Source organism: Pelobates fuscus, chromosome 13 (assembly GCF_036172605.1).
Source record: "Pelobates fuscus isolate aPelFus1 chromosome 13, aPelFus1.pri, whole genome shotgun sequence".
NCBI lineage: Eukaryota > Metazoa > Chordata > Amphibia > Anura > Pelobatidae > Pelobates > Pelobates fuscus.
Window position 1 is genome coordinate 17,798,229 of NC_086329.1, and position 72,089 is coordinate 17,870,317.

At 41.9% G+C, this 72,089-nt stretch overlaps 1 protein-coding gene across 1 annotated transcript; it reads left to right on the forward strand.

The window, feature by feature from the left end:
• Positions 1-18,736: 18,736 nt before the first annotated feature.
• Positions 18,737-57,269, forward strand: LOC134582524 (uncharacterized). The gene is made up of 11 exons (XM_063439189.1): positions 18,737-19,123; positions 33,178-33,718; positions 38,561-38,654; positions 41,432-41,533; positions 43,381-43,481; positions 46,075-46,170; positions 49,356-49,488; positions 50,763-50,861; positions 54,320-54,463; positions 55,288-55,409; positions 56,694-57,269. The coding sequence occupies exons 1-11, from the start codon at positions 18,910-18,912 to the stop codon at positions 56,863-56,865; spliced, it is 1,818 nt and encodes a 605-aa protein (XP_063295259.1). The 5' UTR covers positions 18,737-18,909; the 3' UTR covers positions 56,866-57,269.
• Positions 57,270-72,089: the final 14,820 nt, after the last annotated feature.

Consider the following 72,089-nt stretch of genomic DNA (forward strand, 5'->3'; position numbering starts at 1 on the left):
GGGTAACACACTTAGGTCATGTAGTTGGAACCTGTGGGATTTATCACAATCTTTTATATAAATGTTTAATATGTTGGTTCTGTAATGTCTCTGCTGTGTTGTGTCTAAGCAGTGTTAGTTTGGGTTTTGTACCATGTTTTCCTGCACTGCAGTGAGCTGTAGTGGTCATGGTGGCAGGAAAAGTCCAACCATTTTTTTTGTCCATTTGACACTTATCTGGGTGGCTCAAGGGATGAAGACCAGCACAAGCTTCAGATATCACTAAACTATGGTATCTCCCAAAAATGCAGACCACCCACTCCCCCAGTGAGCTATCAGTTCTCTAATATTCCCTCCCTGACCAAACAAAAGCAGTAGGAGGGTATCAAATGTTTGTTGTTTACTGAAAGGGTAGGAGGATAAACCTATCTAATAAATAATTAGAAAACATTGGATTTGCTGAGATCATCAATTCTGATGTCAGCCAAAGAGGCAGATCAGGGGCGTGGCCAGCGCAGGTGGACCCCACTGATCTGGAAAAAAGGTAACTTTTTAACCCTAATGGGGCTAAGGGGGGTGGGGGCAAGTTACCTAAACAGTGGTTTAAACACTATAGGATCAGGAATTAATGCTTCTGTTCCTGACCCTATAGTATTCATTTAAAGGGACCACCCACTGCCCAAATAGAAAATAAATACAAAATTACTTTTTAGTAGATATACCCCAAATAAAAACTTGCATGCATTTATACATTGGTTCATTGGGGTATATCGGATTCTGAGGACGCATCTAAAAGTAGCTTGTTGAACCTGCAAATCTCTTGTCTGCTGCCTTTGCAAGCCTTCCCCTTCCAACACTGCACAGGTGTCTCAAAGGTTTTGAGAAAGCCCACCCAGGGCGAAACGCGTAAGTCACGTGGTGCCGATATCACGCAACCGGCGTTCAGGGGAGAGGAGAACCAAGCGGCAACATCGGTGGATCTGCATAAGGAACTTAAACTACCCCATGAACAGTGAGCTGGTTAGGTACATCTAATACAATTGTATAAGCTGTATATTTTTACTTTTTATGGTTTATATTTTACTAATTTTAAACGGAAATATTACATATATTATATATTATATTTTACTAATTTTAAACGGAAATAATTTTAAATGTTCCAAACAAATTTGGAACATTTTTGGAGTAATTACGGTTTACACTGTGGGATATGCATTGCAAAGCTGGTACAAGTTTTTAAACTACAACACAAGTATAACTAAATAAAGTGACCGCTCCACATAGGGTGCATATGGTGGAGGCTCTTCACCTGACGTTATCACACCATTTAAGCCTTTCATTTCCCCAGATTAAAGCTTAACCCTTGGAGTGCTGGAAAAGAAAAAAGTGGTTACCGTATTTGAGATTTGGACTGCTCATTTTTAGACTCTCTGTACTGAAAGTATTTAAATATACTGAGAATACGTACTTTTTTCTGCCTGAATATATGTTCTTTGCAAATTGTATTTAGATGGTGAATAAGTTATATTTATAATTTCTTATTTTGTACTCTCTAATTGGAGAGCTTTCTAAAAGATTGTGCACTAACTCACTGTTAAATATACCGAATATCTTTTGGCATGGTACACATAGGGGAAATCAGAGGATAGCAGCACATACTATAATTAAAAATTAAAGGTATAACATCTTGGATGTATAATATATATATTTTTTTTTTTTCAATTCTTTATTTTTTGTGTGCAGGATTTCACAAAACGGGTCGTGATGCCACAATAACAGTTACAAGCACAGTGTCTACATACATTTCACATATGGCATATATTAGATCTGCACAATTTTTAGATTATGATAACATTAGAGAATTACGCATTTGGTGCTCCAGCTGTTTTCACCGCTAGTATCATCAGTTTATGCAATAGGAGCATAAATACAAGCAAGACTAAGAATTACAGTTTGCTTCACTGGAGTTAGCATGACATAAAGTTAGACGTTTGCTGGCTATAATCATCTGAGTGTTTGGTCTCTGATAAGTCGTTTGGCCTAATTAGTTAAACTCTAGCTTGGTCCACCTCGGGCGCCACCAAGGAGCACGTGGAGTTTCATGGGGTTAGTTGCTGTCGCTCCCTGAGTCAGGTCTGGGGTCTATGTAGTTATTAATGGGGGTATTTGTCAGGGCTTGTGTGCGGTATCTTTGTCTGCAGTGGCATGTTTATAAAAGAAGTTGTCGTGTTGTGCTTTTATGGGTTGCTTTACCTACTGGCTATGCTGGCTGGATGTCAGGTAAGTCAGAGTGTGTGTGAGTCATGTGTTAACGATGGTGTGAGTATTTCTAAAGGCTGTAGTGATATGTGTTGGATCATGTTAGGTGTAACAATGGCCTTAATAAAGTTGCTAAGCTCCTGGTCGATAACATTAAAACAGTGTGAAAGTAAGTAGAAGGAGACAGCAGATTAGCACTACTTAACAGACTGAGAGTTCATGTTGCAGCACGGAAAGCTGTGCTCGGGTGAGGTTCTTGGGTCTCAGTCCTCAGGGTGGTCCGTGTTCATCCGATGCCCGCTCTGTGGTGCCGCTGGGGTTGTGTGTATGCCACTCGGGCCGGGAAGCGCAAGCCCATTGCGAATAAAGTCCCGCTGCCCGTGCTGGTTTTCTGTGTGTCGCTTGGGGAGTGAGTCCCGGTGGCCTCCTGGCGTGTGTGGGGTACCTTGTATGCTCTGTCTAGCCAGACCCTTCTTGAAGCCCATGTGGGGTGTTTGCTGTTCCTGGTGGTCTCGCTGTGGGGCTGCGCTGTTCCCTGCTGTGGGTGCCCGTGGATTTTCTTCTGGGTGTGGTAAGTGGTCGGGAGTGGGTAGGGATGGTTGGTACCTCGGTACTCTCGTGGGGTCGTCCCTGTGGCTGCAGGTGCCCGGGTTGGGCCTGTGCTAGATTTGTGTTGAGGTGTTCGCCTACCAATCCGCCGCCATTGTTTAGTGCTATGTCCCGCCAGTGCAGCTTTCTGTTGCTGAGGGCTTTTAGGTGGGTGGCTTGAGCTGGGCGGGCGAGTGTTGCTTTGTTGTCGTAGTTTCTGCTCCCGCCTATCTCTGTCCTTCTCCCTCTCCGTGAAGGCTGTTTGCGGGGCCATACGCTTTTCTAGTGTTGCCCAGAAGCGTTGGAAGCTCTTTTCGATCCGCGTGAATATACACTCCACCGCTGAGCAGCAGTCTCCGCCATGTGGCGTGGGTGTAGGAGGTGGATTAGGCCCCTCCGCCATCTTGTAATGGACTCCGCTTAAAGTGGAGGAGACCAGTGGCTGTGGAGGTGAGGTTTCGCTTATTGGGACCGGGATAACCCCCACCGGACCTAAGGGGGAGGGGGAGCCCAATACTTCGGGTGCTGCTTGCTTTGGTGAGCTGGGAGAGCGGCAGCCTCTCCCCTGCTCTGCATTGTGTAGGCCCCAGGTCTCTAGTCCGGTGACCCAGCAGGCGATCTGGGTATGCAAGGTATCCTCCCGTTCCCCATTGTTTGTATTGCAAGATGAGGTAAGTTGGGGTTCAGGAATCAAGCAGTTTTTCTCTGTTTTTTGTAGAAAATCGGATCCAGGCTCAGGAGCTCACAGATAGTGTGTCTGTTCAGCTCCCCGGTCAGGCCCCGCCCCTCTGATGTATAATATTTAAAGGAAAAGCGCCTCAGATTAACATCTATTTGGCATTTAGTATTTACTAACGGTGACTCCTACCGCCAGAGCTATAGGGTGATCCTTTACATTCACTGGCACTCCGGCATTAAACCACTCTGACTATTTACTTTACTTACTCTGTCCCAGGACTTCACCTCTTACTCGACTTAGCAGCCGCTGTACTCTGTCTGTATCTTTGTATTACCGAGGACCATCACTGGCAAGACATTGCCCACGTTTGGTTATTGTATCAGGTTCATAAGATTAACTGCAACAATGTACGTACTTTACATTCAACATTACAGCAGACACGGACCTATTTATTTATTCACACAGGGAGATTACAGAGTAAACTTTTATTTGTAAATATATATATATATATTTTTTTTTATTGTTTTGTGCGAATATCTTTTCATTTTCTATATCCCACACTATATAGTTTTTCTATTTTTTGGTAACATTCAGCCCAGTCTGGTGTTGTCTCCACCTAGTGGCAACATTCGAGATCGTCTCTGCTCGTATTTTTCCTATTCTCTCCTTTGTGTACATATTAATAGCTAAGTTTTAATCATTCATCCCACATACCCTAGGGCCTAGAGCGTGTTCCTCTCATCTCTCATTACTTACAAGTGGGTTCATGCCCCACTTTACATACAAAGCATTCTCCCACCTTTTCCTTTAGTAATACTGTTTAGGCATAGGTATATAGTTAATATATAATATTAGGGCTCCATAGCTCAGGGGTTAGAGCACTGGTCTTGTAAACCAGGGGTCATGAGTTCAAACCTCACAGGGGCCTCTTAGACTCCCACATCACACTCTTTCCAAGTCAATCACATTTTACTGGGCAGACTAGATGGGCCGAATGGTTCTTATCTGCCGTCACATTCTATGTTTCTATGTTTCTATGTTTAATATCCTTAATTGAAAATCCCTTGTACACATGTTTCTTTTAGACTGTGAATTCTTTATATTGAAGTGTATAGAACACATAATTGTGTCCTAACAACTCCAATTGGACTAATTGGTGGTGTTACCACATTTATAAAAACAAAATATAACTGAATGTATTTATCCACTGTCTTCTGTTAGTTTTTTGGAATACTAACTAAATAATTGGACACAAAATCGATTTACATAATGTGTATAGTATCTGTGTTTGTTTTTGTACTATATCATTTTTGTTAAAAAAAAAAAAGTAGCAATAAAAAAAATTACAAAAAAATATATAAAATTATCCATATATTTTTATATTTTCGTAACATTAGTAACCTACTAAATAGAATAAATTTTTTGTAGCAGTTATAAACTATGATATTCAGAAAAAAATGCTGTGGTGTGTTAATCATTTCAAATTAGTTGGCGCTTTATAAATACCAATAATAATAATAATAATAATAATAATAATAATAATTATTATTATTATTATTATTATTATTTAACATTGGATTTAGAGCTAGTGTTAGTTTTTTTCCTTTATTTTAAGGCTGTAGTGGGATATAGCTGACCCTGCCTCTCAGAGATTGGTGGTAACAGCTGCTAATTGTTGCTCTGGTCATTAATTCTGCTCCACTCGTCTTAATGGAAAAAAAAGCAAAATGAATATCATCCAGCACAAAACAAATGATTAGTTGACCAAACAGATTCGCTGGAGGGAAATGTTGTGAGGTATGCTTTGGGACAATTGCCTCATTCAAAAGTGTAAAGGGACACTATAGTCACCAGAAAAACTACAGCTTAATGTCGTTGTTCTGGTGTGTATAGTCAGTCCCTGTCAATTTATCTATGAGGAAATGCTGATTGGCGAAGCACGGCGTTATGCCGCACATGTGCAATAGCCTCCCAAAGCTTTCCTATGGAAAAGCATTGGGTTGGCTGAAATTGTCAAATTTGGTCATCTAAGCCAAGGAGGCAGAGCGGTGCCAGCCGTGACGAGACCGGCGCGGCGCTGGAAGAAAGGGGAGAAAAATCACCTTTTTAAATACAAGTATATTATACAAGTACATTGACACTATAGAGTTACTTTAATATTTGAACAAGACAGCTGCCTCACTCTACAGGCTGAAAATAGCAGGTTAATATGAATTATTATTATTATTTTTTTTATATTTACCTGGTTCTGCTTTCTTATGCTTCTTCACACCCACTCCATGGTGGGGGTCACTGATCTACCCAATCAGTGTCCTATCCCTAGGAACGCTGAAAAAATGCATTGGGCATACTTTACAGATTTAAACATACGTAGTTGAAAGGTCTCTTCACCTTGCAATATTCCGACAGTGAAGAAGAGTAGAAGTCGGCTCAGCTTGATTCATCCAAAGGAGGCTCTGTTGTTGGTTTTCTCTCTCCCTGCTTTGTTAGTCAGTGCAGGGAGAATGTCCTGTTTCTGGTCATTAGTGGACTGATCTGTACTGGATTAGTTTGTGGGTAAGGGTGGTGTCACGATTCCGGGAACCAAACATGCTAACACACACACACAGAAAAGGTGCAGTACGGGACCTTAGAGTGGCCGGGCTAAGCACACAAAGAATAGTCAGGAGACAAGCCGAGTAAGGGGAACCAGAAGACAGAATAACAAGAGACAAGCCGAGGTCAAAGGGTAGGAGAAAGTCACAAAGTCAGATAAACAAGCCAGAGAGTACGTAACCAGAAACACAAGTTCAGTAGCAGTACTAGCAAGCAAAGACCACAACAGGGCAGAGAGGAACAGGAATGTAAGTATTTAAACCATAAGGTTAATTCTGATTGGATAATTTCCAATCAGAATTAACAATCATACGTGGGAGATATCTAAACCTCCCACTGTGATTGAGGCACTGTGCCTTTAACGCCGAGTCAGGTGACTGACCCCGGCGTTTAATAAATTGGGCGGTCTCCCAGCGTGCAGCGTAATATATGCTGCCGCTGGGGGACGTAGAGGAAGACGCGGGCGGCATCCGAGGCTGGGAGGATGCCGCTCACCGAGCGCACGAGGAGAAGGGGACCGCGGACGGCTGGAGGGTGAGTGCCGCGACCGGACTGCAGCCTCCCCTCGCAGCCGCCCGTGGGATCCTGACAGGTGGGAGCTGAGAGGCGTGCCCAGTAATGCAATCTGACTAAGTTTATAGTAAGTTTATTACATACTTTTCAGATTTTTTTTTTATTGTTTTATCTTGGTTTGAATATTTGTTTAAAAGTGCTTGATTGTGACGCATGTTTACTTATCCCAACGTAGTATTTATTTGTGAAATGTGTAATATAAAATGTTACCCTGAAAATGGTTACCTCTATCTTGGCCCATGTTCGTCAATGCCATTGCTGAAAGCGCACAAATAAATAATAATTTGTGCTGAAAAACCCCAACTCGGCTTATACTCAAGTCAATGTCTGTATTATGGCAATTTACATTGCCATAATACATACAGACTGGGGGCTGGCAGCGAGCGCTTACCTCTCCTGCAGCTCCTGTCAGCTCCCTCCTCCTCCGCGCTGGTCAGTTCAGCACCTCTGTCAGCTCCCAGTGTAAGTCTCGCGAGAGCCGCGGGGTCATAGTGCGGCTCTCGCGAGACTTACAGTGTGAGCTGACAGAGGAGCTGCACGGACCGGCGCGGAAGAGAAGTGAGCTGACAGGAGCTGCAGGAGAGGTAAGTGCTCTCTGCCAGCGCCCTCTCACCCCCACTGAACTGCCAATGCCACTGGACCACCAGGGAAGGAGAGCCCCCCTCCCTGCCATGTATCAAGCAGGGAGGGGGGACGAAAAAAATTATATAAATAATAAAATAAAATAATAATATAATATAACAAAAAATAATAATATAACAAAAATAAAAATTATTAAAATAATAATTAAAAAAAATTACAAATGCCCACCCCCCACCAAGGCTCTGCATCACACACACACACACACACACTGCATTCATACACACACTGCACTCATACACACACTGCACTCATACACACACTGCACTCATACACACACACTGCACTCATACACACACACTGCACTCATACACACACACTGCACTCATACACACACACTGCACTCATACACACACACTGCACTCATACACACACACTGCACTCATACACACACACTGCACTCATACACACACACACTGCACTCATACACACACACTGCACTCATACACACACACACACTGCACTCATACACACACACTGCACTCATACACACACACACTGCACTCATACACACACACACTGCACTCATACACACTGCACTCATACACACTGCACTCATACACACTGCACTCATACACACTGCACTCATACACACACACTGCATTCATTATACACACACACTGTAAATAAATATTCAATTAATATAATTTTTTTAGGATCTAATTTTATTTAGAAATTTACCAGTAGCTGCTGCATTTCCCACCCTAGTCTTATACTCGAGTCAATACGGTTTCCCAGTTTTTTGGGGTAAAATTAGGGGCCTCGGCTTATATTCGGGTCGGCTTTTATTCGAGTATATACGGTATTTGCTCTGTAACTGGCAATACGCCATTAATACTGCAGTACAGCTTTGCAGGAAAGATTTCTGGAATATGAATTTGAGTTGTGAGCTTTCTACTGTAGAAACCTATCTAAAACTCACTGATGTGCCCATAAAGCATAGAGCTTCATAACGTTAATCACTGTAACTGCTCTGTCTGGGCACTGCTCACTACAGAAGCTGCAAAGCCTGTGTATTTACAGCAAAACTGGAGCTTTAAGTGTGAAAATCCTTTTATTTATTATTTCTAATTTATGTTTTGTTTGCAAATGTATTTATGGCATCTTCTTAAAGGGACACTAGTCACCTGAACAACTTTAGCTTAATGAAGCTGTTTTGGTGTATAGAACATGCCTCTGCAGCCTCACTGCTCAATTCTCTGCCATTTAGGAGTTAAATCCCTTTGTTTATGAACCCTAGTCACACCTCCCTGCATGTGACTTGCACAGCCTTCCATAAACACTTCCTGTAAAGAGAGCCCTATTTAGGCTTTCTTTATTGCAAGTTCTGTTTAATTAAGATTTTCTTATCCCCTGCTATGTTAATAGCTTGCTAGACCCTGCAAGAGCCTCCTGTATGTGATTAAAGTTCAATTTAGAGATTGAGATACAATTATTTAAGGTAAATTACATCTGTTTGAAAGTGAAACCAGTTTTTTTTCATGCAGGCTCTGTCAATCATAGCCAGGGGAGGTGTGGCTAGGGCCAGGGCCGGACTGGGAGAAAAATTAGGCCCGGGCATTTTTTTAGCACAGTGGCCCACTAAGAAGGGGGCGGGGCAGAGAGGGTGTGTTTCGTCATCACCAATGACAAACACGCCCCCTCTCAAAGTGAGCGTTGGGTCAATCATCTTCCAGGGCAGAGCTCTGCTAAAGAGCTCTAGCACGAGAAAAAAAAAAACCTGTATTTGTTCTGCACAGTGCAAGCAAACTTAATAACATGCTTGCACTGTGTTTCCTTGCAACTTGTCTCTGGTGTCTCTATAAATCGATACCAGGAGATAAAAGGGCCAGGAAAGAGCATTGTGCATGTGTTTGGAGCCTGCTTGTGGGATTGTGTGTGTGTAGAGTGAGTTGATTGTGGTATTGTGTAATAAGGTCGGTTTAAGTCGTGTTGTGTTTGTGGTGTAATGTAATGCATATGTGGCTAGGGGCTGTAGAGAATGTGTGTATAGGGGATGTATTAAGTGTGTGCCTACAGGCTATAGTGTGTGTGTGTGTGTGTGTGTGTGTATATAGGTGATGTAGTGGTTGTAGAGTGTGTGTTTAGGGGTGTAGCATGTGTTTGTTTACAAGGAATCTAGTGTGTGTATAAGGGATCCAGAGTGTGTATGTTAGGAATGTAGTGTGTGTGTATACAGGAATCTAGTGTGTGTTTGTAGGACCCAGAATGTGTAGGAGATCTAGTGAGTGTGTGTATATAACGGAATCAGAGTGTATATAGGGATCTAGTGTATGTATATGATCCAGAGTTGGGTAAGGGATCTAGTGTGTGTCTGGAATGTAATGTGTTTAGGGGTGCAATATGTGTGTGAGGGGTTCAGTGTGTGAAAGGGGTGCTGTAGTGTGTGTGTATATATATATATATATATATATATATATATATATATATATATATATATATATATATATTATATAAATATGTTTGAAAGTATTGTGTGTGTGTTTGGTGCAGTGTGTTGGGGTTCTGTGTGTATGTGTGTGAGGTGCAGTGAGTGTCTGTGAGGGGTGTGGTGTGTACGTGAAGGGTGCAGTATGTGTTTGTGATGGATGCTGTGTTTGAGGGTGCTGTGTGTGATGATGCTGTGTATGTGTGCGAGGGTGCCGTGTATGTGTGCGAGGGTGCCGTGTATGTGTGCGAGGGTGCCGTGTATGTGTGCGAGGGTGCCGTGTATGTGTGCGAGGGTGCCGTGTATGTGTGCGAGGGTGCCGTGTATGTGTGCGAGGGTGCCGTGTATGTGTGCGAGGGTGCCGTGTATGTGTGTGAGGGTGCCGTGTATGTGTGTGAGGGTGCCGTGTATGTGTGTGGGGGTGCTGTGTGTGATGTGTTTAAGGGTGCTGTGTGTGAGGGTGTTGTGTTTAAGGGTGCTGTGTGTGTGTGTGTTTTGTGTGTGAGGGTGCTGTGTGATTTGTGGGGGTGCTGTGTGAGAGTGTGCTGTGTGAGAGTGTGCTGTGTGAGAGTGTGCTGTGTGTGAGGCGTGTGTGATTTGTGTGACGGTGCTGAGTGTGATGTGTGTAAGAGTGCTGTGTGTGAGAGTACTGAGTGCGATAGTGCTGCGAGTGATGTGTGTGAGGGTGCTGAGTGTGATGTGGATGAGAGTGCTGAGAGTGATGTGTGTGAGGGTGCTGAGTGTGATGTGGATGAGAGTGCTGAGTGATGTGTGTGAGGGTGCCGAGTGTGATGTGTGTGAGGGTGCTGAGTGTGATGTGTGTGACGGTGCTGAGTGTGATGTGTGTGAGAGTGCTGAGTGTGAGAGTGCTGTGTGTGAGAGTGCTGTGTGTGAGTACTGAGTGTGATAGTGCTGCGAGTGATGTGTGTGAGAGTGATGTGTGTGAGGGTGCTGAGTGTGATGTGTGTGAGGGTGCTGAGTGTGATGGGAGTGAGAGTGCTGAGTGTGATGTGTGTGAGGGTGCTGAGTGTGATGTGTGCTGAGTGTGATGTGTGTGAGGGTGCTGAGTGTGATGTGTGTGAGGGTGCTGAGAGTGATGTGTGTGAGGGTGCTGAGTGTGATGTGTGTGAGGGTGCTGAGTGTGATGTGTGTGAGGGTGCTGAGTGTGATGTGTGATGTGTGTGAGGGTGCTGAGTATGATGTGTGTGAGGGTGCTGAGTGTGATGGGAGTGAGAGTGCTGAGTGTGATGTGTGTGAGGGTGCTGAGTGTGATGTGTGTGAGGGTGCTGAGAGTGATGTGTGTGAGGGTGCTGAGTATGATGTGTGTGAGGGTGCTGAGTGTGATGTGTGTGAGGGTGCTGAGTGTGATGTGTGCTGAGTGTGATGTGTGTGGGGGTGCTGAGTGTGATGTGTGTGAGGGTGAATGTTAGAAGGGAAAAAAAAAAATCTAAGAAGCATGCATTATATCCCCCCCCCTCTCCCTTCTTACCTTTAGCCTGGGAGGGGAGGGGGGGTCCGGCATGGTGGTGAGTGGGAGGGGGGGTCCGGCACGGTGGTGAGTGGGAGGGGGGACCGGCACGGTGACACCTTCCCTGGTGGTCCAGTGGGTGAGTGAACTCTAGCCTGTGGGCTAGAGTTCACTCTCGCGAGATCCGGTCGCCATGGCAACGACCGGATCTCGCGAGAGGAACCCGGCGGAGCTGCAAGATAGAGCTCCGCCGGGTCCTCTCCCTCCCTCCCCAGCCGCATGTGCCTCAGGTCTATTTAAATGGGCCGGTGAGGGAGATCTTTGATCTCCCCACCGGCCCATCGTGGCAAACAGCGGGGCCGGCGCTCGGGTAGTGCCGGCCCTGCATAGACCGGCGGGGGAAGTCCTGGGACCTCCCCTGCCGGCCTCGGCCCCTGCCCACCGCGGCCCACCGGGCATTTGCCCGGTGTGCCCGATGGCCAGTCCGGGCCTGGCTAGGGCTGCATAAACAGAAACAAAGTGATTTAACTCCTAAATGACAGTGAATTGAGCAGTGAAATTGCAGGGGAATGATCTATACACTAAAACTGCTTTATTTAGCTAAAGTAATTTAGGTGACTATAGTGTTCCTTTAATAATGCATCTAAAAAAACAAAAAACGGATTTTACAATTATTAATTTAATTCATAACAAGCTTTGATAATACTGGAAGTTCAAAGTGTTGCTTTAATTACTTATTCTTTAAATTGATCAGTTTTCTTAAGTACAAGAAACCCTGAAATTAAGAATGTTTTAAATATTTTAGAATGTCCATGATTCCATTAACAGACCTCCCAATGTCACAAATAATAAAAGAGGAACACGTTTTTTGTTGTTGTTGTTTTTTAATTGGAGGAAGCAAAAGGACTTGTGGTTAATTTATTGCACATTGCTGAACATTTTAGGATGGCAAAACAAACGTTCGGCATTTGTTTGTGGTGTTTAAATCAAGAACAAACTATATATTTAGGCTAATTTATACATCTATAGTTTATTCCTCAGCTTCAAAGTGTAGTAAAAAAGAAACAAATGAACACACAGTACAATTGGTCACAAATTCAAAATCGAAATATATGTGACCTGCTGTGTTGCCTGGAAAATTAGAGTAGCCCAATCGTAATTAGATACTAAATATGAATATATATACACAAAATACCTTGGTTATTAATAAATGAAATGTCAAGTCTATCTCTATTTAACCGTGATAGAGACAGAATAGTAGTTTGAGTGAAAAAAATTATAAAGGTAAAAAATTCAAGCATCACAGTGTAGTGAATTGAAAGCCAAAAGACAACATTTCTAAAATTTCTATGTGGAATTTTTTTTGTACTAAATAGAATTCAGGTTTTCAATTTACTGTTTAGTAAATAATCCCCCTGTTAATTTCAGTTCAAAATGGAAACTGACATTAAACAGGAGATTACACCCTCGTATAAATCGTTGGAAATCACCTATGTTTAGTTTTCTTATAAAAGTATATTAAAATTCTGGAAGAAATTATATCACAATTCAACGAAAACAGATTTTTTTTTTCTGTTTGCCCTCTTTTACTTTGTTTAGTGATAGAATATGGCAACATTTATAGAAAAATATTGTACAGGAAGCCAAAATGGAGTCACCCAGTTCCGGGATATAATTGGTTGAAAAACCGATGGAATGCATCCTTGTGATTTGTAAAGACAGAGAGCTACGACAACTCGCTTTGACCCTCGATTTGAAATTCGATTGGACCCTTTTTGGACTAAAGACACGTCGTGGGATTTGGACAACCCTGGTTATAAAGGGGTTAATAATATATTTCTTCATTGATCTACTGTTATAAAGGCACTTTTCAAACGCAGTTCATTGTTCACAAGAAATAGGAACTGGACATTTTTAAATAAATAGGAATTCATAGACCTGAAATCCCCCCTAAAACCAACAATGTGTTCTGTTTAATTAGGTATAGTCATAAATATAACTATATCAGACTTCCTATAACATTATCTGCATCTACACAGATTAAAACAGACGCACCTTTGTATCTGGAATATATTAGACACTGCTATATTTCACCTATTGTTTCGATCAGCAAAGAGGAAGCAATGACTTTTGTGTTTTGTATACAAAGAAATCCATTCACTGCTGGATGAACTCAGCACCTGGTGATTGCAATTATCGAGAAACCAGTTTAGTAAAACAATAAAATTTTTTAAACGATATCGTGTGATAGGCAGAGGTAGATTTTATAAAACCACCTGTAGGCTCACCTAGATTTGCACAGTAAATAGTTTTTGCTGGTGTTGCAATATGTAATAGTTAGACAATATGTAGAGACGCACAGCAGTAAGTTATAGAGAAACATATTTCCATTTATTTTAAAAATCAAGTCAACTATGATAATAGTTAACGTTAAGGTGGCGGAGTCTAGCGCTTGAACTGAATTCCCGCAATCCTGCAGAGTTCCCGACAAACTGCGACAAATCTAAACCAACCTGCGGCCCCACAATGCCATCGACGGGTACAGCTACCTACCTGGGCACCCCTTGTGGACACATAACAGGCTGATGCCTTTTTTGTTCCCGCAAACGGGTAAGAAGAACCAACGGAGGACTGGGGCCTAACGTGAGTTTCCCGCCACGAAGCTCGCGCCAGAGATACCGGTGCAAAGAACACCAATCAGCACCCAATTGCTGAACTGTCCCGCCACACTTGACACTCCCAATATGGGAAGAAGGTCCCAGAGGCCTCCCCCGAATACAAGCAGGGACACACAAGACATAGGTGCCCTGTTCCAGCAACCTCTCCGAACCGTGAGATGGACTCAAGACGCAGAGGAGCAATCCGTAGATCTGCCAGAGTCCTTCCCTGCACCACCAACCATGAGGAAAACAGCAAGCAGAGACAAACACACCCCGGTCACTAAACAGGACATTGATGACCTGCTACAGGAGATGAGACAAATGCATGCCGCGGATCTTGACTTTCTCCATACCGAAATACAGGTGGTGAGCACGCGCACACAGGCCTCTGAGGAGGATATTCTGGATTTGCAATAGGAGGTTGATGGGCTAAAGGAGCATGTTCACCAACTGCAAGCCTCCTAGTCCACCCTCACTTGAAGGGTAGACGTGCGCAAGAGGCGCGCCAACATTAAAATTAGGGGAACCCCTGACAATATTGACTCTACCAAACTGCCCCACTACCTTAGACACCTCACAGCCATACTCCTACCACACGCCCGAGCGAAAAAAACTTGTGCTGGATGGCTTTTTTCACATCAGCAAGCCTAGACAAGCACCACCTGCTTCTTCTCAGGATGTCATCATAAGGTGCCACTCTGCAATGGACAAAATAAGGCTTCTCACTGCAGTCTGGGGAAAGACCCCACTTGCCTTTGAGTCATCTAACCTTCTACCAGGACTTGACACGGAACACTCTAGGATGGCGCTGGTCCTTGAGCCAAGTAACCAGCCAACTGCGTGATGCTAACATAGACCACAAATGGACACTGCCCAGATCCCTAATGGTGATCAAAGAGGGAACCACACTTAGTCTCTCCTCGCTACAAGACGCACGAACCGTTTCTGCAGGCGCTGGGGATATCCACGCAGGCCAAGCCAGAGACGACTCCTGACATCACACTTCTGGGACCCAGAGAGAACAACATCCTTTGTCCCTAGGAGTGCAGAGAAACGAGGGGCACGGACATGAACTGTCTACCGGCGCAAACATTCTCTGCTTTACTTTTTTTTTCCTTTTCCATGTTACACCTTATTGTTGGTTAACCATTTACCATAAGATTCCAATCTCCTTACACTGGACACAGCACAGTTAGGCATTGGTGCTCATCATTGGGAGGTCCATATGCTATTACGTGTAGATCTCACCATCCACATGAGCCACTCAGGCTCACACCAGTTCATACTTTCTCCCCAGTCACCCCATGGTTAGGAATCGCCATTGTACTTGACCGAATCACAAGCAGGTCCACTGGCAACTTAGGGGTGGCAAACATTCACACTATGACCAAAGTCGCAACTCTCACACGCACCACAACTCACACATACCCTTGGTACAGACCTGCTGGCATCATACAGCCTTATTCTAAATACTCCTCAGACGAATCCCAACTTGGAGACGCATACTCTAGCATCGCATACAACCTTCAAGGCTAGACAGTTGAGGAACGCACGACCGATAATCTTGCACATGCTACTCCACTGCAGGATGTCAAAGGCTCCCAACATTCTAACTCAATGTCTCATTAGGACTCTGGTTATTATTATGATTTCTGTGTTGATATGATTATTTTTCACTACCGCCGCATATTTATCAGTGTGCACTATTCTAGACCGGGGATGTGCACCCTACCAATCCTGCCAGATAAAACTACAAATGTTAGCAAGATGCTATTGGCTTTAGTTGGGTTTTACACATGTCCATTGTCCATATAGCTTGAGCTCAATCACACATAAAACACGTGCAGGACTAGCAGATGACACACTATGTAACAGTACTAGGAATATATGTCAACCAGCTTTGTGTTATTCTCTGTCAATCGCTAATCCCGTGCGGCTGTTGAGGCCTAACGGGCTGTACCTTGTTTTAACTTGCACGACAAAAAATAAAATAAAAAAATAGTTACAGTCAATATTGACATTCAGCTAACTAGAACTGGGAAGCCAGCCACTATTATTTACAAAAACAGGATTGTATATAATTAAAATAAGGCAAAACTGATGCAAAAATTGCTGAAAATTCTCCAACTCACTTGTAGTCACAGTTTGGCAAATTTAGACTAAAATTTGCAATTAAAATTTCAAATCACTACAAGTGAGTGTGTGTCTGTCAGTATGTGTTTGTTAGTGAGTGTCTGTCAGTGAATGTGCGTGTCTGTCATTGACTGTGTGTGGCTGTCAGTGTATGTGTGTCTTGTCTTGTCTGTCAGTGAATGCGTGTCATGTCTATCATTGAGTATGCTTAAAATCAGTGAGATTGTGTGTGTCATTGAGAGTATGCGTCTGTCGTTGCAAGGACAATAAATTGCAAATGGATGAGAATTACCAAAAAATGTTCACACACAGCATAACATAAATAAGAAATACATTGTAAAATAATTTGATATTTTTATATTTTTATCATAGATTTATTTTAATTTCTATAGTTTTTATAGTTCATTGTTTAACTTTGCTTATTTTGTACATTTTTCATATATAATTTTTTATTCATGTAAATTATACATGTGATAGCAATGTGCAAACTGAAGTGGAAAAAAGCAGAACTGTGAGGTTTTATTTCTTGACAAGTTTATTAAAGAACATGTACATAATAGTCTATTTAAAAAAAAAAAAAGGAATGTGTGTGTCTGTCAGAGGGTGTGTTTCAAATCAGTGAGATTGTGTGGCTGTCATTGAGAGTGTGTGTGTCAGTGAGTTTGCGTGTCTCTCCATGAGTGTGTTGCAAATAAGTGAGATCGTGTGCAGGGCCAGTGCAAGGATTTCTGACGCCCTAGGCAAAGATCCATTTTGCCGCCCCCATGTCATTAACAGACACACTGGGAGTATTATTACTGTGGAGCTCTGTTATACACTCAGACACATTACTGGGAGTATTATTGCTGTGGAGCTCTGTTATACACTCAGACACATTGCTGGGAGTATTATTGCTGTGGAGCTCTGTTATACACAGACACATTACTGGGAGTATTACTACTGTGGAGCTCTGTTATACACAGACACATTACTGGGAGTATTATTAATGTGGAGCTCTGTTATACACAGACACATTACTGGGAGTATTATTACTGTGGAGCTCTGTTATACACTCAGACACATTACTGGGAGTATTATTGCTGTGGAGCTCTGTTATACACTCAGACACATTACTGGGAGTATTATTGCTGTGGAGCTCTGTTACACACAGACACATTACTGGGAGTATTATTGCTGTGGAGCTCTGTTACACACAGACACATTACTGGGAGTATTATTGCTGTGGAGCTATGTTATACACTCAGACACATTACTGGGAGTATTATTGCTGTGGAGCTCTGTTACACACAGACACATTACTGGGAGTATTATTGCTGTGGAGCTCTGTTATACACAGACACATTACTGGGAGTATTAATGCTGTGGAACACTTATACACGCAGACACACCAACAATGTCCTAACAGAGAGGGACATTAGAATAAAAAAGAGAGAGAGGGATTTCAGCCCAAAATAGGGACTGTCTCTCCTAAATAGGGACACTTGGAAGGTATGATAAGGTCCTGGAGTCCTTGCTTTATATAGCTGTACAAAATTTAGTCATATGACCGCACTTCAGTCTTGCATCATTACATAGTTTTCAGTATGTATATTAATGAAAAACATGTCTGAATATTAAAGGATCTCAATGTAAATAATAAACATTATGCTTCATCTAGTCCATGTTGTCATGTTGTGAGTGGGAAAAAGTGCTGTTCAGCTAAGCAGAGCTTGTAATCTATTGACTTGTCGGCAATTATGGCTGCGTAGTGTATAGATGATATGTAGATTTACCTGAATGTAGACACATGATCTGTAGATAACCGGTACAATCTAAAGGATTGTAAAGTGGTCTGTGCGCAGTGTTCCTGCCCTTTTAACCCTGCTATTATAAAACATTGCAGGATTTTGGTTTCTTTTTGAAACAGTAATGTTTACATGGCAAGATTAATTCTACCCCTAGTAGTGGTCATACTGACAGCCACTAGAGGCGCCTCTGCTGCACTGACCAATTAAAACCCAGTAACGTGACACGGAAGCTCACAGGAAAGCATTTAATACAACGCTTTCCTATGAGGAAGCTTGGACGTGTGTGGCACTTACTGCGCATGCACATCAGGTCCCTAATGCTCCTCATAGTGGACAAACGCCAAGGAGGCCACTCCTCCTCAATGATGTCAAAGGAGGCGGAGTCAGCTGCAGAAAGACCAGTGCAACGTAGAAGAAAAGGTAAGTGAAGATCAGAGTGGGCCGGTCACCTAAACAGACCCACCAGCACTTTAGTGATAGGAATATAGTTCATTTTATTGCACAGGGGTGGAGGGGTGGTGGAAGCATGTATATAACTAGGAGCAGGGGCACGTTATAGTGTTTATGTCAGAGGTGCCTAAAAGGTAGATCCCCAGATGTTGTATAACTGCAACTCCCATGATTCTTTGCATGCCTTTAGAATGCTTATAGAATGGCAAAGCATCATTGAAAAGGTAGTTTTACAACATCCGGGGATTTACCTTTTGGGCACAGAGATACTTAGTCTCATTAATAGCAAAGTTCTATGAGTCTGCATCCACGCTTTCAATGTATCCAGTCTGAAAAAAATAATAATAATTGGAGAATGGGATTTTCCAGATTCATTCTGCCCTGATGTAATATACCAGTAGGGAATATCCGTCACGAAAGGTGTGGCTTGTCCCTAGTTTATTAAGTAAATGTTTGGTGGCTCCTATTATCAGACGTCCTGAGCTCAGTGTGAAAGGATCCTGACTGCAGACAGAATTCAGCCCAACGTCAGTATGAGCTAACAGACCTCAGACCTTCCATTCACAGAGGGTGAAACGGCTCACAGATTTTAGTTTCTTTTTAAACTGCGCTGGAGAAGTACTGCTTACAATTCCTACACGTTTGTCAGAAGCTTAGAGACAGGCGTGCACATGGCAAACAAAAAGAAAAAAATACTATCCTGGCTAAAATCCCCCAAAAAGTCTGAATCGTATCATCTTCTCCCAGAGGAATTACCAAAAAACAATCAGGCGATGAAACAGCTGGGAGAAGAATTTAAGAAGATATGTGCAGAGATCATAGGAAGAAGACACTATAAGAAAAACTATACTACAAAGGTCTACGTTGATCAGGAGGCATCGCCAGGTAGGTGATTTAGATAGGATAGGAGTGCGCAAGAGGGGTGGCTTGCACTAATGTGTGAGTTTGAAATAGCTCCTCATCATCTTGTCAGAGAGGTCACAAGATCAAAAAATGTTTGTTTTATTTTTTTATGTTTATATTATAAAAGTGTTTCATTGTTAACTTGTTAAAAAAAAAAGTAAAAAAAAAGTTTAGTTATATTTCAGCTTGTTTGATGAATAAAAAAAAACCCAAAACCTTTTATTCTCTTTTCCTTTTTAAAAAAAAAAAAAAACTGCACACCACTGTAGATATGTATCTACAGCTGGGGTAAGCGACTTTTGGCAATACAAATGTTGCGGACTACATCTCCCCTGATGCTTCGCCAGTATTATGGCTATTGGAGGATGAAGGGAAATGTAGTCCACAGCATTTGGAGTGCCGTAGGCTGACAACCTCTAATGAGGAGCTCCAGGGCCGCCACCAGAAATTTTTGGGCCCCTGACAAAGCACAAGTGTAGTGAATGCAGAGTGTGTGTGTCAGTGTAGTGAATGCAGAGTGTGTGTTAGTGCAGTGGATGCAGTGTGTGTGTTAGTGAAGTCAATACAGTGTGTGTTAGTGAAGTGAATGCAGTGTGTGTTAGTGTAGTGGATACAGTGTGTGCGTTAGTGTAGTGGATGCAGTGTGTGCGTTAGTGTAGTGAATACAGTGTGTGCGTTAGTGTAGTGAATACAGTGTGTGCGTTAGTGTAGTGGATGACGTGTGTGCGTTAGTGTAGTGGATGACGTGTGTGTGAGGGTGTAGTGGATACAGTGTGTGTGTTAGTGAAATGAATGCAGTGTGTGTTAGTGAAGTGAATGCAGTGTGTGTGTTAGTGAAGTGAATGCAGTGTGTGTGTGTTAGTGAAGTGAATGCAGTGTGTGTGTGTTAGTGTAGTGAATGCAGTGTGTTTTAGTGTAGTGGATGCAGTGTGTGTGTGTTAGTGTAGTGAATGCAGTGTGTGTTAGTGTAGTGGATGCAGTGTGTGCGTTAGTGTAGTGAATACAGTGTGTGCGTTAGTGTAGTGGATGCCATGTGTGCGTTAGTGTAGTGGATGCTGTGTGTGTGTTAGTGTAGTGGATACAGTGTGCGTTAGTTTAGTGGATGCAGTGTGTGCGTTAATGTAGTGAATGCAGTGTGTGCGTTAATGTAGTGAATGCAGTGTGTGTGTTAGTGAAATGAATGCAGTGTGTGTGTCAGTGAAATTAATGCAATGTGTGTGTTAGTGTAGTGAATGCAGTGTGTGTTAGTGTAGTGGATGCAGTGTGTGTGTGTTAGTGTAGTGAATACAGTGTGTGCGTTAGTGTAGTGGATGCAGTGTGTGCGTTAATGAAGTGAATGCAGTGTGTGTGTTAGTGAAATTAATGCAGTGTGTGTGTTAGTGAAGTGAATGCAGTGTGTGTGTTAGTGAAGTGAATGCAGTGTGTGTGTGTTAGTGTAGTGGATGCAGTGTGTGTGTGTTAGTGTAGTGAATGCAGTGTGTGTGTGTGTTAGTGTAGTGAATGCAGTGTGTTTTAGTGTAGTGGATGCAGTGTGTGTGTGTTAGTGTAGTGAATGCAGTGTGTGTGTGTGTTAGTGTAGTGAATGCAGTGTGTGTTAGTGTAGTGGATGCAGTGTGTGCGTTAGTGTAGTGAATACAGTGTGTGCGTTAGTGTAGTGGATGCAGTGTGTGCGTTAGTGTAGTGGATGCAGTGTGTGCGTTAATGTAGTGAATGCAGTGTGTGCATTAATGTAGTGAATGCAGTGTGTGCATTAATGTAGTGAATGCAGTGTGTGTGTTAGTGAAATGAATGCAGTGTGTGTGTTAGTGAAATAAATGCAATGTGTGTGTTAGTGTAGTGAATGCAGTGTGTGTGTGTTAGTGTTGTGAATGCAGTGTGTGTGTTAGTGTAGTGGATGCAGTGTGTGTTAGTGTAGTGGATGCAGTGTGTGTTAGTATAGTGGATACAGTGTGTGTGTTAGTGTTGTGGATGCAGTGTGTGTGTTAGTGTTGTGGATGCAGTGTGTGTGTTAGTGTTGTGGATGCAGTGTGTGTGTTAGTGTAGTGGATGCAGAGTGTGTGTTAGTGTAGTGTATGCAGTGTGTGTGTGTGTGTTAGTGTAGTGGATGCAGTGTGTGTGTTAGTGTAGTGTATGCAGAGTGTGTGTGTGTGTTAGTGTAGTGGATGCAGTGTGTGTGTTAGTGTAGTGGATGCAGTGTGCGTGTGTGTTTACTAGTGTATGCATGTAATGTAATAAAAGTTACTCCCCCCTCCCTGCTTCTTACCTGGTTCAGGGAGGGGGGAAGATTCGTGGTGTGAGCGCAGCGAGGAGCGTTGCCATTGTAACCCATGGCAAGGCTCTAACAGACGCACGTCTCGCGGGAGTTAGAGACAGGAAAATGCTGTAAAGTGCTCCTGCAGTCCGCTGGGCCCCCTCTGCAAATACAGGGAGCCGGGGGCCCATGGCTGCACATATATATATAGCGATTATCGCTATATATATGTGCAGAGAGTAATTGTGGGGCCCTGGACTGCCAAAGCAGTCCGGGCCCCCCAGGACCACCGGGCCCGTGACAACCGTCATGGTTGATGGCGGCGCTGAGTAGCTCACAAAACGCTGAGTGTCAGGAAAGTGTGTTAACACCGCGGTACATAAAGGGTTAACCACCTCCCATCCCGGAAAACGACGATGAGAAGGATTCATGCATGTTTTAAGCAACGCATCTGTAATATCGGTTATGAAGATAAATATATTCTTTTTTGCCAGGACAATAATTAGGTACATTTGTCACTATTTTTGACAATACAAAATTTTACATAATTATAAAGGAACATACTATAATATATATAGAATCTAAAGAACAAAATACTGTGCGCAGAAAATAGATTAAAAAATACTAAGATTTTGACATTTTCTGTTGGAAACCAGTAAGGAAATCAGCATAGAATTATAGAAAAATTAAGAAATAAATTTCAAATTTAAGAAACATTTTTTTAAAAAAAAAAGTGTGTATGAGTAGGCTGGCTCTGGTTTTTAATAGAATCATTTTCTTTGGAGAGTATAATTTTTCGCCAAGCAGAAAGACATGGTGCAGTAGAATTACAAGACTATGAACTGACATTCCCAGGAAAAGCTACTAATCATGCACACAAACATGCTGTTTGTTTGTATGAGGTTTGTCGTGTTAATTAAATTTTTTTTTTTTATGCTAAATTAGTAATCCCATTAGGCTTGTACACGGGGAAGAAATAATTTTTTGGGACGGCCCAAATTTAAGCCATAAGGCGGTTTGGCTTGTCCGAATTCTATTAACGAATAAAGATTTGGGAAAATTAATCAGGTGAACCAAAATGGTGCGATAATGGCTCAATTAGTACATTATAATAGTGCAATATAATATGATGTATATATTTTACAGTAGACAGGAGCATTTTCTTACCATATGGTTCATAAATAAAGTGAAAAAAGTAACCAAAATGAGGGGGAAAAGAGGAGTAATTAAAAAAAAAAAATCTTTATTTATGAATTTATAATACAGGAGTATAGATTTAGTTTCCTTAAAGGGACTCTCCAGTGCCAGGAAAACATATCCGTTTTCCTGGCACTGCAGGACTCTACAGTGCATCTCTCCTTCCCACCCCCATCCCATGTTGCTGAAGGGGTTAAAACCCCTTCAGTGACTTATTCAATGCTTTCCTATGGATATTCTTGCGGTCCTAATGCATAGTGTGAGGGTGTCCAGCGTCGTATAACACACTTTTCATGTTCTAAGAAGGTCCCTCTAGTGGCTTAAATCCCCCCTCATAATATTATAAAGCGCTACTGGATCTGTTGGTGCTATATAAATGGCGATAATAAATAATAATAAACGGATAGGAAAACCGGTATTGCTTCTATCATTTTTTAAAACATTCCAATAATTCTATAAGATGAGTGGCCTGCTTTTGGGGATGAATGATATATCCCATTAACACATGCTGCACATGGGTGTATGGAATAAGAACAGAACCCCCGAACCAGAATGTGACATTTCTGATTGAAGTCCAACTCCCGGATGAGGGAGTGTCTGTATAAAGCTGGAAGCACACACACACAAACATTGTATCTATAGGGAAGACGGAGAATGGATTGTAAAAACAGGACTGGTTGATGCTTAATGCTGAGACTGCATACAGGGACTTTATAGGTTATTATTAATTTATTATTATTTTGTCATTGTTGTTACTTGGTTTCTTTACTTTTTTGTTGTTGTCAATCTTTGTTTTATTGAGGCAGAGTGATAAACACATACATTATATATAGCGTAAGTTGAGAATTAACAGAATCGTGTAATCAAGGCAAGATAAAACATTCAACCGTAAAATGCCTAGTTTAAATTTTTGTCTTCGTGCGTGTCTGTGAGTATGTGTGATATGTTTGGTAATGTGTAATTGTGAGGTGTGTTGGTACCACTGGGTTGAGTGGTATGTTAGGTCAGTTGTCGCAAGGTAGTCGGGTCTGACGTTGTCATTGTGACACCATCTTAAGTGTGGTTGGTGGTACCGGTCGCGTTGTGTAGTAGATGTCTTACCCCTAACCAAGGAGGCCTGCGGGGGGGGTGGGGGGTAAGCATGGTAAATTGGGGCATTAGTGTGGGAGTGGGTCATCTGTGGGGGCAGAGACTGTGGGTTTAGTCATGGCTCGGGTATTCCAAGGACGTTCCACAGTGTGGGAGGCGTGTGTACAAGGCTTAGTTGTAGTTAAGGCAACTGTCGTCATGGTAAGCAGTAGTAAATAAAACAAAAAGGAAATTAATAACAGCTTTAGGCAGTGTAGAGTATTAGGTCTCTGTGTCTGATGCCTTTCCCTCTTCCAATGTGTGATGAGTCTGTCTAGCCGGTGTCAGGGTCTTACCTGAGTTGGGAGTCTGTAGCGCAGATATTTTGCTCACCCTTGCAGATAGCCACAGGCCAAGGTGGTCAGGTAAGAATTCACCCGGCCTGTGGGTCTGTGCACGGGGGCTGTGCAGGATGCAGTACCAAATACGCAGGACAGGCAAGGACGGAACCAGCAGGATAGTCGAGGGATAGCCGAGGTCAAAGGATGCCAGAGGACAGGAACAACGAGGAGTAGCCGAAGTCAAGGGATGCCAGAGGTCAGAATAAACGTAGTCAGAAGCCGAGGTCAAAAATACGAAGCAGATAAACTGGAACACTAGATCAAAGACTTGACACTGAGCACAGGGCGAGGCTGGGTTTAAATACCCTGCTGATGATCGATCAGAGTCAGGTGAGACACAGACAAGTCAAGGTGCAGCCCCCGGTGTAGTAGCCATGCCAGGATGAACAAGACCGGAATCAGTAGTCTCTGGTAAAGCTGCTGTGGCTCAGAGGCAGAAAGCAGGACTAGGATAGATAAGTTCCCCGTTTCAAGTCCCCTGTTGGGAATTCCAGGAGCGACCACGTCTGGCCGTCTGTCTCACAGGTGAGAACCCTGACAGTACCCCCCCCTTTAAAAACGACCTCTGGGCGTAAGTAGGTTCTCCATTGAAATAATCCGCATCTCCAGAGTCACTATCAGAATCCATTGAGTCCCCATAGTGAAAGTCCTCAGAATGGAATTCCTTATTAGCTAGAGATTTCCCAGTACCAGCTTCTGGTACGGCTGACGATCTGTCCAGGTTTTTTAGGTTCCGGGTACAGGTGGCAAGAACTTCCACAACTTCGGCAGGAACAGTGCTCGTAGCTAGCAGTGCCTTTTCGAACACTTCTAGGTCTTTTTTACAGACCGTAGTGCCATTAGAAGCAATGACACAATCCATAGGTAAGTCCTTTTCAAGTGGACAGGAAGTAGTGGTGGTACTACAGGAAGTAGCTTTGGTAGTAGATGCAGACGACTCTGGAGCAGGAGGTGTAGTATTTTCCATGGAAGCCATGCCTGGGCAGGAATAACGGCTCCCTTGTAGCTCTTTAGGCTGATATGCGGTGTACACTGGACGAAGGATATTATTACCCAGCCGGAGAGCTGGAGGTCTAGGAGGGCGAACAGGACAAAGCGTGATGAAGTGCCCACTTTCTCCACAGTAGAAACACAGACCATGGCTTCTCCTTCGGTCCCTCTCCCTAGGTGTGACTTTGCAGTGGGCAAGTCCAATTTGCATAGGTTCCTCAGGGTCAAGTGGAACACAGGATACCTCTGGAGTTTTCCTTGGAACTGGATCATAAGAGGACATCACTGGGGTGTGGTGATAGTACTCGGTTCCTTGGTTACGTAGACTCCGCGATTTTTTAGTAGGTGGAGCTGGCTTGGGCTTAGTGGTCCTGCACTGTGAGTCCATAGCAATAATAAAGGATTCCCAGCTGACAAGGACAGGACTCTTCCTCTGCAACATTTGGTAAGACCAAACTTTGATGCGTCCAGACAACAGGTTGATAGCCGCTCTGACCCTGATGAAATCCGTGGCGTAAGTTCGAGGCTTTAAGGAAAACAATACCTCGCAATCCATCCTGAATGACTGAAAGGACGTGTAGTTACCATCAAATCTGTCGGGCATGATGACAAAGGGTTCCGGAGCTGGATGTACTGCGCCTTTAAGAGAAAACATTTCTTGCTGCAACTCCGAAACAGTTTGGGCCAGGCTGGACACTTGCTGGAGTGAGGGTGAGCACATTTCTGCGGACTCCATATTGGTCAAGTCTTTTGTCAGGGTCTTACCTGAGTTGGGAGTCTGTAGCGCAGATATTTTGCTCACCCTTGCAGATAGCCACAGGCCAAGGTGGTCAGGTAAGAATTCACCCGGCCTGTGGGTCTGTGCACGGGGGCTGTGCAGGATGCAGTACCAAATACGCAGGACAGGCAAGGACAGAACCAGCAGGATAGTCGAGGGATAGCCGAGGTCAAAGGATGCCAGAGGTCAGGAACAACGAGGAGTAGCCGAAGTCAAGGGATGCCAGAGGTCAGAATAAACGTAGTCAGAAGCAGAGGTCAAAAATACGAAGCAGATAAACTGGAACACTAGATCAAAGACTTGACACTGAGCACAGGGCGAGGCTGGGTTTAAATACCCTGCTGATGATCGATCAGAGTCAGGTGAGACACAGACAAGTCAAGGTGCAGCCCCCGGTGTAGTAGCCATGCCAGGATGAACAGGACCGGAATCAGTAGTCTCTGGTAAAGCTGCTGTGGCTCAGAGGCAGAAAGCAGGACTAGGATAGATAAGTTCCCCGTTTCAAGTCCCCTGTTGGGAATTCCAGGAGCGACCACGTCTGGCCGTCTGTCTCACAGGTGAGAACCCTGACAGCCGGTGCGTTGGGTTGTGCGTTGGCAAAAGCCCCAGGTGCCTCTGGGTGTATGCTCAGCCCCAGTGTTTGAAGGAATGCTGCTGCATCTGTTGTGGAGGCGAGTCTAAGAGTCCTGCCATCTGCTGTTGTGGCGGTGATAGCTCTCGGCAGTTGCCAACGATATTCCACTCCTGCTGCCCTCAGTTGGCTCGTGATTGCCCCTGGTTTCTTTACTTTTTACATAATTCATTATGCATTATTTATATAATTTATTAAAAAGTGGTTAATTATTAGCATGTGTGTCTCTAGTCATTCCGTTTAGTCTTACAATCCTCATTTATATTCTAAATATTTGAATTGGTCTCTTTTGCTTATTCATCAAGTGAGCCACGCAAGCAATTTAAAGTTTTGTTAATGCATTTACAGGAATGTTTTATGTACGAGTCCCGGCCTGAGACAATTTCAAAAGTGCAGGTAAAATTATGGGACTTTCCCGTCCAGCCATTTAATGTCACAAGATGCAAAGCAAAAATAAAAAACGGTAATGAGATTGGCAGAATGACAGAAAATAATATTCATTATCGATTGAGTGTCTGCTCATTGTTTTGGGGTGGATATACTTTGAGTGATATAATTAGAACCCTGAAGATCTTTCATAATAAATGTCCTCATCGTTACGTGAAAAGGGAATTTCCAGCCAGCTTCTCCTAGATCAATATTTGTAATTCTGTGGGTTTTAACCAGATTACCTGCCCTGGTGGCTTAATTACATCCATAGACCACAGTGACGCATTACGTTCCGCGCATTGTATTTTGTCATAGTTGTAACATGATCTATCAAACCATTCTTGTAAGACGTCTTTTAATGGCTGAAGCACGATCTTCGGTAGTGTTAAAGGATTATGGACTACGGGGCCTCAGAGGCGGAAGGGTTAAAAACGAAATTTGTGGTGTTCTAAAAAGTTGCTCTTCTTTCCTTTTCCAACTACACGCATGAGTTCTGGTATCCGTGTGAATGGCTATGCAAGATATGTGCAAGGTGCGACCGTGATATAACCAAAGTGCTAAAGCAGTAGGCCATGTTCAAAGAGCATGAATAGGAGTGTGATATCAGATTATAGTTACTTATAAGAGTGTTTGTTTCTAACAATGGTTGGTTAAATGGAAAAGTGGCTACATTCAAGAATACATTCTGCATTGCAAAATATGTAATATAATATACAACCAAGAAACTGTATACATTTTGAGTAAAGGGTGCTGTTTTGGGAGTTTTGTGTGTGTTTGTGTGGGTACGGCTGTTTGTGGTGTAGTATGTGTAACGGACCGTTTCAGCATATGAGGGGTTAAATTCCGTTTAGGCGATAATCCCCTTTTCTCAGAAAGGCACAGCTACTGCAGAACATCAGAACTCACGAACTGGATATAGGTGAATAAGGTAGCACTCCAGCTGGAACCTCACAAATAGCTGCTAGCAGATGAATAGGAAAAGCAGACATCAGCTTACACTCCTAGCAGTCAAATCTCCAACAGCATACAGTGAATCCCCCCAAGAACGAGACAAGGCTCCGTGTTGAAGGTCAAGCAGTGGTCTGAGGTGCTGGGCACCCAGCCTGGTTTTTATTACATGAGTACACATACAGGCCACACCCAGGGGGAGGCATAAAATAACCAATAACATAGATGTTACCTCCCACACATCCCCTCCCCTTAGTGTGACACTTAATCCCATTATGTGTACAGTTCAAAATATACTTTTACACAACTTTCATAACTTTAAAACCATACATCACATTCACATAAAAATACATATCCACAATCAATCCATTCAGGGGAACAACATATTAAAAAATGGCATGAATCAGACCAGGGGTTCAAAAGTTAGTAAAAGTATCTTTTATTCCCCCTGGCTCAAACAGTAAAAGTAAAACATCCCCACAATGCATCCTGGCTTCCTCCCTTCTGCCCTGGAGATAATTGGAGAAGAAATCTAATTATCCAGGACTAGAGGCAGACTCCATTAACCACATGGTTGCAAAACAACATAAAACTCTTTAAAATACATAAAGTCACTTTTTATACATTAAACACAGACATTTAACATATCCCCAGATAGCTCAGGTCTGCGTGCACATTATTAGGTGAATGGCACGCAGACCACACAAATACAGTTTAATTGCCATGGAGCCAAAGTCTTTCCCATAGTCTTTCATTATATGAATAGGCTCCATGGCATAGCTATCTGGGGGGTATCACTGCTCACACAGGGCAAGTACCGAATGGCCCCACTGTATTTAAAGGGCCAGAATGAGTGACATGCACTCTGTTAGGGCCGAATACTGTTTGTAAAGGGCCCAATCTCCCAGGGCCATAGTCCAAAGGCAGCAGGCGGGCAACCAGGCTTCTCCAGTTCTCAGTGGCGAGGTTGGTTTCGTCACATCTCTCCCCCTTTCCAAAAAGACTAACAGGGTACCTGACCTCCTGCCGGTCAGTGCCCTTGTTAGTCCAGCAACCCACCCACAAAGCAGAAACATCAGTACAGCCCACCCACAATAAATGGTTACTACACCTGGGTAGAGGAGAAAGTTGTCCATGTCCAGGTGCCTCACCCCGGCTGTGCAGGGGACTGGTAGGCTGCCTTGGTGGGTTGCTGAGTGGGCAGAGACCAGCGGTACTCTGTCCTGATGCCAGCACTACCACCGGAGTAGTCTGGTTGGAGCCTGGTTGCTGGAGACGGATTGTCTCCCCCTTCGTTGCATAGCTCTGCTGCTGAATGGGGAGACCGGTTGTCTCCCCCTTGGATACATAGTTCTGTCGTGGGGGGGTAGGACCGACCATCCCTACCCCCTGTGTGGTAAGTGCAGAGACCACGGTCCCATCTGCACCGGTGGGGGGCTTACAGTCTCCCCCTGGTACATTAAACTGCCGCTGGGGAGAGGGGGAAACAAGCTCCTCTCCCGATAGAACACTCTGCCCATTAATAATCCGCCGCTGGGGAGAGGTGGTAATAAGCTCCTCTCCCATGCATACTTCCATCATCTGCGGAGGGAGACCGACCGTCTCTTCTCCTAATACAGTGTCCTGCTGTTGGGGAAAGGAGACTGGGCTCCCAATTCCCAAAAAGTCACGCTGCTGCTGGGGGGTAGGACCAACTACCTCTGCCCCCTGTAACTCAGCCTGCCGCTGGGGAGGGAGGACGCTGCTCTCCTCTCCCTCTACTTCACACTGCCGCTGGGGAATGGAGACTGGGCTCCCAATTCCCAAAAAATCATGCTGCTGCTGGGGGGTAGGACCAACTACCTCTGCCCCCTGTAACTCAGCCTGCCGCTGGGGAGGGAGGACGCTGCTCTCCTCTCCCTGCATTTCACACTGCCTTCCCGGCATATCACTCTGCTGCTGGGGGGTAGGACCAACTACCTCTGCCCCCGGTAACTCAGCCTGCCGCTGGGGAGGGAGGACGCTGCTCTCCTCTCCCTGCACTTCACACTGCCTTCCCGGCATATCACTCTGCTGCTGGGGGGTAGGACCAACTACCTCTGCCCCCTGTAACTCAGCCTGCCGCTGGGGAGGGAGGACGCTGCTCTCCTCTCCCAGCACTTCACACTGCCTTCCCGGCATATCACTCTGCTGCTGGGGGGTGGGACCAACTACCTCTGCCCCCTGTAACTCAGCCTGCCGCTGGGGAATGGAGACTGGGCTCCCAATTCCCTGCAGGGCCGGTGGAGAGACCTCGGTCCCATCTCTACAGGCCACCTGGGGTTCTTCCCAGTAAATCTCTACAATATCTTCCCAGCGGAAGGGGTCTGGATCTGGGTCTGTCACCTTACTGTCCTGCTGAGCCTTCCCAATGAAGCGGAAGAGATCTTGGTAGTTTTGCTCCAGTTCCCACTCCAGGGCTGCTAGGTGAGCCAGGTCTTGCTCTACCTCATGGGGGTCATCCCACTCATGCCTAGCCTCCCTCTCATAGAAAATGTCCTGCAGTCTGGTTTGCGCAGGGCTCCCGAAGCCAGGCTCTGCAAAGGACTCCCATAACAAGCCAGGACCATCAAACTCCTCTCCCTCTGGCTTGTCATGTTCGGCTGTCCAGGGTATATACTGTGCCATATACCACCAGAGCGCCTGGTAGGCATCCTCCAGCCATAGCTCCTGCCATACCCGGTGCTCTAGTTCCTTCACCCATTCCTCCAGGGGCTGCTCTCCCAGGAAGGGCATCCGCAGGGCCACTTGCTTCTGCAACCGCTGCTCTTCACTGGGGAGACTCTCACCCCGCTGGTATTGTACATTATCCAGGGCCTGGTACCAGATGCCTTTCCTTATTGCATCCCGGTCATCCATGTCACCCTTATTGTACTCCACTGCTGGTTCCATCCTGGTGCTGTCAGGGTCGCTGTACTCAGACATGCGTTGCCCTCAAATTGTAAATCCAAAGAAATGGTGTTCTGTAGCTGTCCTTCTGGCTGTAGGAACGATCCCGCCGCTTGCCACCAATTGTAACGGACCGTTTCAGCATATGAGGGGTTAAATTCCGTTTAGGCGATAATCCCCTTTTCTCAGAAAGGCACAGCTACTGCAGAACATCAGAACTCACGAACTGGATATAGGTGAATAAGGTAGCACTCCAGCTGGAACCTCACAAATAGCTGCTAGCAGATGAATAGGAAAAGCAGACATCAGCTTACACTCCTAGCAGTCAAATCTCCAACAGCATACAGTGAATCCCCCCAAGAACGAGACAAGGCTCCGTGTTGAAGGTCAAGCAGTGGTCTGAGGTGCTGGGCACCCAGCCTGGTTTTTATTACATGAGTACACATACAGGCCACACCCAGGGGGAGGCATAAAATAACCAATAACATAGATGTTACCTCCCACACATCCCCTCCCCTTAGTGTGACACTTAATCCCATTATGTGTACAGTTCAAAATATACTTTTACACAACTTTCATAACTTTAAAACCATACATCACATTCACATAAAAATACATATCCACAATCAATCCATTCAGGGGAACAACATATTAAAAAATGGCATGAATCAGACCAGGGGTTCAAAAGTTAGTAAAAGTATCTTTTATTCCCCCTGGCTCAAACAGTAAAAGTAAAACATCCCCACAATGCATCCTGGCTTCCTCCCTTCTGCCCTGGAGATAATTGGAGAAGAAATCTAATTATCCAGGACTAGAGGCAGACTCCATTAACCACATGGTTGCAAAACAACATAAAACTCTTTAAAATACATAAAGTCACTTTTTATACATTAAACACAGACATTTAACATATCCCCAGATAGCTCAGGTCTGCGTGCACATTATTAGGTGAATGGCACGCAGACCACACAAATACAGTTTAATTGCCATGGAGCCAAAGTCTTTCCCATAGTCTTTCATTATATGAATAGGCTCCATGGCATAGCTATCTGTGGGGTATCACTGCTCACACAGGGCAAGTACCGAATGGCCCCACTGTATTTAAAGGGCCAGAATGAGTGACATGCACTCTGTTAGGGCCGAATACTGTTTGTAAAGGGCCCAATCTCCCAGGGCCATAGTCCAAAGGCAGCAGGTGGGCAACCAGGCTTCTCCAGTTCTCAGTGGCGAGGTTGGTTTCGTCACAGTATGTGTATGTATATAATAGTGTCTGTATGTGGATAGAAGCTATAGTGTGTGTTTAGGAGGATGGTTCTGTAGGGTGTGCTTGGGGGGGGAAGGGTGGCTGTATGGTATGGGGGAATATGTGCTGTAAGGTGTTTGGAGTAATAGGGTTTGTAGGATATGTGTTGGGGTAAAAAGGGATCGGGATGTTAGGGTGTGCTTGAAATGGATTTGAGCTTTAGGGTATATTCGGTGGGGTGGAGGCTGTAGGGGATGCTTGGGAACGATATGGGCTGTAGGGTAAATCTGGTGGGGTGGGGGCTCTAGGCTATGTTGTGGGGTATAAGGACTGTAGTGTAAATTTATGGTAAATTATGATTGTATGCGGGGGATATGTTTTGTACTGGATGTTTGGGGTTTGGTACGGACTGTTATGTGAGCGTTGGGTGGGGAAAATGGGGCTGTCAGTGAGTTGATTATATCTTAGCAAAGAATCAATAGATTGCTTTAAATTATATCTGGGGAAAGGATTCAACCCCATAATTAATTTAAAGAACAAATAAGAGACTTTCTTGTTGCATTAGTAAATCTCACAGACCACAGGCTCATGTCACAAAGTCTTAACGTGTCCCAGTACTTTTAATTACAAAACGGAAAAAAAAATGCTTTGTTTCTCAGAAAACTATATAAAAAAAAATATAGTGAATGCTGAAGAAAACCGTAACATTTGGGAAGATATATCAAAGTTTTCTGAAAAGTGTATTTTATTTATGGTCTCTAATCTGTTTGTATTCATTAAATTGTTCTAAAATGGTCTAAAAAGTTTCAGCTTTCTACCTGAATTCTGAAATTTTTTACAGAAATATCGATTTTGGAAAATTCTGCCAAATTTAGCAGGAAATGGCAGGAAATTGAGAATGGAAACATGACACTTTTCTGGTGGAAAAAAAATGAAATAACGTTTTAAAATGCATTATGTCACAACGATTAAAAAAAAAAAAAAAAAAATAAGAATATAAATACATATATTCAGAAATTTTTTTTTTCCTAATCGCAAATACATATATAGTGGCAATATAAATATAAAGAAATATCAAAAAGTAATAATCAAAATTCAAGGTATCTGTATGCGTTGTTGGATCATATGAGAGACAGGTTATTTATTTTTTGCACATTCCATATTGAAAAATTTTCTTTTTTATTCTTTTCTAGAAACTTTCTCGGAGCTTATGAGCAAGAAGCTGTATCGTGAAGCTTGTACTTTAATTTCGAGGCTAGAGCAAACAGCCGTTGAAACCACAGTTAAAATGTACCAAGAACTAGCTTTTGACATGTGGGAGACTGTAAAGAAGGCTCTGAACGGTGATCAAAGTCTATGTGTACATCTAAAATCAGTGGCTGACTGTTTACAATGGGCGAAAGAGGAAAGCGACCATGAAGATGCTCATTGGAGTCCTAAATCTTGGGACAACACATTGGAAGAGCTAATTAGTAAGCACATCCGAGAACAGGTCTTAACTCATGAATACAAGAGGAAAGCTAAAATGAACCTCAAAAGACACTTAGAAATACTGGAGGACAATACTTTAAGGAACATAGACAAACATAAATCTCTTCTTGGAGACCTGTTTATTGTATATTTGGAATGCCTGTCTGTTTGTATGGTACACCATCTGTCATCACTGGCAAAGGAAGACTTAAATCACGAAGAATCTGTGCTTCTGTATAGATGGGGAATTGAAGAACATTGGAGGTGGGTCATACCATTATATGTATGTATAAATTTGTATCAATATATGGTATTCTGAAAATACCAGAATGGAAAACAGAGTTATTGGTAAAGTATTACGATCAACTAGACTTGTGCATTTGGTTTCAAACGAATTGTGATTAGTCTGAATTTTGGATGACTTGTCATATGTCATATGTCATATGGACTAATCTTGAAATAAACAATAGAATGAATGGTATCATTGGTTTAATGATTATTCAGAGTTCTGTTCGTGGTGACAAAAAATGTAAAATGATTATAGGAAAAAAATTATTTACAGCAGAAGACACTAAATGTTGATTTAAAAAAAACGGGGAGCGGTAAAAAAATAAAATCTATAATTCTATATTATTTAATAAATATAAAATTGAGGAGTACAGATTTTATTTTTACTGTTCCTCTGTTTTTTTTTTGTTTTGGAAGCTTATTTCTCCTAGCAGATCCACCCCTATTGTGTTTTTGTACTTATATTGGAAGATTGAGGAAGTCTTCGGGGTAGAGTTTTTCTGCATAAGGAAAGTTTCATTCCAATTCTTACTTGTACTGATTCACTGTTTAAGGGTTGTGACTAAAACTCCATCCCTTATACTTGGGACTTTAACATCCCAATCAACAACCTCAACTGCCCTGATGTCTCCCGTCTGCTCTCTGTAACCTCCTCCTTCGGCCTCACACAGTGGTCTACTTCAGCAACTCATACAGCAGGAAACACTCTGGACCTCATCTTCACCAATCTCTGTACCACCTCCAACCTCTCCAATGTTCCATTTCCTCTGTCTGACCACCATCTGCTGACCTTTGACATTGGCATACCCCATACCCAAATTTCACCACCCTCAACTCTCCAATCTCGCAAAAACCTCCACTGCCTTGATCTCCAGCATTTCTCCACCAAACTCTTTTTACCCATCTCAAATCTCACCTGCCCTAACTCTGCAACCTCACTCTACAACTCCATTCTCTCCTCTCAACAAGACATCATGGCACCTCCTACATTTAAACACACCAAGCGTTCCCAATTACAACCCTGGCACACCAAGCTGACCCGATATCTCAAAAAATGTTTCAGAACTACTGAACGCTGTTGGAGAAAGTCTCACTCTGTACCTGACTTCCTCCGCTATAAATTGATGCTGAGCCCCTACACTCTGGCTCTTTTTTCTGCAAAGGTAAATTACTTCAACACCCTCATAAGCACACTGTTCTGCAAACACAAATGCTTATTTCACAGTTTTAATGCTCTTCTTTGCCCTGTTGCTCCCCCTCCCCTACCACCATGTCTGCCTCACTTTACTGAGAAGATTTCTACAATCAGGGAAGAGATCTCTAACCTCTCTCCCTCCCCTTCCAATACATAACTCAACCCCACTGCCTCTGCTGTTCTATGCTCATTCGCACCTACTACAACGGAAGAGGTTCCTGCTCTGCTCCGGTCCTCCTGCCCCACCACCTGTTCCCTCGATCCTATTCTCTCATATCTATTCCGCATGCTGTCTCCCTCTCACTAAAATTTTCAATCTCTCCCTTTCCTCCTGCACATTTCCTTCACCCTTCATGCATGCAACCTTATTGCCAATTCTGAAAAACCCCAGTCTTGACCCCAACTCCCCATCCAACTACCGCCCTATATCGCTACTACAGTTTGCCTCCAAGATCCTTGAGAGAGTTGTGTATGTGAGATTGGCAGACTCCCCTCGAGCTTGACCCGCTTCAGTCTGGATTCCGCACGTGTCACTCTGTTGAAACAGCTGTGACCAAAGTATCCAAAGATAACTCTATGCTAAATCTCGCCGCCCTTACTCTATCCTAATTCTCCTTGATCTTTCTGCACCTTTGACACTGTTGATCATCAACAGCTTCTTCTCATTCTCCGTAATCTCTGTCTACGAGAGACTGCTCAGAGTATTTGCTGTAACGCAGCCCCTAGCCTTAAACCGCCCCAAGCAGCCATCTTCAGCCTGGGTGTCATGCATGTTCCCAAGAGACTATGTAAAACATCTTTTTGGGATACAAATTTTAGCATAAGCTCAGTTGAAGCATTACAGGGTTAGTCACTAAAGTTTCAATTGCCAGGAATTTAGTTAATTTCAGATTTTAGTTCAAACAAACTGAAACAAAAACATAGCCTGACTTTCAGAGTTAATTTGTATTTGGCTATGGCAGCCCAAAATGTTTGGGTGATTATCCAGTGATTCATGTATGCCTCTGCCCACTCAGAGACATCTGTTTAGAATACATCATTCAGGAGTTTTGAGAACTTTGTTGACAACTAGAGTGGGGTGATATATTATATATTGGTGATATTGGTATATGTTAATGATCTTAAATTTAGTAATTTATATTCCAGCGAGAGGAAATTAAAGGAGCAATAAAGCTTTAGGAATACAAACCTGTATTACTAACGCTTCTCTGCCCCTGTCCCTCTATACATTCAGCCCCCACATCCTACAGGAAAAAGTTTTGAAAAAAATTAAAGATTTACTTACCTTTTTTCAGCTACTTACCTCTCCTCCTCTCGCAACGTCACGGAGGAGCCACGGTCGCTATGGGAGGTCTCTATGGGAGGATTTAATTATTTAATGCTGATATTGCAGTTTCTCCAAAACTGTTTTACATTGCAGTACTAAAAGGACAAGGCCACTGCACCCACACCAACTTCATTGAGAAATTGCCTGGGTGACTTTTGCAAAAAATTTTTTTAAAGAAAACAAATTAGTCAGATTTGATCCAATCTTAACTAGGTCAGTCTTTAACGCGGGGCAAATGGGGCAGCTTCCCCGGGTCCAGTTACCCCTGGGGGCCCAAGGCAGCTGCCCCGTGGGCCTCAACTATTTATTCCCCCCATAGGCCCCCAGTGCAGCCGGGGGCCCGCACACTAAGGAGGCCCACCGGGTGGCCCATTCACTAAGGGCCATCTGGTGGGCGTTTGTAATCAGGGGCCCGGTTCCGCGCTGTGACCCTTTAACAGGACGATGGGGCCCCTTGCTTTTTGGCACCATGGGAGGAAGGGACAGGTACAAGTCACTTTCTCCCAGAGAGAGTAGCACAGGAGAGACCAGGAAGGCAGAGAGGAGGGGGACTGGGCCGGTAGAGCCAGTCAGCAATCCCAAACAGCCTAAGCCACCACCCTGGACACCAGGGAAGCCACCCTCCAAAGTAGGAAACGGGAGGTGGGTTTAAAAGTGTAAATTTTGCGTGTGAATGTGTGTCAGTGTGTGTGTGTGTCAGTATGTCTGAACCAAATGTAAAACCCATCCTGTATCAAGTGAGTGTTGTAGAACTTGAAAGGTGGCTCTAAGCATCAGAACTTGTTCTGGGCTGGCTAATGACACTGTCAGTATGTCAGTGTGTCGGTATGTCTGTGTCTCGGTATGTGTGTCAGTATGTCTGTGAAAGTATGTCTGTCAGTGCATATGTGTGTCAGTATGTCTGTGAAAGTATGTCTGTCAGTGCATATGTTTGTATAAGTATGTCTTGCACCTCTTTACTACTCCACTGTGTTAGGGTGAAAGGTGTGATTGCATGCCAGGGATTGGGAGGAGGCAGATTCCAGGGGGCCCAAGAAAATGCTTTGCCAAGGGTCCTATTAATATTATAGATGACCCTGATTACAACATTATATAATTGCCTTCTATAGGTGTCCTTCCATTTGGAGTTATGGCTATTCCGCTCTCTTTATGAGATTCTAACTGTAATAGAATGAAATAAATATCTGTTAAATGTTTGACAATATAATGCAGTCTGTAGATAATCAAGATTGAAAGTAAATACTAGTTTGGTAATGCAGTGGGATTTCCCCTACAGTCTATAATAAAGTTTGGAATTTCCATAACATGCAGCTGCCCAACTTTATAACGACTTGCTGCCAAGGCTCCATGCCAACTACAGCCTTCCTGACATTATCCTGGAATGTACAGAGTATCTAACTTTTATAAAAGTATCTTCAAACATTCCAGTATTGTTATAACTAGAGTGCTAACGTGACTTTTGCGCCTCTTTTTAAATTAGTATTTTCAAAGTAACGTTTAGATGGCCATTTTCTGCACACTGGAATGTTATGTTTTGTGCACACAAATGGCTACATGTGGGTATTAGGAGTTGATACACTATTTTTGCATTTTAAGGTGGTAGTATTTTATTTCGGAGTAGATTGTTGCTGCTGTTCCTACAGCAACCCTAAAAATTTGGGGGAAGACAGCCTATCCGAGTCGTACCTAGGTTATTTGGTACATGGAGTGGAAATGTATGTTGTCCCCCGCAAAAAAAGCTAAACACAGAAGCTAAAACTATGTTCCATTCTATGACCAAAGCCAAGTTCTCCCTCAGACCTACATGCCTGGTGTCAATCCCACCACTGGGGGAGGGAGGCAGGAAGCACATGGATGGCATGGAGAGGGGAGAGGCTGGAGGAGGGGTTTGCACAAAATTGACATTGGTCAGCCCCGGACTTTGCTCCGACCTGGCTATTGACACTGCTAGAGGTGGAGCTTATAACAAGGACTGACAGAAAATCAATATGGAGGAGCCAAGTTCTAGGATAGTAATACATATAACAGTATGGCTTCCTACATTCATTTTTATTTTCTCATACCTCATAAACACGTGTTTATTAAATATAAGATAAATGTAAAACTAATATTAAAAAATCCTGGAAACAAGTCGTTTCCCCATAAAAAAGCACACATTGTAGAATATTTTCATCACCTCTGGATGTACCGATGGAATGTTACCAAATCAGATAGAACACAATAGCAAAAGCAATTGTAATCCACTTCGCTGTGTAAAAGAGTAATATAAACCTTTTAACACCTTTTTTTCTTGTAGGCAATTGTTCTGTCTGAAAGAATCTAATGCTTTTGATGCCTTGTTTAATAAATGGTTGAATGACACTGCAAGTAAGATTATATCCACTGGAAAGGTAAGTAAACAAGACACTTCCTGCAGTTAAAGCATTATAATGAATACCAACGCTCAGTATTGGCATAAAAATAACTAGCAAAACCAGTTTGGCATTGCTACATATTACTTAGTGACTCATATTCATTTCGATAAGACACAAGAAAAAAAACAACAAAAATACTAAAACACAATGTGGTTGCTTGACAGCTTGATGTTTGCTTCCAAGCACTAACAGGTGTAACTGCCATTTTAGGGTTTACGAATTTGATGGTAGAGACTGCAACAGGCTTCGGAATAAGTAATAAGCTAGCTATAGATTGAGAATTCAATTTATTTTGTTTTCCTTTCAAAATACTGAATTATTATTTTTTTTATTTACATAATGTAAATCGGGTGTCAAGGCACAGCTTGGCATGTGATGTAAACTAGCAAAATCCCATGATGCTGTGCACCCAGACCTTTAAACAAGCAGGTGTACTCTTGGATAATTGAAAGTATTCTTTAAGTGTATGGCATTATATATATATTTTTTTACATTTGTATTTTATTGAGTTTTCTCACACAAAACACACTTGTATCACATTACGAGAGAAATATAGTGGTAAAGACAACGATTTAACAACTGCTTAATCCAGTCTATTCATATAGTATTACATCTATGTAGTACATCCTTTGGGGTTGTTTTAGTAAGGGTTCTTGTGGGGACCTGTGTCAAAGGCTGGTATATGTGTAGGTCGCTGTCAGCTTGGGGTCTCCCCTCCTAACAGGGTCTGTTACTTGGTGGAAGTAGGGTTTAAACACTAACTATATACAGGATATCCTTTCTACGTTGCTCTTAAGCTAAGGGGAAGTATGTCAATCATGTGTCAACTGGCCCTTTATGGTCTTACCCACCCCCGTCAAGCAAGATTTGTGTCAAGTATCTTTTGAATAGTCTCCCTGGAACCTGTGTGGATACCGGGTGGGTCGTGTACCGGTCGTGTGGCGTTCCCTGCTCCTCGGGTGTAGAGTGTTAGCGTTTTGTGCTGATCTTGGCCTTTTGGGGCGGCTCTGGATCAGTTCTGGACCTTTGCAGGCTGCGAAGGAATGCCGCTTGGTCTCCGTGGGGGGTTAAACTAATTGTTTCTCCTTCCTTTTGCGTGACTAAGTAACCCTCTGCTCCCCACCTATATTTAATGCCTGCCTCTCTCAGTTGTTTTGCCACAGGTGCTAGTTGCCTTTTGGCCGCCAGCACCGCAAACGGGAGATCCCCATATATAGCTACAGTCAATCCCAGAAATCTGACACTTTTGAGCTTTCTGGAGCGTGACATTATAATGGACCTAGCTGCAGTGTCCTTAGTGACAGCTATAATGTCTCTGGAGGCTTCCTGTGGGGCGGTTGCAGCCTTTCTGATCCGGAACGCTGCAGTCACCAACTCCGGGTCAGTGTCTCTTTTGGCTCCTCGCCTGAGATCTGTTCTGGCACTCCTCGAAGTCGGATGTTCTTCCGTCTGTGCCTTGATTCTTGCACTGTCACACTTCTGGTGAGTATCTGGACTTGGTGGGTGAGCGCGTGGATCTCCTTCTGTGCGGTCTGCAACTTTTGTTCCCTGGCTCCCTCTCTAGCTTCCCCGTCCGCAACCCGTGTGCGCAGGGTCCCTAGTTCAGCCTGTGTTGCTCGTAAGTCTGCCTTCCAGACCTGCCTCATTTCCAAGAGGAGGTCCCTTATGTCCCTCTTGGTCACCGGTGAGGAGTCATCGTCGGAACCCGACTCACGGTTGGTGCAGCTTGCAGGGTTAGTCCCGGTGGGTTGTTCCGTCCCTTGTGATGCCTCAGAGGCCTCGCTTTCGCTCAGCTCCGCAGGCGCCATCTTGGGAGCGACTCGTGGAGTATGTCTTTCGAATGAGAGCCTGATATCGGGCATATTGTGAGTCTTCTGCGTGTGTTTTTTTTTGGTTTTGCGCCCCATCATGTCGGCTGGGTGGGGGATTGTTGCTTGCTGCTTTTTGGAGCTTTTTAAAAGGTTTTGTCCACTATTATTTTGTTTCTTCGGCGGAGCTCCGTCTAAGCACGTCTTGCTTGCTGCTCAGTCAGCCACGCCCCCCCGGCATTATATTTTTAAAGAGTAACTGTTACTTTCCAGGATGTTTATAAAATGTTTACTTATCTCTATAATTAATACATGTTTATTGTGAGATGTAAAGAAAAATGTAAATGTAGAATTCCACACCTACATATCCTGCAACTGGGCGCCTCCATCTTAGCTCCCTGTCAATCATTATGATAAACTCCATCCTTTGCACCTGGCAGTCAGCATAGAGAGAGCATACAGAGAAGAGGAGAAAAGAAACAATGTTTCAATTTCTTCTCTTTATTTGCATTGTGTGCCCTGGCTGTGCCCTGTCTGAACTAGATTGTGATGTAATTTGCAATGTGTTTAATACAGTTTTGAAAGAAAACAGAGCTTCACAACGAAAAAAAAAGTAGTACAATTTATAGGTGATTTTTGATGTGTAATTTAATGGTGGAATTTTCAGAGAAGTGGTGCATCCCTTTTCAACCAGCCAGCTGTAACAAGTTAGTGAGTTACCATCAGGTACAAGCATACAGACTACAAAACAACTGACATGGTGAAATAGGGCTGCACTACATACACACGCAAAGCACCATAAACACTGCAGGATGGTTTGCCAACTTATATGGGTCCTGTGGACACCAGCAGGCTGTAGTGGTTGTGTTGTTTGGTGTATTTATTTAACAAAGTGAGGAAATATGGAATCTTCGTTAGAATTAATGTTATTTATCTTGATTTCAGAAAACCATTTATACAGCGCGACGTGAGATGCTTGAGGAGGAAATGAAATGGAATATACAACAAGAGCCTGGACCGGAATGTAACTTTAATGGCCTATTGAAGGTATCAGACACCATTCTGACAGATGCCACAACTTCTTTCAAATTGTATATAAATTGGTAATTCAATTAGAAGGCCAGTCTTGGTTCTAATATAAAACTTCTCATCAGCAACCCTAGACAAATCCTTCACTAAACAATGATTTATGGAGAGTTTATAGAAGATTACATGCTGTGCATGACAAATACCATCATTCTCAGCCAGACCAATCTTGACTGAGAATGATGTTAGTAGTAGCTGTCCATTGTTACGGAGGTAAAGAGAATGACCATACATCGTAACAAGCAGATAGAATAAGAATGTCAACGTCTACTAAGGCTCTGCTGAAACGGCAATTTATAAAACACAGAAATGAAACAAGACATATAGTGACTTAAATAACTTTTTTCAAATGAATTGCTTCCGCAGTCAGAATTTCCCTTCACTTGTTTTGCCAGTGAAATGGATGAACACATACCAGCACTTCAATTTTTTGCTGCGTATAGAGAGATTGCAAGTCTGCAATAATATACCACTATGGAAAAAAAAACTGCAATTCCAGACGGGAGCTGAATGTTTTTTTTATGGGCCATATTACATAAAAGTTTTGATGGGTTCATTAACTATGAGTTTTATAATAGTTTTATCTAAAAATAATCATTTTGGTCCTGGTTTCAGATTGAGCGCACTCTGATTTGGCAAGGGGAGGACTCGTGGGAAGAAGGGATGGCGAAAAAAAAAAAAAAAGCAGACGCCGCTCCCTGTCTTCACTACCTCCGTGAGAAAGCCGAACGCTTTTGCTTTGGAGCGTTCTTCTCTTCTGAGCGTAGCCGGGCAGTGTAGGGTTCTGTAATCTCCCAGTATGCCCTCACGCTGCACATTACTGGGGGCTCCGTATAATCCTAGTGCACCCTACATTACTGGGGGCTCTGCAATACCCCGCACACACCCACTGCAGTTGCCCATACTACTTATTTATTTTTAAATTTACATGATAAGTCCATCGTCTACTCTCTTCTGACGGAGCTTGGTGTTTTACTCCATGCAAGCATTTTATGATGAGATTATCTCAACTTGTCAAACAATGCAGATCCGTTGGCTTCAACTCATCAAAATCATCCAAATTCAGGCTCAGCAAGATGACGAGCTGTAGATCACAGCAGAGGGACCTTAAAATAGATGTGTAGTTGCAATGTGTAAATGTGAAATAGTGGTATACTAACTTACCATGAGCGAACTGTATGTTATCCTACCCATCCATCACAATTCTGGACCTCCCAGTGTTGGGAGCTATACAATCAACCTCTAGCAATTTGCTCTAGAATAGCTCCTGTTTCTCTCGATTAATCTCCCCCAGATATCAGGAGGATATCAACTGTATTAAGGTTAATGCAAATCCTGCTCCAGCAAGTATATACGCGGTGGGTCATAAAGTATCAGACTACGTACAAAAAATCCAGTGATAGGATTATTCACTAAACTAAGGTTTTTCAATTTTTTGGAATATTTACCCCACCCGGCTAGGTTTTCGTATAAAAATTAGCAATTCTGGTCAATTACAGAAAATTGGCAGTTTCCTGAATAAACCCATAAGATACCACTGAAATGTAAAGATTTAAGCAAATTGGAAAAAAAAAGCTTAATAAAGATTACAAGCTATAACCCTAAATTGGTGTACATTTTGACTTGGACATCATCAATACTGAAGGAAAATATTGATTTGTATAAAGCTTTGTTCATTTAAAAAAATAATATTTCTGATTATAGATGACATTTAATATTTGAGATTTCAATCTTTTTTTGTGCCATTAATTTGTACACAGATGCTAAACATGTAAAAATATGACATTTGTCCAACATATATATTTTAGGAAGCAATTGATGTACTCAAGGCCGTTGAAGATCTTGGTGATAAATTAGTATCGGATGTTCGAGAAGTATTTTTGGATGAAGTTCTACAGTTTTTGAGACGGTAATATTTTTCCTTTGAGCTTCAATCTTTTCAGAACTGTTTACAGAAATGTTATTCTGGTTCCAAGCGAGTTTACATTATTTGGAGATCTGGTGAGCTGTAGATTGAATGGTTATTGGAAGGGCCGCTACAGTATAAGCTTTAGTCATTGGCCGATAAAATAATAATTATGTGCAATTTTCTTTAGAAAACTCTTTAAAGTTTCAACGCTCGCTTGGGTAGAACTTTAACAATACAAATTAAGATGTTCCTATGACAGCATGCAGTCTAGCTTCTGAAATATGGTTATTTGGTTCAAATCTGGATTTATTTAAAATGTTATACAGTGGATCCATGCTGGGATAGAATTTGTGAGATTATTTTATTGTATAGTTACAGTCTATAGCATTGATAACAGATTTATAGAGAGCTCAAGTATCTAACCTTGGGGAAAACCAAAGACAAGCAAATATTTGTTAAATATGAATGGATAAACGAACACTTATTTGCATAAGTATCAGGTACATGCAGACAAGTCAACTTTATACTATCAGTGTACGATTTGTTAAGAATTGGTTTCACATTAACATGTGTGTATCAGATATCGTAACCATCAAGGCAAATATGCCAGTTATGTCATTGTTGCTAAAAAAAGTAACCCTAAAATTAAATGCACCTTGTTAATACATTGTCCACGTTGTATATGGAAAAAAACAAAACAAAACCCCAGACCATGATGAAACGCAGAGAGATATAATAAAAATGTAAGAGATATAAGTTAGTCTGAAATGCAGCTCATTGAATACCACTGGCCTCCAAGACAATTTGTTGATGTGAACGTATGACCAGGTTAGGTGGTCTAGGAATATTTCTGGTGCACACCTCTTGTTTGTCCCATGCCTCCATAGCAAGTTGATTTATTATCTATCGCTTGGAGGCAGGGGGGTGATATTGAGCTAGGAAACACAACTATCAGTGAGATGAACAGAGGCCAATTACAAGCATGCACACCCAATGTCTACTTTTGTAGGTCCACCTTTCTATTACTGGACAAGTCCCTTTTTGACCCCTGACCAGCTTGAATTATGCATGGCATTATTTACTCAACTATATTCTCGAAACATGCATTAGAGATTGCGGTCTATGATTAGTATCGCAGTGTCACATAGTTGCTGCAGATTTGTTGTCTACACATTCATTTTGTAAATAACCCATTCCACCACATTGTGAAGATGTTCTGTTGAATATGGTGACTGTGAAGGCTATGGGTGTACACTGACCTCATTGTCTAGTTTGTAGACATTTGGCAAGACGTGCCACTCATTGTCTTGTCTGTAGACAATTGAAATTACATGCCTATCATTGTCTGGTTTGTAGACAGCTTGAGAAGATGTGTAGCCTTCTGGAAGTGGATACAGAAGATGGTTAGACTTTGAAATGTAGTGAAATGTAGATTGTCCGAATCAATGCATTTAACTAATGCTCAGCTGGTATTCATGGCCAGATGAATCCATGGTTCAATTCAAATTCTAACCCTACCAGCTACTTGTTTGAAATCTATTAAGGATTTTCCAATTTCTACTGCCCAGTTTTAGTGTACTGTGCCCACTGAAGCCTTGGTTTCTTGTTCTTAGCGGGCAGGAGTGGAGCTCGGGGTGGTTTTCTGTTGTAACCCATTAGCTTATAGGTTTGAAGTGTTGTGCATTTGGAGATACACTCATACCCAGCACTGTAATGTGTGGTTATTTTAGTTACTGTTGTCTCTCAGTTTGAACCAGTCTGGCCATTTTTCCACAGAACGATCTCATGAACAAGACATTTTATCCACAGAATTTGCTCACTATATGTTTTTTCCCATCATTCTCTACAAACTAGAAAATGTTGTGCATGAAAATCGATTAGAATGTTCTGAAATACTGAAACCACCGCATCCAACAGCAACAATTCAGTGGTCAGTCAGTGAGATCTCATTTCTTCTCCATTCTGATGTTTGATTTGAAAAAATAACCTCTTGAGAATGTCTCCACACGTTTAAACATTGAGTTGCTTCCATGTCATTAAACGAACATTCTAAGCAAGATAAACACTACTGCCTGCTGTAGTTGTTATGGTGCCACCAGAACCCTAGCACCAGCCTAATGTAATTTGTCAAACTGTTTTAGATTGGTTTGACAAATTATCTGGGTCCTACCGGTTGCCAGTAGTCATACCTTCTGTTTCTAAGATTCTCCTGCGGTAGAATCCAGGTAGATCAAGTAAACTAAGCAAGGCCATGCTTATTGGCTGGGTGCACAAGCTGTAGTGGTTATGGTGCTCAGAGTCTTTTAACAAGAGGTGTTCAGGGGTCTATATAATAAAGTTACATTATGTTTTTTGTAAGAATCAGACCTCCAGGCAGACAGGTTATGCAGAGAGAAATATGTAAACCTAGCTGTGAGCCAAACCCTCAGTTTGGAGGAAAAGGAACCTTTTAAATCACAGTTAACACCATTCACATAACATTATAACCATTCCGAACTACTAAATCATCTAATTTCAATAAACTATTTTATTTCCAGGAAAATGTTAATGGAAATCAAACAAGAATTTTGACCAACCTTTTCTTTAAATTTAGCTATAATACGTTTTTGGAAGCAAAGGTTGAACGAAGCGATTCTGGAAAAAAATTGTGCGTGCCTCTACGGATTGTAAAAAATTGCCAGATTTTGAGGTATTTATAGTGAAAAGGATTAATGCCATCCCTTTAGTGAGCGTTATATCACTTGATGTTATAAAAATCAGATGTGTTGTGTCACAGCATCAAGAATGTTCAACAAGATACATTTCTATGAGAGTTAATTTTTTTTGTTTCAAAAAGGTATGATAGAAATTCTCGAAGCTACAGTTGATCCACATTTTATATTGCGTAATATGGATAATAACAAAACAAACTAAACTAAAGTAATACAAAATAAAATATTAATTGAGCTTCTGTATCCTGCAAAACCTCTACAAAGAAGTTGCAGCTTCTGCAGTAAGCTCTGTCTAGTCAATGAAGTGGCTCCCGCGTTAACCAATCCTAGCCTTCCCATTGCTTTCAGTAGATGTGCTGAACATATCCTATAGCACCGATAGGGAAGATTTTAAATGTTTTTTGTCCTCACCCAATGTGTCGTAAATGAGTGATTAACGGTGTAACGCGTAGCTTGTTGCGAGAGGCCAATAAGATAGTCTGAATTGATCCAGCCAATCACATTGGGTTATTTGAGATATCACAACTGGGGATCTACATTTTGGCTACCCCGTGCTACAGGTAAAATGTTATGGAGGAAACACCCTTATATTCAAATACAAATTTGGAGGCATAGAGAGTAATGCAGGGACACCTTAATAGCAATTACATTTTAACCACTCTCCTAATACACATTAAAGAGGAACAGGGGGAGGGTTATTTGAAGGACTCCTCAACATGGGTTCCTCTGGACACCCATTTTTATTTGTTTTAATCCCCTATTTCCACCATAGGAGTAGAAGCATGTGGGCATGATTTAATGGTTCCTGTGGAAATCACAATAATGAACTTATCCATTTTCCTTATTCACATTTATGAATTTGGGAAATAACTACGGAATCAAACATTATTCCCCCTCCCTTCCCCCCCTCCCCCCAAATTTGACACACATTTATTTTTATAGTTTTGACAATCTTTATTTATTCAGTCATTTATTTATAAACAGTGTACAGTGATTCTCCAAATAAGAGTATGTAGAATGTACGGTTCCATTGTTTTTTACAGCATTCTGTTTTTAACAGGCATGTGCAAACGAGTGCTAAGGTGTAGGGGAAGAGAGGGAGAGAAAAAATATATTTTCACTTTGCACTAAGGGAGGCGAAAGGTGGGGTCCGTACCTAGATCTGCATATTGAACCTAGGGGCCTCCTCTCTCCCCAATGATAAATTTAGTATTTTGTCTGCATTGATTTTAGATTGCTCAGTCTCCCGTATGTCTCAAGTTCCTTAATTATGTTTGATAAAGTTATGTCCGGTCTTGAGACAAAAAAATAGCATGTCATCCGTGAATGCAGCTTCTTTATGTTCCTCTGTTTAAATTGGGAGTCCACGAATATCCGGGTTGTCTCATATGGCCTCCAATAATGGCTCTAAAGTTAGTACAAACAATAATGGAGACAGGGGGCAACCCTGCCTGGTCCAGTTTGTGATTATGACGGTCAGTGCTGTATGGTTAATACAGAGTGCCTACATCCTTAGGAAGGATTTCGTCCCCAAGTCCCATCCTACGCAGTGTTGCGTGCATAAACTGCCAGTCCAGCTGGTTAAAAGCCTTCTCTGTATCAGCAGAGAGAATCAGCATGTGGTGACATTGTGATTGCACCACCTGTATCTCATTCAACATCCTAATGGTGTTGTCTTTTGCCTCTCGGTCCTTTCTTGCGCAGCCGCCATGACCCCAAAACACATTTATAGTTGATTAAGCTGATGCAGATGTGTAGGCATTGAAAGCAGTTTAGACAGTTTAGACAGTTTCAAAGAATAGTAAATATGCTACCACCATTATTTAATCTTCTGAATATGTATCATAAAAATGTTTTAGTTTAGTAAATAACTTTAGCTGTGTAGTCTAGCAAAGATTACTGGTAGTTGTAGTTTGCTAATAATTAGACGTCCAATATTTGCATATGCCAATTTTAGGATTGTACGAACATATTTATTCACAATTACATAAAACTGTATTTCCTGTAGAATATGAGCAAAAATTTCAGACTGCCCTAGAAGTTTATTTTATGGCACGCAATACACAGACCGTAGTTACTGAAAGCAGAAGTTTCGTGGTTTGAGTAAATCTATAAAAAAGCTGCAAAAAAAAAAAAAAAAAAAAAAAATGACTATAACTAAGAATAAATGAAAAATTAATGAAGTGATACACCACAGCAAAAAATATTTACATTTTAAAGAAGCTCCCATGACTTAAGTCATTGGAAAAATACACTCATATTACCGCCACAAGAAGTTAGTAAAAATACTATGACTCAAAGGAAGCATGCCAATTAATTATTGCTTAAAAAATTTGGATGTTCTCGTCTTTCTTAATGATTTCATATAAGACGGGAGACTATAATAATAATTGTTGGGCTGTTGTAATCAGCATTTTAGAATGGTTTAATACAAGGGTGACTTCTATTTATTGGTTACACCTAGTCTAAACTATTAAGATCAAAGTTGGATTTACATACGAGGCACTTCAGAACACAAATACAAAAAATTACAACATGAACATTTGATTCAATCTGATAGTTACCTTGATAGACACTGGTGGGGTTCAAGGTAGGCAGATAGACACTGGTGGGGTTCAAGGTAGGCAGATAGACACTGGTGGGGTTCAAGGTAGGCAGATAGACACTAGTGGGGTTCACGGTAGGCAGATAGACACTAGTGGGGTTCACGGTAGGCAGATAGACACTGGTGGGGTTCAAGGTAGGCAGATAGACACTGGTGGGGTTCAAGGTAGGCAGATAGACACTGGTGGGATTCACGGTAGGCAGATAGACACTGGTGGGGTTCAAGGTAGGAAGATAGACACTGGTGAGGTTCAAGGTAAGCAGATAGACACTGATGGGGCTTGCACTAGTCTTGATGCGAGAGACCCACAGGAATGTGACCTATTGTGCTCAGAATCGTATCTCCTTACTCTGCATCTTAACACTCCGTAATTTTTACATGTAATGCTAAACTATTGTGTATTTTTGTGGGATTTTTATTTTTAATATATGTTTTCCGTATTAGACCAGTAATGGTGATCTAAATAATATGGAATCTTCTAATCCTTTAGTTGTCTTTGTACCTACAACCTCTAGTTTTGATTGAGTGATTTATATATTTATTGCTTATTAATCTAAGGAATACACTTGAGGATGTAGGAGACACACTTCGAGTCAAGCCTACTCTGTACTTAGAAATAATAAATATTATTCATGAAATTGAGGATCGCGGAATCAAACTCTTCTCCGCCACCTTGAAATTAACATTCAAGGTACGTTGAACTAAAACTAATGAACTGGGGCAACATTCTTATGTTAGCAGCCAGGGGGAGCCTTCGTCGGTATTCGTATGAGAACCTCCGAAAGAAGACCGGTCGGAGCCTAAATGTCTCTGGAACTGTTTTGGGGCCTCACCTCATGGCCGACTGGTCAAAACTTCACTCGAATAGCATTCTCGAACCATCAAACGGATCTGAGTGATATTTTGACAAAGTGGGTGCTAAGATCCCAGCTATTCTGTGATGTGACTTTCGTGGGGTTCTGAAATATTAAAATATGTTTTATGATGTTTGTAATATTGTATATTTTCTGTACCGGAGAGATAATTTAATTAAAGAGTTGTTCTTACTCAATTATCTCTCTGGCACAGAGGAGGAGTATGTGAACTGTTTACTTGTCCCTTCTCAGGTCCATCAGGGAAATGCCCCTGGAATAGGATTTGAGAAACCCCTTGCATGGGGAGTTGCAAAGCCAGCTGTGGCTGAATAAAAATCAGTTGACTCCCAACACTGTGTGTGTAGATACAAATATCCATTTTGACATCTATCCTAGCTGTTCATATAAGGGTTAATTTGAACAAAGAATACATTTGGCAGTTTATCTTTTATTCTCGGAAATAGGATCTATATAAAATCCTAGTTACAGGAAAAATACTGATTTCAAAATATTCTTGTTAATTGTCCAAGATATCGGTATTTGTAAATATCTGGTTTTAATCAAATATGTAATGCGTTATATAACGAAAGATTATAACTAGAAACAGCTGTTTATAACTTGTGAAAAACAAATTATGTCACTAATGCTCATGGCCCCCACCGACATGAAAATGGGGTATAAATGCATTTGACTGTATAATAAAATTGGAATTGGTTATAGAACACATCTCTTGTCTTCTTGACTGATTCCCAGGATCCTGTCTATCACAGAGGGTGTGGCTCTAACAAAGTATCCATCTAACTAAGAGAGTTTTGTGTATAGCTGATTTTATCCCCAACAGTGTGTCGTCTCGTCCAGTTACTGGGGGGATTTTGGCCTTGGATATTTTATTGTTTCCTCAGCTACAAGGATTCTACAGCGGAGATATTTATGCGGAATATTGGAGCTCCGCAACAATAACTAACCCATAGTAATTACTAATGTTTATTGAAATGACAAATAGCGGTATGTAGGTAGTATATGACAGCCCTAGGTGTCCTACTAATAATCTTGCCTTTCTTCTTTTGGGGTTATAATATTGAGAAATTGACATTTTTATTCTCTGTGACAGAAACCTTTTAAAAACTACTTTACTGATAACAGCCAATTTAAAGATGTCCTTCAGGAACTTCAAAACAGCATCGAACATGCGGGAATACAAAATAACAAGGTGAGAAAAGAATGACTCAATTTGGAATTTAATTAGCACACGAAGGACGTTCTCATGAGTTCTGATTTGTCTATAATTTTTAGAAGGATTAATTAATGCATTCTAGGAGCAGGAGTAACAGGTGAGCACAGCGGCACAGCTAATAAACAGAGGGATACATTGCAAGAATTTTTCTGCACCTCCCCCCCCTCCCCATTTTTCTTTAAATGCCCTAAAAGGGATACTCTAAAGCAGGGCTCAATTTTTTTTTTTTAATTCTTTATTTTTGCGTGCATGATATTACAAAAATATGTTTGCAATGCAGCAACAATAGACATCAATAAAAAGGTATACAAGCAGGCCCGGACTGGCCATCGGGCATACCGGGCAAATGCCCGGTGGGCCGCGATGGCCGTGAGGCCGAGGCGGCAGGGGAGATCACCGGCCAAGAGGCACTGAGATGTGGCCGCTTGCTGGGCAGGGAGGGAGGGAGGAGAGGACCGGCGGAGATCTAGCCAGCAGCTCCGCCGGGTCCTCTCGTGAGGTCTGAGTTCACTCTCACCACTGGACCACCAGGGAAGGATGGCAGCACGGCCCTCCTCCTGGCAGAACGGCTCCCCCCCCTCCCAGGCTAAAGGTAAGAACAGAGGGGGGGGGGGGGGATGTCATATAACTTTCTTTAAAATTTTATTAATAAAAAAATATATTTAAATTTAAATAACACACACAGCACCCCCAGACACACACACACAGCACCCCCAGACACACACACACAGCACCCCCAGACACACACACAGCACCCCCAGACACACACACAGCACCCCCAGACACACACACAGCACCCCCAGACACACACACACAGCACCCCCAGACACACACACACAGCACCCAAACACACACAGCGCATCCAGACACACAGCGCATCCAGACACACAGCGCATCCAGACACACAGCGCATCCAGACACACAGCGCACCCCCAGACACAGCGCAGCACCCAAACACACACAGCACACCCCCAGATACACACAGCACCCCCAGACACACAGCACTCTCACTCACACACAGCACCCTCAGACAGACAGCCCCCTCGATCACACACACACACAGCACATTCCCACACATATACAGTACACACACACATATATAATATATAAAATAACCCTCAGTGAGTTAACAGACAAAGACAATTAGAAACCTAGAATGTGACAGCAGATAAAAACACCCTCACACACAGCACCCCTCTTACATACACACACACTGCGCCCCTCACACATACAATACGTCCAAATATATATATACACACACACACACACACACTACAGCACCCTTCACACTGCACCAATACACACATTACGCTCCAGATACACGCTAGATCCCTTACCCTATATGCACTCTTAATCCTCCACACACACACACACACACACACTCTGGGTCCTTTACACAGTAGATCTCCTACACACACACACTGCACCACCTACACACACACTACATTCCTTGTCAGCAAACACATACAACATTCTCTAAACACACCCTCTCTACAACCCCTACACACACTACGTCACCTATACACACACACTACAGCCTGTATGAACACACTCGCTACATCCCCTATAACACTATGCCTCCTATACACACACTCTCTACAGCCCCTAGCCACACATATTACACCACAAACACAAATGAAATTTACCTATTTATACAATACCACACCACACTCTACACACACGCAATCCCACAAGCAGGCTCCAAACATATGCACCATGCACTTTCCTGGCCCTTTTGTCCTCTGGTATCCCACTTGTGGAGACACCAGAGACAATTTAAAAGCAAACACAGCGCAAGCATGTTATTAAATTTGCTTGCGCTGCGCAGAACAAATCCAGGGCCTTTTTCTAATGCCAGAGCTCTTCAGTGGGGCTCTGCGCATTGAACTAACATGCCCACTTTGAGAGGAGGCGTGCTTGTCATTAGTGATGACAAAACACACCCTCTATGGCCCCGCCCCCTTCTAAGGGGGCCGCTCTGATTAATTTTTTTCCCAGTCCGGCAATGTATACAAGCATAGACATTTAGTTGTCCAACATTCTGAAGTAAGCACTTTTTTTTATAAGTTTTTAAGCAAGCTGTGTACAGGCTGGATTTGTGCGTTTGATCAGTGTGTTCGTGCTGAGTGTTTCAAGCTTGATGTTATGTTCGTGTTGGATTGTAGGTAAGTGTTGGTAGGTAAGGGCAGTCACTTGGTTATCTCGTGTGTCGAGCGTCTCTATTTTGGTTGTTGAGCCTGTGTTTCTTTAAGTGTGTTTCCCTAGTATCTAGGGTGTGTATGGGGAGGTTGGAGACCGTGTGAGCTTAGAGAGCCCCGGCTACGTTGTGTCCCTGAGTGTAGTGGTGGTGGGTGTGCCCTTTACCTACGGTGTGCTTACTCCTGACCAAGGGAGTTGCTGGGGTAGGAGAGTGTGAGCGTCGCCACGCTTCATTATAGGGTGGGTATTCTGTGCCGTGTGTGTGTGTCTTGTCTAGTGCACTGGCTAGCCAAGTGGGACCTATACTGTACATGCATTGACATATAAGGTTATGCAGTTTTGCATGCTAATGGTGAGAGAGCCAGAGAGAATGCTTAGGGTTGTGCGAAAAGAGACAGATGAGCAAAAGAACATATAGAGTGAACAAGGGTGGTATAGCAGTTCTGTGTATTGTATGGGGGTCTTGCCCGCATCTAGTGTGCTCAAAATTTTCATTTGTCCATTAGCAGTTGACGAGTGGAATTTCATCCCAGGCAAATAGAAATTCAACCCGGAAGAGTGTATAATGGACCATCAAGGCTTGCAGTAACGAGTAACTTTATGGTCTATCTAGCAGTGTATGCCTTGAAATTCTGAGCTACCAGGAGTCCCCCTAGTGACTGTCAATGGCTGTCAACTTGTTTACAACTCTCAGCCAAATAATACTATCCAATACTATCCAAACTTGGTATGAGTTGGTATGATAATGCGGAAGTATGAACTTATAGTTTGTAATATGTTTTCAGACAGGAAACAGAATGAAGTTAGTGTCCTTTCCACATGTTACCGTTACACGGAGCTAGGGGACTCCTGGTACCATAAACAGAAACAAAAACTAAAAACATATATATTATATATCACATTCAGCAGACAGGATTCAGTATGGGTGAGAGAGAATTCCAAGTGAATTCCACATTATTAGCCAAATTAGAAACATTTAAGACCACTATGTTTTCAGTTTGGCTATTGGAACGTCAAAAAAACCCACAGAGACGAGGAAAGCATTGGATTACAGAATGATAATTTTCTTCAACACTAAAGATAATGGACTTGATTTGAATAGGGACCTCTTGGAACACTCCAGAGAAGTTTTATAGGAGTACTTCATCTCCATCTCATCGAGACAGTATATATATTTTTTACATTAAACATTTATGACCTGCAATAACATATAATCTATTTGTTTCTGTTTGTAGATTGTTATCAAGACCGAGCTGTGTGTGATTGTTGGATTGTACATTCAAGCCTTTTTTAACTACTCAAACAAAATAGAAGGCTCGAGTAAAGCTGAAGCGTTTATGAATGGAAGTAAACCTTTGCAGAATTTCTTCCAAAGCTTAGTGAGTGTTGATATATTTAAATAAACAAGTGATCTGCAATGTGATGCGCACCGCCTGGTGCCAAAAGGTTGAAACTGGTTCTTAAAGGAACACTCTAAGTACCATAACCACTACATCGAACTATGGTCCCAATATAGTCTTGCTTCTGTGTGGGAGAGTGGCAGGACACTCCTGGTACCATAACAACTACAGTGAATTCTGCTCTGTTGTAGTTAAGATGCTTGGAGAGTCCCTTCAATACTAATTGCATGTAGTTTTACTCAACTGGGTAATTCTTTGTAATAATACTTCAAAGTTAATTTAACTATTTCCGTGTCTGAATTTAGAATTTTCAAACATTTTACATATGTGCTGGACCTCATTCTTTCACTAGTGATTTCCAGCTAGCCCAGCGTGGCATGATTTGGGCATTCCCAATTCTGTCCCTGTTGGGATACTGATAAAATCTGGACTCTTATTTCTTTTGCTATCAGGAGAGGAGAAACATGACAACCAACACAGCCAGTCATTTTTTTAAGGATTTTAAAATAGATACAATCAGTGGCAAGCTAAACAAGGAACAGAAGGGGATGCACAGTGCACCTTCTTCCCGACGAGTAATAGGGTGTTAGTGGCAGTGCAGAGTGACTGCCACTTTAGCTATAAGTGAATAGTCAGTAAATGATGGTGACAAGGTAGGAAGTTAGGTCTTTGTTTTTACGACTCAGCTATTTAATTTTATTTTACAGCTTAACTTAAACATGCATAGATGTGTAAATGAAAAACCTGGTGTAAGTGTCTGTTTAATATAGAATTGTATTTTATCATTTATTTCTCAAATATAGGTGTCAGACGAGGTGAAGAGGAAGGATCCTTTGCAATATATCATAAATATACTCAATTCTCAAGATAGTAAGTCTTTAGAAACAACCATCGCTTTCTTCAGTAACGACCATCAAGACTTAAGGTAAATTAATACGGACTTTCTCTGTGAATTTTTTTGCCATTGTGGAGTTAAATCACTTTGTTTATGCAGTCCTAGCCACGTCTCCCCTGGCTGTGACTCACACAGCCTACCTACACACTTCCTGTAAAGAGAGATATCATTTTCATTTTCCTTTATTGCACAGTCTGTTTAATTTAGAATTTCTCATCTCCTGCTCTTTTAATTCCATGCTAGAGCCTACAAGAGCCTTCTGTGTGTGTGTTCAACAACAGAGCTGGAGATAAAGTAAACAAAGAGTGTTGAATCAGATCAGCTAAAGTTTTTTTGGTGTTAAGAATTATAACGTGTGCCATCAACGGATTTATCAGTATATGAAAGGAAAAAGATTATAGAAGGTGCTTGGACACTCTAAGCACCTGAATCGCTATAGTTTATAGTAGATTATTGAGTTTCAGCTGACATGATCAGCCAGTGAATGATGGAAAAAGTTGCCCAGCCTTGTTATTGCTCATTTGGGTAAGAATCTCCACTTTAGTTAATACGGAGCATGTGATTGTATATCAAATTTGGATAAGAATCTCCACTTTAGTTAATAAGGAGCATGTGATTATATATGTATCTAATTCATTGCTCATTAAAGGAACACTATAACGTTAGGCGTAAAAATCTGTTATATGCTATAGTGCTTCTGTCCCTACTTATAGTCAGATCCCCTCCAACTGCAAAATAATGTGAAAAAAAAAGTTTTACTTACACCTTTCCAGCACCAATGCCCCCTTGGCACTCCTCACCTCTCTGCCTCCCACAACATCATTGAGGCCTCCTCACGTGTGGTCCAATCTAATGCTCTTCATAGAGGAGTATTGGGACCCAAGGCAAATGTGTGGTGAGCGCATTCAAACGATCCCATTGGAAATCAATGATTTCCTAATGGCTTTCACATCATGTGACAGAGTTTTACTCTGTCAGTGCAGAGTAGGCACCTCTTGTTGCGGTTATACTGACAGCCACTAGAGGCAGTCTTAACTCGGCTATGTGAAAATTGTAGTATCTCAAAAACGTAAATACTTTACATTGCAGGGTTAAGAGGATGGGGACCCTGCACCCACATCACTTCAATGAGATAAAGTGGTCTTGGTGACTATAGTGTCCCTTTAAGTTGCTCCGCCATTGTTCTTGCCAGACAATGCCATTAATCTCCCTATTAAATATATGGCTCGGTCAGATATTATTACACACTTGTAACGGTGAATTTTTCCTGTTGTCCTTGAAATGCTAATGGTCTCACTTGGTTTTATTTTTAAGGGAAGAACATCTGAATGCTATTCTAAAAATTAAAGGAAACATTAGCTTTACAGAAAAGAAAAGACTTGTGTATTTCATAAAACACAGAAAATCTGATCATCAAGAAGACAAACTCTTTTTCTTCCGTGATATCAAGGTGAAGCCATTTTGTCCATGGTGCTGTGTCAGCTGAAGTCCGATGTCCGATAAATACACAGAAATTATGGCTGTATATCCATCAACTCTCCGAAACGTGGAATTAAAATTCAGGAACAAAGACTTTCAAAGATCATTTACAGAACATCGCAAGCCATTGTATATTTATTTAATAGGATTCTTCACCAACGCGAGGATTCAAAGTGAATTTCAAATTTAAGGTCAAAATAGACGAAATGGAAAAATTCAGCTATGCAGAATCAGCTATCCTTAAATTTGAAATCGCTGTTAATTTGCTTAGAATCCCCACTTTAACAAATAACCTTGTATGTATTACTTTATTTATATTTGTGATAAGGAAACAAATAATCTGCTTCACAGTAAGACCTGGCGTTTCTTACCATTGTAAATTGCCAAAATGTAAATAAAATGTATAATTTATAGTTTATCAGTGTTGTAGTTCCTTATTCCCTGTGACGGTTCTCTTAAAGATGATTTTTTTGTTCAGACTGAAATGTTTCAATTTATAGAAAACTTTGTTGGAGATAATTGGCACTTTACACTGTGTCTTGGGGACTTCATGTTCGCTATTAACGCTAATGCTGTGTGTGCGTGCCTCCGTTGTGATAACTTGTGAGGCAGAGGAGGGTTTAAAATTGCATGTGCCATTCAGTTTAAGTTTTTGCTTCTATCAAAAAAATACTTAAAGTGACATTATAGGCACCCAGACTACTTCAGTTCCTTGAAGTGGCCTGGGTGCAGTGTCCTGGGTCACTTAAACCTGCAAAGGTAATTACCGCAGTTTTTAATAAACTGCAATAATTACTTGCTAGGGATAACTCCACCTCTAGTGGCTGTCTACCTGACAGCCACTAGAGGGACATCCAGGCTGTTAGGCAACTTTTAGTTGCCTAACTGATTCTGGACGTCCTCACACTATGTATGGGGATTTCCAGTGTCACCCAAAATCCCATAGGAACATATTATACATGCTTACCTATGTGGGAATCATTAATACATACGGAGGCGGAGCCCAAGCCAGCACCGAGTGAGATCAGCACTGGACTCAAGTAAGTGTCAGGTGTTTTTAACTCCTTCTGCACCGCGGAAGCACTATAGAGAGCTATAGTTCTAGGAAAACAACTTTGGTTTCCTGCCACTATAGTTTCCCTTTAAAATGTTCCTTTAAGTCATGGGTCCTCAAACTCCGGCCCCCCAGATGTTGCTGAACTACAACTCCCATGATTCTTTGAATTATATAGATAGCCAGAGAATCATGGGAGTTGTAGTTCAGCAACATCTGGGGGGCCGGAGTTTAAAGGACCCATGCTTTAAGTCACGACCACAATATTTTAAATAATGTATTATGTATTTTGCCACACACGAAAACATACTACACACAGCACATCACAATGTGACAACAAGGATTCCAAATATCTGCCTAATATTTGACTTCTTTAGTCCCCGTCTTAATCCGAACCTTCTTTGCTAATTTGGGGGTTTTTTCACAACCACATGGCTATTTACAAAAGTGAGAGCTCAAAGTGAATTTAAAATTTAAGGTTAAAATAGCCAAAATGAAAATAGTCAGCTATACTTCCAGTTTAACTACTCAGGCCTTGAAGCGGAAATTCTCACTTCGTAAATAACCCAAGCTAATCTTATGAAAAATATCAGGGTCTGAAGGTTGCCGATATTCATTACTGCCATACAGTTCAATTAAGGCAGATATCAGATAAAATTCGTATCTTGTAATACCTTTTTTATCAGACTGACAGAATTTTTTAATGACAAGCTATCAGGAGAATGGTTAGTCCAATAAAAAAAGGTATAACAAGATACGAATTTGATCTTTTTTTACTTCTACATCACTGGACTAATACGGCTACAATCTCTACTTGGAACACTTTATAACTGCTACAAAGGAGTTTGTTTGATAGTTAGAGCGCCCTCTACTGCTGAATCTCTTTATTCCAACATTTGGAAATGTCAAACAAAATAAATGAACCATCAAACTATAAACTTTCAAGGCTCGAAGCATATAGCAATTCATTTTACTAAAGCTGACCCATTCTTTTTGGAAATGTATTTAATGTTAAGTTTGATCACAAAATCCAGAAAAAAAAAAACATGGGAAAGAAAGACAAAGAGAAAGGAAGAGACCGATTAAAAAAAGAACAAAATTGAGGAACGGTGATAAAGTTAAATACAATTTTCCCTGCAGAGAAACACATGGCGCCCTCTCCTTCGCCCCGCTTCCTACGGAAGCTGACTTTCATGGTTACATTCTAGCAATGCCTACAAAAATCTCTACATCCACCTTGTAGTAGAATTAAAATGTATTTTATTTACATTTTTACAATTTTATTAATTCAATACACATAGCACATTACATATCTTTTTATTGTGGCAGTAAAATTAATTCTGCAAAAAAACAAAACCAAACCAAAAAAAAACAGACATTAGACATTTATATATGTTCAGGGTTCCAGATAGTCTGTTTTTTTTTTTTAATTCTTTATTTTGATGTGCAACAAAGGAACAACATACAGGCTTGCATAGCCACGACAGCGTTAGCAAGCTTGATGTGGTTAAACACTCGTATGCAGTGTCATGACATGAGAGACAATTGCACTTTTTAAAAGATAAAAGAAACAGGCTTAAAACATATTTTAAACAAGATAGTCTGTTATCTTATATCTGAATAGTTTACATATTTATTAGACATGTACAATTCGTTCCGGTCTAAATTAAAATGTGGCAATTTGGACATTTGGATGCTTCCGAAATGCCAAAGTGCCGAATTTCCGAAGTGGTGAAGTGCTTTGGATTTCTGAAAAGTAGCAAAACAGGAGAGGGAGGGAAAATTAAGGGAATGATGACAGGAATCTAACCCTAACTCTTCCCTTACCCCTAACCCTACTCCTACTAGGGTTAAGAATAGGGATAGGGTTGGGGACTTGGGGTTAGGTGTAGGGTTAGGGGTAGGAGGGTTAAGTTAGTGGTAGAGTTAGGGAATTGCCAAAGTCCAGAATTTCGGATTGCCGAACCAAAGTGCCGAATTCCCGAATTCCCGAATTTCGAAAGTGCCGAACCGAATTACCGAAGTACCACATTTTGGAAGTGCCGAACGAAATTTTTTGCCCATGCATATCCCTAATATTTATTATTTTAGAATACTTTCTGACTGAAAGGGACACTGTAGGCACTACCACCATTTTATCTCATTGAATTGATTATAGCGTTTGGAGTCCCCATGTGCTGTCCAACTCAGTTTTAAACCTTTTTTTTCATTCTGGATTTAATCACAGACAGCAGGTGTAATCATAACATATTGTCAATAGTTTCTAACATTTAAAGGGGAACATACATAATGATACATTTTACATTTTTAAGAGAGAGTGACAGAGTGGTTGAACCATAGATACATAGTGGAATTACATGGTATAGGTCCTGGGTGTTTATATATTCGGCCAATATAAGGGTTCTTTTGGTCACATCAGTAGGGATTGTGTACACAGGTATTCAGTACATTACCATAAAAGGATTAATATGGAGGGCGACTACCAAGTACAGAGAAAAAAAAACAGTAGTCTGCCCTCCATGGCTTTTATTAGTAGAAAAAAATCTTGGTGAGTCGGAGCATAATGATATGGAAAGGGTTAGATACAGGTCAATGAAAGGAAGAATACGAGAGAGGATAGGGGTTGGTAGTAAGAGTAGAAATCAGGGGGGGCGGGGCCTGGCAGCCGACCGAGGCAGACGTGTGAAGCCAGAGCTCCTCAGAAAAAAGCTTGATCCTGATCAAAACCAGGGGTATTAACCCCCAATTTCAGACTACAACTCTGCCCTAACTATTTACCCACGGGAGGCAGGCAGGCTGAACGAGTCGAAGACAACAGGCTGTGTAATAACAACACAGCCAGCGTCCGAGGCCTACTGCGTTGAGGTGGTGGGGACGGCCACTCCTCCAACTCACTCGGCTCCTGCTCACCGCTGTGCCCTGATTTCCCCCCCCTCTGGACCGGTGGGGGATATCCCGGTCCCCACTGGCAGACTAACATACTACAGTGGAACGCCATCGTCAAGAGCAAACAGCGGCAGTACGCCCTATTCACCGTGACCAACTTTGCAAGATGGCCGCCGCAACATCCATGGCCTTCCACGAGGCGCGGATAGAAAAGGCCTTCGAGCGCTTCTGGTCCCAATTCTGGGCTACAGTGGGCCAAAGAACAGAGCAGGAGGCAGAGGCAAGCCCCACTCTTACAAGCCCAAGAAATACCCACAACCCACAACCTGCTCGGCAGGGCCGTGACACGGCTCCGGTGACAAACAGGAGGAGGAGGAGGAAGAAGCGGCAAATACCCCAATCATAGAGACTCCGCGCTGCCAAACCAGACCGCCTGCAGGGCTTAACTCCTCGACCAGCGCAGGTCCTCTCACAGGCCGGGGGGCAGAAGGGAACCACACCCATGCGAGGTACTGCAATCAGGCGCCCGACTCTCCTTGGCGCACGACTCAGGGGAAGGCCTACCCAGGGAACTCACATAAAGGCTGCAACGACTACTCTGCGTCTCACCACACAGAACACTCACCTGCAACATCCTGAAGGCCTAACCGGACTCCACACATGCCTCCTCCACCTAAGCACTGATCGACTCTCACCCTGGCAAGAAGGTCAGACCGGAACATTGCAAGCCTGGAGGCTGACTGTTCAGGGGATAGGCTGAAGCTCGGGCAGAGTAGGACTCTGTGGGACTTGTAAGATCAGAGATATCCCAGACCTCCAGCCTACCTACATGCTACCTAAATGCTATTCTTATTTTTTTCGCAAATTCATTGTTTTCAGCTATCCAAGTTAACTATTGAAACGTCGTTGCACAATTATATGTCAGGGTGTTCCTAAAGGTAGACCGACAGGCGTTAGAAGTACTATTATTACAAATGCATTAACAGCCTTAAAGTGTTCCTTTATATGTGTATTTAAGATGGGTCGAAACGCAGCAACAGACGGAAGGGCTCAATACTGGGACTTTAACAACTAGACTCTGTGTCAACCCGGTGGGGTATCGGCTAGATGCAATACGGTACTGTAAACAAGGGCACAGCTAGCCCTCCATAACGCCCTTAAACACAGCAAGTATAGCTTAAACATGTTAAACCAAAATTCCAGTCTTCTACCATCTACCCAAGGTCCACAAGCATTTAACCAACCCTCCAGGTAGACCGATAGTCTCTGGGATAGATTCCGTATCCAGTAGACTATCGGAATACCTGGACAAGTGTCTACAACCTTTGGTACAACAAACCCCCAACTACCTCAAAGACACACTAAACATTATACAAACATTGCAGCACATTAAATGGGAACCTCACTACATTTTAGTTACAGCAGACGTGAGTTCACTCTACACCATAATTTCCCATACAAGAGGTCTGGAGGCAGTAGAATTCTTCCTCAAAAAAGACAACAACTATCCAAAAGAACAAACCAACTTTATTTTAGAAGGAATAGACCTCATTCTTCATAATAACTATTTTTGGTTTAACAATGAATTTTTTTTTACAGAAAGTCGGTACCGCTATGGGGACAAGGTTTGCTCCTAGCTATGCTAACCTTTTTATGGCTTACTGGGAGACCAAGTTTATAGACAACAGCCTAGAGTGGGGAGCGAACCTTGTCTCCTATAAGCGGTACATAGACGACATTTTTTTAGTTTGGAACGGTTCAGTGGATCTTTTAAATAAGTTTTTAACCTTTTTAAACACAAATGATTGGGGAGTGACGCTAACAACAGAATTCAGCAAAGAAAGCGTTAATTTTTTAGACCTGACCATTTTTATAGAGGACAATGAGATAAAAACCAAAACCTTTTTTAAATCAGTGGACGTTAACAATTATATTTATTTGAACAGCTGTCACTTCTCCCCCTGGCTCAAAAATATACCCAAAGCACAATTGATGAGAGTTAGAAGGAACTGCACGGATCAAAGCACTTTTGAAATCCAGGCCATTAAGATTAAACAGGATTTTATAGAAAAAGGGTATGAGGAAATTTCTCTTTCCAACACGATAAAAGAAGTAAGAGCCATGGAAAGATCTTCCCTGTTAAAATACAAACCTAAAAATAAAAATGAAAATAAGAGTCTACCGCTCATTTGTAATTATAACCAAGAGAGTCAGAAGATCAGACAAATAATCAATAAACACTGGCCTATGTTAAGGAACGATCCCATGCTACACTCTATCCTACCAGAGAGACCACAATTAGTATACAGAGGAGCTCCCAATTTAAAACGAAAATTAACACACAATCATATTAGAGAAAATACATCTACTCCCTTCTTCCAGAAAGAGGGTTTTTTTGGCTGTGGACAGTGTTTAGCATGTAGAAGCACGAAAAGTGTAAAAAGACATATTACAGAATTCCATGACTCAAAAGGAGAAAATAAGTATAAGATACGCCAGATGATCACATGCTTTTCAAAAAGAGTAATATACGTTTTAAAATGCTCATGTAATTTGTTGTATGTGGGCAGGACAAAACGCCCTTTACAAACTCGTGTTAATGAACACATTAGGAACATAAAGAAAGGTTATGATAAACATAGTGTTTCAGAGCATTTTAATACAGTACACAATAGAGACCCCCAATGTCTGGAATTCATGGCAATCCAAAAAATCACACTCAATTGGCGAGGGGAAGATGAGATTAAGAAACTAGGCAAAATAGAAACAAAATGGATTTTTAACCTCAACACTTTAGCCCCTGCAGGTCTTAACGCAGATTTTGAGCTATGCCATTTTTTATGAAAAAACCATGTATACTTTTTAATCACCAACATTCACCTTCCACTGGTTTTAAAAGTATTTTATGTATTTCATTTCCTTTGCATGGTTTTTTTGTATAGATGTGATACCACCTTTAAATAAGGGAGGCAACAGATACACTCACCTAAGGAAAATCCACACTAACTGGGAAATAAATAATTAAATGTGTATTGGGTAAAATGTTTTTTTGCAGAAAATAGGATCTATGTATAAAAAGCACATCCTAAGCACAAGTCACTTTTTTCTTATCAAATTTAAATAACCTGTATGTCTGTCAATTAAAAAGGCTCACATAAAAAGGGTTTTTTGTATTTTAAAGAAAAGATTATATATAGAAAACGGAATAACTTCAATGGAAATGCAAAATAAGGCTAGATAAGCGTTTTTTCCGTGCTATATATAAAGAGTATACATAAGAACATTTAACTGTACACTTCTTTCTTTTATTTTCGTTTTATTACTGCAATTGAGCCAAATAGGCTCCAAATATGGACTTGGCTAAACGCCATTTTCAGACTACAATCCCCATAAACGACCGGACGAAAACCGGATGTGACGCGCAGGACGCAAAGCACTCTGGATCCTGTAGTGCCGAAAAACCGGAAGTGACGCGACGGCTGCTTAGCCACGTCAGGTGATCGGAAGGACCATTCCGATTGGAAGGACGCATTTGAGGCGGGATTTTTCAGATTTAAAAGGACAGAGAATCAGGAAGTCTTTTACAAGCTGACTGAGGAAGCCGTTTTACCGGCGAAACGCGTTTTAGCTTTTAAAGTGGACTGAATATTTTTATTGGAACCACTAATACTCTTAATATATTTGTTCTTATCTGTTTTTTATTTTCTAGAAAGTATTTTATATTGATTATTTATACATTGTAATAAATTCACCTATTTTTTACTACCAACTGTATCCAGTACCAGTGATTCCAGGGAAGGGGCAGTGTCACCCCACAAATTGACACTAGGTCTGCATACTTAGAGCCAGTTACCAAAAGGCTCTAAACAAGGTGAGCATTTTAATCTCATTTTTTAAAAACTCACAAAAACTGCAAAGGATGCTACACTTAGCTCGTTAATTCTGTGTCTTTCATATACCGAGTGGAGAGGAGAATACACCATCCAACTTGGAAAGAGGGGTCGTGTGATCTACCTTTAAAGACACAGACGTGCACAAGTTTAGAGCCTAATTCACTTGAAAAGGCTCTAAAAAATGTGAGTGTAGACATAATTGTGAACTCACTCAATTTCCAAACACAGTGTTTAATATACTGCACAATCATTTGTATATATTTTTGTTTTCTTTTGTATATTCACTATATTGGAGAACGTAAAGGGTACCTGTATTTGAACCACAGGTAATTTACTGTAACCAAACACAGCGCTGCACTCTTAAAGGTAGAGGACCCAAGGGGTGGCAACACCAATTGGGCCCGAAACCTTTTTTGTATTTTGGTGATTATATGGCACACTTAAAGCATTACACATAAACCAAAACAACCCCCTGTGTGGAATGTATATAGCATAACTAATCTCTGGGTGAAGGGCATATCTATTTTCAAGTAGATCATCCTAACCCTCATATTCAGCAACATACGTCTGGCCCTCGAATGGCATCTTAACCCTGCTGCCACCAATAGAATGCTAGCAAAATAAGCTCTAGGGGATGCTAACACCAAAGGTGGCTCCTAACTAATCACTCACACTCAAACATGCAAACTACAATAGGTCCTACTTTGGTTAAACTTTAGTTAAACATAGATCTTAGCCACACATTAAGATAACAAAACTTGACTCATACAGGGTGCATATAATCTATACTGTTAACTGTTTATGTATCACGCATGCACTGTTCATTTACTATTCCTATATTAATCTCAAAAATGTGCTGTCATTTAATGCCATGATATTGTTTATTTTGTGATATCTCAGCGGCTTGTATCTGCTGTCGTGGCGATAGAGGCGTGTTTGTTACTCTAAGCACTACAAAAATAAAGAATTAAAAAAAAAAAAAAGAGTAGAAATCAGGGTGTAGGGACTGGTCGATGCAAATCAGGTTGTTTTGGCTTGAATAGTAGAGTTAGATATGGGTAATCTCTCTATTGATGGGGGTCAAGGTTTCTCAACGCTAAATCTCAAGGTATACCTCCCAGGGTTCCCACACCTTGGAAAACGTTTTGGTAGATCTCCGTGTCAGACCGGTGAGCTTATCCATTATATAATTATCTTTCATTTGGAGATGTTAAACCTAATTTTCAAGCCATTTAAAACTTAATGACGGTTTCGGACAACCCACAGCCCAGGACCCCACTGGTACCTGCGCCTTGCCATAGGTAGAGATTATGCTTTTTTGTTCTTAGGCATAGCTTTGAGGGCTTGTTACACCAGGTCACTATAAGGACTGGTAATATATCTTTCTACCACTGTCGACACATCCTACCCTTTGTAGTAGATCTAGACCTATTTCACTCAAGTAGTTCTAGTAATGTTCCTGAGTTTTCCTTAATTAAGAAGACTTTCAGGGTTAAGTGGGGATTCAAAGTGAGCTTTACATTTAAAGGGCACTGTCGCAATCATGGGACTTTGCAAAATTTACTAAGACCCTTTACGGTGACATCGCCACTGGTGGTCAAATGGTCGGGGTGGCAGGTAAAGGTTAGACTTAGTTACCTGAACCTGTCCTGTTCTATCAGTATGGCTACACTGACCTTAAATGTGAAATTCAGTCTGAATTCATCTTGAATTTTCCTTTTAGTGAAGAACCCTGATTGACAGTATATCAGGATGTCCTAACATTGTCACCGGCTCCTTGCCAGCCTTCCTTATACCAATATCATCTAGGATGCCTATATTCATCTAAAATTTAAAATCATGAGACAATAATATAGATACATAGAAGAATTTTACTCCTGGTTTATGAACATGTTCGTTTGATGCATGGGGATGTATCCCCATGCCTAAAACCAAGTATCCATTTTTGTTATTACAACATACATTTTTCACACCTACAAGGTGTCTGAAAAGTCTCCTCCTTCAATCTTTGGTAATGGATGAACAAAGAAATTAGAAATTAAACGTTGTTTACGTGTAACTATTTTTTTGGCAATCCCTTGAATTCTTTTGAATAGACATCTATTCCCGCTTAGTAAGAAACATGTAGTTTTACTGACGACCACTAGATGGTACAATTTAAAAATCAATAAATGCTTGTCTGAGTTTGTAAATGGTTTACATTTTTTCTTCTTTTTTCCAGAAGTAAGAACAGGGTACAAAATAGGCATGAATAGGATCAATGATAACATCTATACTGGCTTGGTAAGTTAGAGCATGTATAAGCTAGTATACATTAAGATATATAAACATAACCATTCATTTTTGTCTGTTTTGCAGATCTGTGGATACACAGGCATGCAGGTCATGCGATATTAACTGAACAAAATGAGTCCGATGCTCTGTTTGTTTTATACTCCATAACATCTTCTGATAGTAAAGGAATTTTTGAGGGATACCATTTGCACGCTATCAATTATTTTGCAGATACAAAGACATCAGAAAAATAGCTAATAAAAGTTATCTATAGGTAGTGCTACATTTTAAAATTCTTTATTTCACATGTTTTGCAGGGCACATCCTGGCAAATTATGTAAAGGCGTTCAAAGTCTCTGTTGGAGAGTTCTTCAATTACCCTAACCTCAAAATCAAATAATTATTGAGTGAGATAATACCCGTAATCTAATTAGAGGTATCGAAGGAACTTTCAGAAATATTGGTAGAGATGTTCGATGTCTCCTTTCTAGAAGCTACGTCCCAACGTATGGCAGGAAGATGATTTATGGAGATTTCAAATGTCAGGAGAAGGCAACCATGATGTTGTGGACTACATATCCCTTGATGCTTTGTCAGCATAATGGTTGTAAGAGCAATATGGCTAATTTATATCCTTTTCATATTTGATAGAATAGTAGGGTGCACAAATGGCGGCAAAGATGGTATGGAATTAAGAATGAATTCTCCATATCTATCCAACGTATTATTACTCTTGTTACATGTACCGTTGCAGCAGCTGAAACGTTGGCTACTTTATAATAATACGAAGTAAAGATTGGTCCCAAGCTACCCTCACTATCTGGAGTATAAAGTGAAGACACAGCTTTTCGTCACCTTCTTTCACTTCTAGTTTGTAGGATCTCAAGTAACTTCTTTCATGGAAACCGCGCAAGGGTAGTATAGAAGCAGTACAGCAGTACTTTTTCGTCCTCCGATAAAAAACAAACAAAAAATCTGTCCTCCACTCAAAATTAAGCATATAGATAAGATGCATTTCTATTATAATATCTGGTATAGCAAGGGTCATAGCTTCAGATTTTGCCTGGTTGACTTTGTATTATGATATCCTGACATGTGTCAACAATACTTTAATGATCATTCGGGGCGACCGGTCGCATGTTCGACTACCTCCTGCAAGCTATTGCTTTTTATGCTACTGGTAAGTTGATTATTGACTCTTTTGGTGTTTGTCGGGGGATTGAGAACCTGGAGCTTAAGGCCTACTTGGCCGCCACCGTACCTTCTTACAGATTGCCTTATTGCGGCTCCGTGATCGATCGTCTTGCTGGTCTCCCCCCTTTGGACTTGTGGGGTTATGCCAGCTCCCACTGGAGGGACCCAGCATAATCTGTTGGGGAGAAAAGTAATTTATCCTGCAATAGGGCTCCCGTGTTTTGCTCCCCAAAAGGCCGCCAAACAGGCTCATCCAGACTCTACCACGATGCCTTTCCTGCGGAATCCCTAGCTACTGTATCCACGTGAAGACATCTGCAACCATTTCTGGACAATGTTGATCCAGCGTATGGCTGCCTTGGCTGAACTAAATTATATTACAACAAAATCCGCATAGAGAGAATATACCAGAAAATTATCACTAGGTGCTATTACTCATAGTTACTCCCTCAAGCACGTAAACCATAAAATATGACAAAATAGAGAATGCACACTAGAATCACTATAAAGAGCTACGCAAATGCTTTAATAGACCAATAATAGGTACAATAGGCATAAAGCAAAATATAAAATGACAATAAATAGGCATAACAAAACAAACAATAATAATACTGGCTGCCTTTTTCAAGGGTGTTTGTATCATAACTTACCACAATCCACTATAGCTGTATGGGGACTATATAAGTGGATTGTGGTAAGTTATGATACAAACACCCCTGAAAAAGGCATCCAGTAGGTACCGAAATGTTGTGTGTATTGGGGCTCGTGTTTCTGCCAGAATAGGCTTGTGAGAATTGTGGTAATTATTATTGTTTGTTTTGTTATGCCTATGTATTGTCACTTTATATTTTGCTTTATGCTTATTGTACCTATTATTGGTCTATTAAAGTATTTGCGTAACTCTTTATAGTGATTTTAGTGTGCATTCTCTATTTTGTCATGCCTTGGCTGCACTGCCACAGTTGGTGTAGCAGGGCATCCAGCCAAACTCTACCCTACACCTGGTGATACAATTCTCAGAGTTTGCAAGGGCCCACGATTCTGCTGCCTGGAGTAAGAGGATTAGTTTACATCGGGAGTGGGATCCCATTCTGGCTTAGCCTCGGAGATCTGCGGAGTTGGGACACTGCGGATAGGGTCACACTCACCTGTCCAATAATCTGCCAACGTGGTCATATGTGAAGGGGGTGAGCGGCACTGTCATTCATAAGCTGTAGCAGACTTTCCACCATGGCCATCATGTGGCATAGACTGTCTGTCCACCTATGTCTTACCTGGTCCATTTATGGCATGAATTGTGTAGCAATACACGGTTCTTCATTCTATAGCTAGTACCCAGTGGCATCCACCTTGGTGCTATTCACTAGATGCTATTACTCATATTTACTCCCTCAAGCACGTAAACCATAAAATATGACAAAATAGAGAATGCACACTAGAATCACTATAAAGAGCTACGCAAATGCTTTAATAGACCAATAATAGGTACAATAGGCATAAAGCAAAATATAAAATGACAATAAATAGGCATAACAAAACAAACAATAATAATACTGGCTGCCTTTTTCAAGGGTGTTTGTATCATAACTTACCACAATCCACTATAGCTGTATGGGGACTATATAAGTGGATTGTGGTAAGTTATGATACAAACACCCCTGAAAAAGGCATCCAGTAGGTACCGAAATGTTGTGTGTATTGGGGCTTGTGTTTCTGCCAGAATAGGCTTGTGAGAATTGTGGTAATTATTATTGTTTGTTTTGTTATGCCTATGTATTGTCACTTTATATTTTGCTTTATGCTTATTGTACCTATTATTGGTCTATTAAAGTATTTGCGTAACTCTTTATAGTGATTTTAGTGTGCATTCTCTATTTTGTCATGCCTTGGCTGCACTGCCACAGTTGGTGTAGCAGGGCATCCAGCCAAACTCTACCCTACACCTGGTGATACAATTCTCAGAGTTCGCAAGGGCCCACGATTCTGCTGCCTGGAGTAAGAGGATTAGTTTACATCGGGAGTGGGATCCCATTCTGCCTTAGCCTCGGAGATCTGCGGAGTTGGGACACTGCGGATAGGGTCACACTCACCTGTCCAATAATCTGCCAACGTGGTCATATGTGAAGGGGGTTAGCGGCACTGTCATTCATAAGCTGTAGCAGACTTTCCACCATGGCCATCATGTGGCATAGACTGTCTGTCCACCTAGGTCTTACCTGGTCCATTTATGGCATGAACTGTGTAGCAATACACGGTTCTTCATTCTATAGCTAGTACCCAGTGGGATCCACCTTGGCCGGTATTAGAGCAATAGTTGCATAATCTCACAAGCAAGCTTAGTTTTAACTCTAGCTATTTTCGTTGTTTTTTTTTTATCTGACAGCCCTAGTTCGTTTACATTGCATACATTTAATTGACTGATATTGTCTTTAGTGCATTTGTTACTGCGAGTGTCTTTCCTATATTGATCTATCACCTCATGCTTCTCCTGCATTTTATTTTGTTTATTTACGCATGACTATTTACCGATCGATTGTGATAAACTTTGTTATACTATTCCTCTGCCTGGATCTATTGACCTAAATAAAAAAAATAGATTGACAAACAAATTATTCGGATCATTGGGTACCGTAACATCTGTTGTATATGAATGGCACACAATCTGTCTGTGTGATACAATTACTGTAAGACTAGTACATTAGAGAGTTATATAACTATTTATCCTCGCTGCTCACTAATGTCAATCTAAGACAGCAGCGAGATAGAAGTCATTCTGATTCCGGGAAATCGAGAGACTTGGTCATGGTGTGCTTTTTCTATTTTTACCCAAGTGCTTTTGAAAAGCCAGGCCAGCTGCTTAAAATTCTGCATCTGAAATGTAATCACATTTACAGTTACACATACATGATTGTGTGTAACTGTAAACAGATACTGACAGCTTATAACCGATATACTGTCAGGGCCGGCCTTAGGTGATCAGACGCCCTGTGCGAGCCCAACATATGGCGCCCCCCCCCCTTCAGCAAAACCCCTGCCCCTTCTACAATAGCCCTGTTCCGCCTACTACAAAACCCTTCCACAAAACCCCCGCCTCCCTTTCTACAAAAACTCTGCCCTCCTTTTTACAAAACACCTGCCCCGTCTACAAAACCCCTGCTCTCCCTTTAATACAACCCCTGCCCACCCTTCTACAAAGTTTTTTCTCCCCCTTTAACAAAACACATGCTATCATTATATATATCAACTATATAGCAATGTACACATAATATCACTAAAACCTTCCCCCTCCACCAAAACCACTGCCACCCTCTACAAAAGCCCTGTACTCATTCTACATAAACCTCTGCTCCCATTCTACATAAACCTCTGCTCCCATTCTACATAAACCTCTGCTCCCATTCTACATAAACCTCTGCTCCCATTCTACATAAACCTCTGCTCCCATTCTACATAAACCTCTGCTCCCATTCTACATAAACCTCTGCTCCCATTCTACATAAACCTCTGCTCCCATTCTACATAAACCTCTGCTCCCATTCTACATAAACCTCTGCTCCCATTCTACATAAACCTCTGCTCCCATTCTACATAAACCTCTGCTCCCATTCTACATAAACCCCTGCTCCCATTCTACATAAACCCCTGCTCCCCTTATACTAAACCCCTGCTCCCCTTATACTAAACCCCTGCTCCCCTTATACTAAACCCCTGCTCCCCTTATACTAAACCCCTGCTCCCCTTATACTAAACCCCTGCTCCCCTTATACTAAACCCCTGCTCCCCTTATACTAAACCCCTGCCCCCTTATACTAAACCCCTGCCCCCTTATACTAAGCCCCTGCCCCCTTATACTAAGCCCCTGCCACCCTTATACTAAACCCCTGCCACCTTATACTAAACTCATGTCCCCTTATACTAAGCCCCTGCCAC

Bases quoted from the DNA above. Each gene is read 5' to 3' on its own strand.
- LOC134582524 (XM_063439189.1), top strand. From the start codon at position 18,910: ATGGCAAACAAAAAGAAAAAAATACTATCCTGGCTAAAATCCCCCAAA. The intron at 50,862-54,319 runs GTGAGAAAAGAA...TTCTGTTTGTAG, and splicing joins CGGGAATACAAAATAACAAG to ATTGTTATCAAGACCGAGCT. The intron at 54,464-55,287 runs GTGAGTGTTGAT...TCTCAAATATAG, and splicing joins AGAATTTCTTCCAAAGCTTA to GTGTCAGACGAGGTGAAGAG.